General features: G+C 37.1%; 4 protein-coding genes and 1 long non-coding RNA gene across 9 annotated transcripts; 1 reads left to right on the forward strand and 4 right to left on the reverse strand.

Annotated features, from left to right (window-relative positions):
• Window positions 1-25,919: 25,919 nt before the first annotated feature.
• LOC147498301 (putative F-box protein At5g55150) lies at window positions 25,920-26,714 on the reverse strand. The gene has a single exon (XM_086563203.1). The coding sequence runs from the start codon at window positions 26,712-26,714 to the stop codon at window positions 25,920-25,922; it is 795 nt and encodes a 264-aa protein (XP_086419329.1).
• A 5,913-nt stretch (window positions 26,715-32,627) lies between these two features.
• On the reverse strand, window positions 32,628-34,288 carry LOC147498302 (uncharacterized). Of its 4 annotated transcripts, none has more exons than XM_086559039.1 (4): window positions 34,138-34,288; window positions 33,383-33,762; window positions 33,148-33,289; window positions 32,628-33,038 (listed from the first exon to the last, which is right to left on the reverse strand). In XM_086559039.1, exons 2-4 carry the CDS (start codon window positions 33,561-33,563, stop codon window positions 33,020-33,022), a joined length of 342 nt encoding a protein of 113 aa, XP_086415165.1. In that variant the 5' UTR covers window positions 33,564-33,762; window positions 34,138-34,288; the 3' UTR covers window positions 32,628-33,019. The 4 variants fall into 4 exon arrangements, with proteins under 4 accessions (XP_086415165.1, XP_086415163.1, XP_086415164.1 ...); XM_086559037.1 differs by having other exon boundaries at window positions 33,383-33,828; XM_086559038.1 differs by having other exon boundaries at window positions 33,383-33,851.
• Window positions 34,289-36,212: 1,924 nt separating this feature from the next.
• LOC147498303 (uncharacterized) lies at window positions 36,213-40,444 on the reverse strand. Of its 2 annotated transcripts, XR_015194270.1 has the most exons (5): window positions 40,150-40,444; window positions 39,770-39,824; window positions 39,616-39,683; window positions 37,864-38,016; window positions 36,213-36,287 (listed from the first exon to the last, which is right to left on the reverse strand). It is a non-coding gene; the product is annotated as an uncharacterized LOC147498303 (long non-coding RNA). The 2 variants fall into 2 exon arrangements; XR_015194269.1 differs by lacking the exons at window positions 39,616-39,683; window positions 39,770-39,824; window positions 40,150-40,444 and adding an exon at window positions 38,324-38,950.
• Window positions 40,445-52,359: 11,915 nt separating this feature from the next.
• Window positions 52,360-52,728, forward strand: LOC147498304 (uncharacterized). Its single transcript, XM_086563204.1, has one exon. The coding sequence runs from the start codon at window positions 52,360-52,362 to the stop codon at window positions 52,726-52,728; it is 369 nt and encodes a 122-aa protein (XP_086419330.1).
• A 4,553-nt stretch (window positions 52,729-57,281) lies between these two features.
• LOC147498305 (uncharacterized) lies at window positions 57,282-58,244 on the reverse strand. Its single transcript, XM_086563205.1, has one exon. It carries the CDS (start codon window positions 58,242-58,244, stop codon window positions 57,282-57,284), a length of 963 nt encoding a protein of 320 aa, XP_086419331.1.
• Window positions 58,245-72,089: the final 13,845 nt, after the last annotated feature.

Here is a 72,089-nt window from a genome sequence, read left to right on the forward strand (position 1 = left end):
TTCACTAAGTAATTTAAGCATGTCAATAGAGTAAACAGTTTAAGGTTTAACTATTGCTTGTTAATTATGATGCTAAACTAGCCTTACATACAAAACACCAACTAAAAGTGGCTCTTGAAAATCATTTGTTTAAGGTTTAATAAAGGGTAAAATGAAATATAGCTTCTTGTTCTCTATTTGGCGTCCATTCAATCCAGTCTCTCCTCAATGTCCAAACTATTTTTATTTTCTTATTTATCTGTGTGATATTGTTGAGAATTGAGAACTCACACTTTTATATATTTTTTCAACTAACTTGGGTTGTACTCTTTGCGCCACTCGACCACTAAATTATTATGTTTTTAACTTTGAAAGAATGGAGAAAGAGACTGATAAGAGCCCAAAACTCTAGTTTTAACCCCTTAACCATCATACTTTTAGACCAATTATGTGAGTAATAATTAAGAGTTAATACTGATTACGTGTTTTTATGCATTTCAGGCTTCAAAGTCCATTATGTGTAGAAATGTGCCACTTTAGCGAGATAAAGGAGCAAAGGTCGGTTGCTAAGGAGTTCTGTGAATAAAGGCCATGATTCAAGGAGACAAAGCCTTTGTAAAGCCCGGTCAAAAGCTGAAAAGTCAACACGCGTAAATGTGTACAAGTCGGTGAGAACTTCAAGGCCGTATCTTTGGACTCAGACCTCGGAATTGGAAGTATCTTATGTCAAAACGACCGGCTCGGAAAGAGCTTTCCAATGGTCTAAGTCTTGACCCAATCAGAGGAGCAAAAGTGGACGAAAAGTCTGTCGAAGCCAACTGCAGCTGAAGAGGCCTTTTTGGACTAAAGAAATTGGGTTTTGGGCCCAATTTTCCGGCCCAAAACATGGCTCCAAGCCCATGCATGATTTTTGGATCTGAAAGTATAAAAACAAAAGCTTGACTCTTTCTTAATGGTAGATAGTTAGGTTAGGAAGCTAATGTTAATAGAGTTTAGGGTTAGAAAAAGATAGATCTAGATTAGTTAATTACTTAGTTTTCATTCCATTAATTAGTTTCATTCTTTGTTTTAGATTAGTTATTTAAATCATTGAATATCATTCATTAAATAAATAAAATAGTTGTTATTCATTCAATCATATCTTGTTCTTATTGTTCTATTAGATTTATAAAGTTAATTACTTATTCCATAATGACATGTTCTTATTATTGTTCTTGTGTTGGGAATGGTAGTATAGAAATTTCACATCAAATTATTACTCACCATTGTTCCTTTTGGGTTTGATTAGTTGAATTCAATTTAAGTCTAGACAGTTAAGAGTGGAACGAATCCTTACTCATTATATTGCATGATTATGTTTTGAGAGTAAGAAGAATTGATTTAAACGTAAGAACGGTAGGATTACGTATTAGTGTTGTTAACATTAATATTTACGGATTTCTACTATTTTTACGGTTATCAAATGGCGCCGCTGCCATCTTAATCTCGTTCAAGACAAGAATTCAATTACTTGAATCCAAGGGGCAATCCCCCATTCTCTACCCACCCACCCTTTTAATTTTTCATTCTTATTTCTTGAATTTTCGGAACTGTTCACTGTTTTAGGCATAGGGGCTGCGGATTCACAGAGAAAAACCCTGCGGTGAAGGTATTTCTAAATTTTCAAAAATTCTGAAAATTTTCAGACATAATATGTAATGTGTTGTTGATTTACTGGAATATTTTCAGATTTTTCAAAGTTGGTTCACCTTGTGAAAATAATATGATCTTTGCAGTGCTGCATTTCAGTTTTCACACCGTATGTTCTTAAAACCAGACGAGTAAGGTTACTTAGGGAGTTCTAAAAATTCTATAATTTTTACAGGAGTATCTATCCTAAGTCAGGAGTTTGTAGTAAAAATTTGACGAGTTTTTGATTTGTTTTGACCTCCTAAACAGTAGAGTGTTTCTAGTGTGTTTCTGCAGTGTTGCAAACACTTAATATCTGGAACACCAGCCGATAAGGAGAGGTTGTAGAACTCCAATTGCTCTAAAGCTTTTACAGGAACAAGTAGGATCTGTCAGGAGTCTCCAGTAAAAATTTGGAAATTTTTGGCTTTGTTTTTATGGGATAACCATTTGGTTGTTTGTATTGTGTCCGAAAACTATTTTGCAAACTTTGCAGGGCAGTAGAGGGACTTTCATAGCTCCGATTGATCTAAAATTTTACAGGCTACTTGATAGACATCCTAGCAAATTACTGTAAAACTTTCAAATTTTTTGGAGTACGATAAAAGGCCTAAAACTCGAAAACCCTGAATCGCGACCTGCGCCCATACCGAGCGCGACCCGCGCTCAAAGCACTGAACATTCGAAAACCCTGAGGCGCACCCGCGCCCTAAGCAAGCGCACCTGCGCTCAAAACACTAGAAGTTAAGCGTGACCTGCGCCCATACCGAGCGTGACCCGTGCTCAAAACACTGGAACTCGAATTTGCACTGAGCGCACCTGCGCCCAGTGAAAGCGCTGCAACCTCTCGGTGATTTTTGCCGGATTTCCGCAGGTTTGATCCAAATTTTCAATTTTCAAGTTTTTCAGTGTTCTAACTTGTTATATACACTAAACACGCATGAACAAGACGATATTTATAAGCGAAGCAAGGACGCAATCAGGTATTCCCTTCTTCCACTCCTCGTTTCTTTTGTTAGAGGAGTTTTAATTCTAGTATAATCAGGCTTGTTTTTCGTAGACATAAATACCACATGCCTATCTAAGAATTTCACACACACCACCTGATATAATGGCTGAAGAAAGAGAGACTCCTCTCTCTAACTTCTACAAAGCCTTGAGCGATAGCCCCAAATCTTGCATCGTTCTAGCAGACCCAGTGGGGGATTTCCGAATCCCCCCAAATATTTTTAATTTGTTACCCGTTTTAAATATTTAGACCATGAAAAACCTTATCAGCACATGCGTAAGATTAAACAAGTCCTAACAACATTCCACCATCCCACGGTTGGTGTGGAACAAATTAAACTGAGGGTATTCCCTTTCACCTTAGTCGGTAAGGTGGCGTCTTGGTTAACTGCCCAAACGCCAAACTTTGTGGACTCATGGGCTCAAATTGTTCAATTGTTCATGGAACAGTTTTACCCACCACTGAAGATAGATGAAATGCTTCACAAGATTCATTTCTTCAGCCAGAATCCTCATGAATCCTTTTCAGAGGCCTGGAATCGTTTCATTGATCTTCTCATTGAATGCCCGCATCATAATCTTGTGAAAGACACGCTTGTTCGTGCTTTCTTCAAGGGGCTTTCACATTATCATAATGAGGTTCTAGATATCATGACTCGGGGTAGTTTTCTTAGTAAAGGAGCCTTGGAGGCTTATAAATTCTTAGAAGATCAATCTAAGAAGAATAACAATTGGGGAAATAACGATTCCTCCCGCTCCTCTCCTTCTTCTCTTGAGGTTAAATATGATCCCGAGCTTAAAACTCTTATCGATGCCCTCACTAAAAAGGTAGATGCCATCTCTGTTCAACAACAATCCACTCCAGTCATGAACATTAACTCTACTCGTTGTAATGTCTGTTGTAGTCTTGAGCATTCCGACTTCCATTGTCCTCTTGTCTATGCACAAACACCGCCACAACCATCACACTTCAACTAGTTAACTCAACATCAATGACAAGGGAACTTAGGTGACCAGAATAGAGGTTTAGTACCCATAACCCAGAACTATCAACATCAAGACATGAACGCCAACAAGCTTTAATTTCCAATACAACCATCTACAGACAAAGTAGTAGTGACTTTGTTGGAGAAACAAAATCAAATTATGCAACAAAACTCCAACTTGATGAAAGATCGGATAATCAAAACTCTAATATGATGAAACAAACGATGCAAATGATGCGTCTTTGTGCCAAAAGGTTATTGACATGTCTTCTAACCAAAATAATAACCAAACAAAGTGTTTCCAAGTCAAGCAAAGGTGCCTAATCCTAAGTCAACAAACAACGCCTTTGAAATAAATAGTATTTTATGTAATGGTAATATAAACCAGGGACCTACGGTGCAAATACTACCCTTCATTCAGTATGCAGTAGTTGATAACCAAGTGACTATGCCTAAAAATTACCCGCAAACTAAAAATGATACCATACCAAATACTATAATAGAAACTGAAGACCCTACAACTATAGAAGTACCAGTTAAACCACAACCAAAAGGGAAAACATTACAAGACCCAATAATAGAAAGTGAAGACCCTACACCTGTAGAGGTTCCAATATGGACACCTAGATGGAAAACGGCTAGAGATAAAGCAAAGACTAATAATACTTTTATCCCTTCTGCTCAAAAGGACGAGAAAGCACCATATCCCCAAAGACTAGTTGTGTTTAAAAAGGATGACAATTTTGATGAGATTAGGGAAGTGTTTAAAAATTTGACTATAAACCTACCTTTTCTAGAAGCTATAAAAAGTCTACCTGGACATGCTAAGTTTCTAAAAGAGTTGTGCACCAAGAAGAGGAAAACCAACATACCCGAAGCATTCTTAACTCAACAATATCCCTCTTTATCCTAACATAACGGAATTGTTAAGTACAAGGAACCCCGGTCGATCTATCAGATAATGCACCTTAGGTGATACCTTCATAACAACTGCTTTATTAGACCTGGGGGTGAGTGTTAACTTACTCCCTTTTTATTTATATAAACAACTAGGTCTAACAAAACTTCAACCAACCAAAATGACTTTGCAGTTAGCCGATCGTTCTATTAAGTATCCCAAGGGTGTAGTTGAAAATATTCTCGTTAAAGTTCAGGATTTTTACTAACTAGCCGACTTTGTTATTCTTGACACAGAAGTTGCTTATGATTCCATTCCCATCATCTTAGGGCGTCCTTTCTTGGCAACCGCCAATGCCCAAATCAATTGTCGGGATGGCTCAATAACTCTTTCTTTTGGAAATCTTTCTGTAGAAGTTAACATGTTTAGACAAAAACAGGGACAACTAGGTTTGCCTGTAGAAGGGAAAGTGAAGTCCATTAAGAGTTTTGTACCTCACATTAGTGCGGCTGACACTTTAGTCCCCACACTAGTAGATACCCCTCTTATGGAAGAAGACAAGGATCACAATTTCTACTCCCTAGACGTAGATAACATCAAGGAGGATTTCCTTCGACTCTTTTGCAACCCTTCTTTTTTCGCCTTCATGAAGTTCTCTCCTATTGACATCCATTCATCTCTTGACGCCATGACGGAAAAGAATTTTTAAGCCCTCTATCCCAGTGATTCTTCTTACCCACCTATTGAGGAATGTCTTGCATATCTCAAGGCCTCTGATGATATAGACCTAAGAACACTAGTTGAACACCATTCACCCACCTCACATCCTCATGTCACTCATTCACCTTCCATCACGAATGTTCCTCGCCCTCTACCATTTCAAAGAACCATTGAGTTTATACTTGACCTTGGCGTTTCTCCTATGCTTCATAACTATCTAAAACCAACTGGTGAAGAAGTAACACCCAAGGACAAGCCACCTGACACTTTTTCATTTTTTCCATTTTTTCGTTCTCAAAATTATCCACATCCTACGTATCTTCCACAACCATTGATAAGAGCCCAAAACTGTAGTTTTAACCCCTTAATAATCATACTGTTAGACCAATTATGTGAATAATAAGTAAGAGTTAACACTGATTCACGCGCGTTTTATGCATTTCAGCTTCAAAGTCCATTACGTGCGAAAATGTACCACTTTAGCGAGATAAAGGAGCAAAAGTCAATGAACTTCCAAAGCCAGATCTTTGGACTCGGACCTCCGAATTGGGCATACCTTATGTCAAAACGACCGCTCGGAAGAGCTTTGCAATGGCCAAGCCTTGACCCAATCAGAGGAGCAGAAGTGGACGAAAAGTCTGTGGAAGTCAACTGCAGCTGAAGAGGCCTTTTGGATTTGAAGAATGGGGTTTTGGGCCGATTCTCGGCCCAAAACATGGCTCCAAGCCCATGCACGAATTTTGGATCTGAATGTATAAGAAGAAAAGCTTAAGTCTTTGTTAATGGTAGATTAATTAGGAGAGAATTAGGGTTCATAGCTTAGAATAGAAAGTAGCCATTAAAATAGCTTCTAGATCTAGATTTAATTGTTTTCTTTAATTAGTTTCAAATCCCTTATTAGATTAAACCTTTGAATCTTGTTCTTCATTTTATTAGATCAATAAAGTAGTATTCTTGATCCATTTCGATTTTGTCAATTCCAATTCTAGATCTAATTTCAATTCATGTCCTTAGTTCAATTTAGTCATTAAATTAGATTTCATTATTGTTCAATTAAATAAATTTCAATGCTTTATATTATGTTTAGTTTTAATATAAATGGAAATGATTATGGAATGATTCAAGGCTAAACCACCATTAGAGGGGTTGTGAAGCCTTGATGAAAGCTTGATTCGGTTATCGTAGAGTCGTTAAATTAAGTATTTTCTATTCCACTCTAGAAATGATTAGTTCACCATGAGAATGGGTTTAATTGTTCACATGCTAGTTATGAATTGGTAGAAATGCCATGTATAATTAGGGATTAGGAATAACCAAATTGTTCTGCGAAGCGATTCATTCGATTCTGACGATTAATTCGTTAGTGGATTAAGTTGAGTTAAGGTGGAATCAATCCCCTCTAATTCCTTATCATAGAATCAACGTAACATTCCTTAGTTTGATGATAACCGACTAGTTGCATCTTGTGGGTAGTTGCATCGTAGTCTAATTCCCCTTCGTAAAACTCTCATAGACTTAAAAACGACTAGTTAGATTAGAAAACATCCATGCTAGAGCACTAGGAGTGGAACGAACTTCGTACTCCATTCTATTTCGATAGACCTGAGAGTAGAATTCTTTGATAAACTTATAGCATCATTAAGTCTAGTTTTACTTACGTTATGAATTCATCGTTTATTACGTAGGTAAAGCTAGTCATTTGAAGTTTATCAAATGGCGCCGCTGCCATCTTAGTTGCACTTTAGCATTGTTTTCATAATAGAATTAGTAATTTTTAAGTCCCATTTCACCCACCCACCCTTGTTTGATTCATACCGTGGTTGCCGTTTCAGTTTTGGAAAAATTCCGCGAGAAAACGACTGAAGGCCAGCGCAAAGAGCGCGACCAGCTATCTTAATCGGACTTCGTTTATACATTGAAGCCAAAGAGAGCGCGACCAGCTATCTTCTTCGAGCTTCGACTTTGCCTTGAAATTAGCTGAAATTTCCGGATTTCCACGGTTTGCTTCAACTTCAAGTTGTCAAGTTTTTTGTGTTCTATTCTCGTATAAACACCGAACACGCGTACAAAGACGCTATTCATAAAGCGAAGCAAGGGCCTTGTCAGGTATTCCTTTCTTCCACACCTCGCATCTCCTGTTAGAGGTTTATACTAGTACATCGGAATTGTTTGGAGTGTTGCATGTTTAGTTAAGCTCGACTTAGCCTTGCATGAGATTAAGGTCCGGCGAACAAAACACCTAACGTAAATACACAACAACATCAACAAACAAGTCTATCTAGTATACCACAAACTACACCTCTAGCTACTATATCACACACACCACCGAGATAATGGGGAAGAAAGAGAGACCCTCTCGGACTTCTACAAAGCCTTGAGCGATAGCCCCAAATCTTGCATCGTTCTAGCAGACCCACCGGGTATTTCAGAATCCCTCAAAATATTTTTAATTTGTTACCCGTGTTTTCATGGTTTAGACCATGAAAAACCTTACCAAAGACATCGCGTTAGGATTGAACAAGTCCTAACAACATTCCACCATCCTACGGTTGGTTCGAACAAATTAAATTAAGGGTATTCCCTTTCACCTTAGCCGATAAAGGCGTCTTGGTTAACTTGCGCTAATTACGTGGACTTCGTGGGCTAAACTTGTTCAAATTGTTTATGGAACATTTTACCCACCCCTAAAGACGGATGAGATGCTTTCCAAGATTCATTTCTTTTCGACAAAATCCTCATGAATCATTTTCAGAGGCTTGGAATCGTTCACCGATCTGCTTATAGAGTGTCCACACCATAACTTAGCAAAAGACACGTTAGTTCGTGCCTTTTTTCAAAGGACTTCAACATCACCATAAAGAAGTCCTTGACATAATGAATGGGGTAGTTTCTTAAGTAAAGGAGCCTCGAGGCTTATAAATTTTTAGAGGATCAAACTAAGCGAAATAACAACCGGGGGTAGTGATGATATCCCCGGCTCCGCTTAGTTCTTCTTCCACGATTAAGACTACCAATATGTTTGAGGTTAAATCAGATCCCGAGCTTAAAAAATCTAATTGAATCCCTCACTAAAAAGGTAGATGCCATATCTGTACAACAAAAGCCAATCCCCAGTTATGAATGTAAATTCAAATCCATGTAGTTTCTTTGGAGTCCCCGAAAGATCCAATCCCAATCGTCTATAGCCTATGAACAGGCTTGTTCCATTAATAGTGAACCTAACCCTTGGAGACAAAATCCCAACTTCGGTTGGCGGAATAACCAAAACGTCACACCTCAAGGGTACAATAATCAATATGTTAGGCCCTCACGCAAAGCTTTAACCAAGCTCCACTACGACAAGGGCGAGGTCGGGGTAATTTTAATAATTATAACAACCAAGTGCAACCTCGACAAGGTCAAGCACAAGGTCAAGGTAATTATAATAATTATAATGCTAATAGAGGTATCGTTCGGTAAATAATAACTATCAAAATCCACCAATAAATAATTCACGGAAATAGTTCCAAAGAATAACACCACGTGACCACTACACCCACACAACCGGATCGTCTAGACACCTTTATACAAGTGAGCCAAAACTTTTTTCAAACCATGGCTCAATCCAACCAACAGCCTTCTACAATCCGTAACTAATTTAACCCAACAAATTGGCTCAAGATAAAGCCCAAACCAAAGGTGTGTTTCCGTAATGTATGATACCTAATCCTAAAACAACAAACACAAAATTTTGAGGTAACGGATAATACTAGTAATGAATTTGAAAATGTAGCTGAGATAAATGCCATCACCACTCTCCGCTTTCGCAGTGTGGTTGATAACAAAGTAACTATGCCTATAGTTACCCCACCAAGAGCCCCTACACCGCTATATTACTAGATCTTGAAATAGAAACCGAAGAGCCTACCACCGTAGAGGTACCGCCATACAACACAACCAAAGAAACGAAAGCTACGGTAAAACATCCAGTGATACCATTGCTAAATATAGACGTAAACCACCGTTTCCACAAAAATTAGCCATGTTAACTAAGGATACAAATTATGAGGAGATTAGGGATGTTTTTAAGAATCTAACTATAAACCTTCCCTTCCTCGGCTATTAAAAGCTACCACATCATGCTAAGTTTCTTAAGGAATTGTGTACTACTAGGCGAAGACAAATATACCAAAAGACGCCTTTTTATGAACAATTCCCAACCTTATCCAACATAATGGAATTGTTAAGTACAAGGACCCTCGGTCGTCCCATCGTACAATGCACCTTAGGAGATTCCTATCACGACGACAGCGTTATTAGACACGGGGGCTAGTGTTAACTTACTCCCATTTTATTTGTATAGACAAATAGGTCTAGACAAAATGCAAACCACTAAAATGACGTTGCAATTAGCTGATCGGTCTATTAAGTATCCCAAGGGTGTAGTCGAAAATGTGTTGGTAAAAGTTCAGGATTTCTACTATCCGGGGCTGATTTTGTAGTCCTCGATCACGTAAGTCGCTAACGACTGTCCGATCATTTTAGGGCGCCCTTTCTTGGCAACCGCCAATGCGCTCATTAATTGCGTGATGGTTCAATGTCCATGTCTTTTGGCCATCTTTATGGTTGAAGTCAATGTTTTAAAACAAGGACACAAGCGATTACCCGATTAGTCTATGGATGGAGAGGTTAGCATGATCGAGAGCTTTGCTCGAGATTATTTCAACAACACGTTCCATGATGATCATATGCCCAAAATTCTTTCCTTTGGAAAGTCAGACTCCAACATTTTCATTCCTACACTAGTCGATACACATATTATTGATGAGGACGGGATAGATGACTTTCTCAAAGATGTAAAGGACTACCATAGTAATGTGGATATGACCAATCTAGATGAGGAATTTGATGAGTTTCTTCGAGTAGGTGACAATTCACCCTATCAAGAACTAACTTGCACAACATCCACCTCGATTCTCCTCCTTCCACCCTTTCAAAGGAACCTCGAGTTTGCACTCGAGCCTGTTGTTTCTTCTGTGCTTCATAATTTTTTAAATCCTCCTAGCAAACGGATACTTCAGAAGGACAACCTATTTGACACCTTCATTTTCAGAATTGAGAGGCGGTCCTACACACACAATGAATGAGTTCGATGCTAAAACCACATCCTCATTGTGTACAAGCCGCCTTTCTAAAACTTATCCATATCCACCATATCCTTCACAACCATTCACTTTTCCACACTTATTTACTAGTACACCCACTCATTCAAGAATGAAAAAGAAGGTGCATGGTAGGTTACACAATAGGGTTATCCGACTTCGTTTGGATTCCACTAGGTTTGTAATCGTTAGAAATCTTGGTGTTTCATTGTGTTTGGATATGTTTCCTCGATATTTATTTATGGAATGATCCACAACTATTTAGGTTGTTGATATATGATCAACTGCATGTTCATACATATGTTTTAGATAAAGTCTTGAGTATCGACTATAAACGACTCAAATTTCTGTGTTGGTGCATTTCCTTTCATTCCAATATATTGGTGAGTGCACCATTAAGGTAACGGACCCTCCCTATGGAGTGTGTGGGCTGTAAGTACGGATCCTAAGTCCACGGTTCACATAGTTCACGTTTTCCACTCTTGCATGTTTTTCTCGGATTTTTGAGTCATGTTTCTCTATGGTGTGAATTATGTCTTTATTGCTTATTGTTTTCCTTCTAAAACTAAAATAAAAAATAAAAAATAAAATAAACATAGTAATCTATGAAGTCTCTGAATCGACTTTAAAAGACCATTTGCTAAAACAAATTTTCTAAGCTTCGTTGTAAAAATTTGTTTGGGGGTGGGTTTGTTTTCTGTACTAAAATGTTTTATGTCCCATTAGAGTTGCTTAGGCGTTTTATTGTATTACGATTCGGATTGACATGATCTATTCATTTAGATTTCATTCGTTAAGCATAACTTACGTCATGCACGCACTTCGAGGCGTTTTCCACTATCTCGTATGTCATCCGAAGTCGGAATAGAGTGTTTTATGGATCATTGGATAGGAAATTCTCTCCTGATCATTTCCATATCTCATTTGCAAAAATCGGACATGTAACGAAGCGGGAATTTTGATTTGAAATTCGCGAAAAAAATCGAAAAAAATCAAAAATTTCGATTTTGGGCTTGGGCCCAACTCGCGCCGACCCGCGCCCATGGAGAGCGCGCTCGCGCTCCTACATGCTCACGCAACAGTTCATCTTTTCCATCTTCCACCGCCATCAAACCACCTCCAAACCTAGAAAAATCAAAATTAAAAAGAAATACCATAAACCCACGCCAAAAATCAAATCCCAACCCATTTTTGTTTGCAAACACCAATCAAAACAAACTCCACCAATTTAAAACTCGAAAAACCACCGAAAAATCAAACCAATTGGTGCTGCCGCCACCACTCCACCACCTCCACTGTTCTTCAAGTCGGTCAAGTAAAACCACCACCACCACATCTTATTTAAACCCCAATTCTTATTCCAAACACTAGATGGCTCCCGAATTATTCCTGTTCCTTTGCCGACCATTTCGCCGTTTTCACGGTGACGAAATGGCTAGTAGAGAAGCTGGAGTAGTCGGGTACTTTCGACCGAGGACTTCTATCCGCGAAGACTTGGTCGACGGTTCTATAACACCGGGAGTTGGAGGGGAGTAAGATTTTGTGTTGGTGAGGAAGAAGAGGAGGCAAATTGACTCTGGGATCATTGGTGAGATTCTAGGCATTCCGCCTAGAATCAATCTGAATGCCGCTTTTACTGGGATCCCCGGTTTGACGGGTTGAGCCGTTGATGGGGCGTTCGTCATCAATGGGAGCTACAATCCAAACTCCCATTGTGTGCCCGAGCATCCACGAGGACCAACCAAACTGCCGATGGATTGGTCGGAATGTCCTAGGCAGGACAAGGTCGATGACATCGGTCGACTGCCTCCACGCCCTATGGATACTCCAGAGGCCGGAAGTACGATTTCTGTATCCCGGAGTTTTTGCTTTAAACATGATCGGGGAGGTTCGGACGGTCGTTGGCACCTCTTCCCCCGTGCTTATCACTAAGATCATGTTGAAGATGAAGGCAACTCCGGCCGAGGAGGATTTACATTACCACCGCATCGAACCCGCGTATCTATAGGGAGTGTGTCCAACAAGTCTGGAAATTGCCCGAGGATAGGGAACAGGTGAGGAGGAGGAGCAGAGGGGTAGATGAGGATGAGTCGGAGGAGGATGAGGAGGATGGCACCTGCTTTGATACGGATGCCTTCCAAAGGTGTTGATGCGATCTTGGCGCATGGCTATGCTTCATAGGGGCATCGCGTTCACTCAACACTCTGCAATGCAGACCCTCACGGACTCGACAGGCGACCATTCATCACAACTTCGAGATCCGCACCCGAGGGGAGGATGAGAGATGGGGCGGTGAGATAAAGCCAGGCCACTTCAGAGTAGAGATGCTAGCACGCTTCCCACCTCATCTGAGACTCTGCCTCGAGGACCACGGCTACTAGGCATGGCGTCGTCGACGAAGGGCGACGGACTTCTTCTTTGGACCTTTCACGGAGCCCGGGAGCCACCACTGAAGTGCAGTGCCCTCCGCCACCATGGCGAGGTGTTTAGAGAGGATGAGGAGTGATAGTCCCATTATTTATGTTTTAGTAGTTGTTGTTTTATTTACTTTTGTTGTCTTTATTGTAATGTAATTTTTATTTGAAATGTGAATTTTGTAGTGATACTCGAATGAAAATTTTAATATAAGGGGTTATTTTCAGTTTGTGTGCTTGTTTCATATTAATCCCACCTTCCAAACTTGTTTTTGGGGGTGGTTTGATCATTTCACGCTTTATTTTTTATAAAAACCCTAGTGTTAGAATTTCTATGCGGAGTAAGGTGAAAATATGGCGTTATAGGCATATCTATGATTGAGAATCATTGTAGGATGAAATCTAGATTAAATAGGTACATTCACCATAATATCCAAATAAGAGATCTTTGGGTTTGAATTAGAATCCGGGATATGAGTTGTTTCCGTTTTGAGTTTGGAAATTTTAGGATTTCGAAACCGAAATTAGTTTTGGCAACTTTCCCATCCATTCTAGCAACTTTAAGCCTATATAAACTTGATACAATCTATCCTCACAACTCACACTACACCTAAACTCCATCACTCACCCTTCAAACCCGCGATTCCCACGTTTCGACTTCATTTTCGCAATTCTCGCAACTTCGGGCCAGCGGTTGAAGGCCTTCTCCGCTCTACAATTGTCGAGAAAAATTTGGTCGGCTAAGCGCGACCAGCGCTAAGTTACTGGAATTCCAAAATACAAAAGAGCTGGCGCCAGTTGAATAAGTTAATGGCCGCCAGCCGACTTCTCGGACCAGAATTTTCCCGTTTTAAGACGTAGTATCCGGATCATTCGCAGCTATTCCAAAGCGTAATTTTGAGATGACATCTCCAATATTGATACCGGAACAGTCTTTCGAAGATTTGTTCCAAAGCACTACTTACGGTGCTTGGTTTCGCGAGGTGATCACATACGTTGGCTGGGAACCTCTTATGGTAAGACCGGCTGAACTTTATTCTCCAGCACTTGCATATTATTTTTATAATAACTGCATTTTCTTTGAGAGACCGGATGGAGAACAAGTGTTCTCCATCAACATTGACGATGAACCAATGGAGATTACCAGGTTCTTGCTAGCATTTGTTCTTGGACTTGCTATATGCACGAGATACAAGACCCATGGTGCTATTGGTCGATAATATGCATGTCTACACCTATGAGTCTCTCGCCGCGAGGCTTATGGGGCACATTTTGAGGACCAAAGGGGACTATAACGCGTTGCCCTTGGTAGCCCAATCCATGAACATAGGAACTGTTATGTTTTGGATAATGCTAAACATTTTAGGGAATGGCGTTTTTCTTACGTGAATGGCGCCACTTGCGGCGTTTTCATTGCTTTAGCCAATGGGCGCCCGTTCTATGACCTTCCCAGACTTTGATGTCTAGTTTAGCACGAGCCTATACCATGAGGCATAAGTACCTTCTTATGCCTGTTTTAATTTCACGTATTATGCTATGTTTCTTTCCTGTTTTTTGTACACGTTTCACGGATTGGATTAAGGTAGACACGGTGCGACCCACCAATAGTATTATTCGATCTTTCCGTGCAATGACTTGGCATGGGTGGCGGATACAACCTCACCGAGTTGCACCTACACCCCATCAGACCAAGTGGCACTTAATAGGTTAGCAACCATAGATGATAAATGGCGTGAAGCGGCAAATTATCATAGCATGGCGGGGCCGAAGGAACCTCACTTCTTTATAGAAGTAGGGATGACGAAGATGACGAATAACAACGGGAGTGGAGGTAAGTTTTAGTTTCTGTTAGTGTCTGCTTATGTCCCAAGCAATTTAATTAGGTTAACCCCATAATGGGTGGAACTCTTATAGAGTTGCGTCAGTTTTTATTTCCTATATTAGTACGTTCTAACATTGTTTTGCAGATGTTTCTGAATTTCACGCGCTTCAATGGTATTTTTCTTACCCTCTTTATTTACAATGCTTTGAGGACAAAGCATGCTTCTTGTTTGGGGGGGGGCATAGAAACACGTGTAATTAAGACATCTGCTAGGATATAAATATATAATATGCATTTGTTTCTAGTTAAAATTTCAAAAATTTAAAAATATAAATAAATAAGTTTATGCTATACACTTAGGAATATTGGTATTGTTTTCTTTCTCCATGCTCTTAACAATCTAGAAGTCTCACATAGTTGTTGCATCGTAATAATTGTTAGAAACTTAGGTTAATCGTTAGGTAATAATCTTTGCATCTATCTATAAATATATTACATGAGTATCTATGATTGTTAGCGGATAGTTTCTGAAATCTAGGCTAGAGTACTTATTCTACAAATCCTGTGAGAATATAGCCTAAAGCCTTATATGAAATGAAAACATTTGAGAAATGACACAAGGGAGAAGTAAAATCCGGATAGAGAAATCACACGTCCACTTGCTTGATCACTAAACCATATCCTAAGTGAGAATTTAGGCCTCTTTTGGATCGATATAGCCAGAAATTCAAACCTATGAATTATTTTCCTTTAGCTAGTCGCCACTCTGAGCCTTTCATTAGCCCTTCCATAAACCCATGATTCCTTTACCCATTTACAAAAACAAAAACAAAATAAAAAAAAAAGAGAATAAATCAACCTACCCAATTTAGAATAAGTCCGAGAATAGAATGAGTGAAGAAAGAAGAAAGAAGAGAAAACCTGTAAACAACAAAAAAAAATTGTTAGTTGCTTGAGAAAAAAAGAAAAGAAGTTTCCATCCAAAGAAAAGAAAAAATAGAAATAAAATAAAACTCCAAAAAAAATATAGAATAAAAGGGGAGTCAAAAGCCAAAGAAAAGAAAAAAAGAAAATATGGCTAAGGATGGAAACAAAGTATAGAAGCAAAAAGAAAATAACAAGGTTTTTCTCTAAGTTACATAATCTGAAGACTCTATTATCTCGGACTTGTCCTTTTGAATATCCATTTCCTTCCTTCTTAAACCATCTCCTAATCCCCGTAACACCTAATAAAGACCTCTCTAGCTCAATTAGGAATAGGTTAGTGTGATAGTAAGTGGCGGATGTGTTTGATTGACCCCGAACTTCCTTGTTGTCATGGAGATTGTAAGGTAAAGTGTGCCCACGCATTAATCGGAGTAACGAAAACTTGAGTGAAAAATCAGAGTGTTGTTTCTTGACTATTATTGTGAGAACCTACTTAAGGACGCCTATTCGAGTTCTAAACAAACCCGCTAAACATTTGATAGTACTACTCATTGTATATATGTGTATTGTAGATGATTGATTATTATGCATATATTAACTTAGGGCTTTGACTGGTTATTCTTATGTAATTGCTAGAGATGTATAGATAGTTGAGCATGAATAAGGAAACAATAGTTTTATTTTCTTAGTCGTTTGTAGTATAGATGAAGTTTGTGAGTACCTTCACTTTGGAAAAACTCTCACGAGGCTATAACTTCGTCCACTAGGGAATTCCTAGTGGTTTAAGGCCTTGTTGCATATGGTCAATGCAATCGCACTCAGCTTGAGATTAGGTAGAACTCCATTTTTGGTCACTTATTCTAATTTCTCATCTTTGCTTGAGGACAAGCAAAATGCTGTTTGGGTGGTTTGATAAGAGCCCAAAACTGTAGTTTTAACCCCTTAATAATCATACTGTTAGACCAATTATGTGAATAATAAGTAAGAGTTAACACTGATTACGCGTTTTTATGCATTTCAGGCTTCAAAGTCCATTACGTGCAGAAATGTACCACTTTAGCGAGATAAAGGAGCAAAAGTCAGCAGAACTTCCGAAAGCCGTATCTTTGGACTCAGACCTCGGAATTGGGCATACCTTATGTCAAAACGACCGGCTCGGAAAGAGCTTTGCAATGGTCCAAGCCTTGACCCAATCAGAGGAGCAGAAGTGGACGAAAAGTCTGTGGAAGTCAACTGCAGCTGAAGAGGCCTTTTTGGACTGAAAGAATGGGGTTTTGGGCCTGATTCTCTGGCCCAAAACATGGCTCCAAGCCCATGCACGAATTTTGGATCTGAATGTATAAGAAGAAAAGCTTAAGTCTTTGTTAATGGTAGATTAATTAGGAGAGAATTAGGGTTCATAGCTTAGAATAGAAAGTAGCCATTAAAATAGCTTCTAGATCTAGATTTAATTGTTTTCTTTAATTAGTTTCAAATCCCTTATTAGATTAAACCTTTGAATCTTGTTCTTCATTTTATTAGATCAATAAAGTAGTATTCTTGATCCATTTCGATTTTGTCAATTCCAATTCTAGATCTAATTTCAATTCATGTCCTTAGTTCAATTTAGTCATTAAATTAGATTTCATTATTGTTCAATTAAATAAATTTCAATGCTTTATATTATGTTTAGTTTTAATATAAATGGAAATGATTCTTGGCGAATGATTCAAGGCTAAACCACCATTAGAGGGGGTTGTGAAGCCTTGATGAAAGCTTGATTCCGGTTATCGTAGAGTCGTCGTATTTTCTATTCCACTCTAGAAATGATTAGTTCACCATGAGAATGGGTTTAATTGTTCACATGCTAGTTATGAATTGGTAGAAATGCCATGTATAATTAGGGATTAGGAATAACCAATTGTTCTTGCGGCGATTCAATTCGGATTCTGACGATTAAATGCGTTAGTGGATTAAGTTGAGTTAAGGTGGAATCAATCCCCTCTAATTCCTTATCATAGAATCAACGTAACATTCCCTTAGTTGGACCGATAACCCACTAGTTGCATCTTGTGGGTAGTTGCATCGTAGTCTAATTCCCCTAAGAAAACTCTCATAGACTTAAAAGCGACTAGTTAGATTAGAAAACATCCATGCTAGAGCACTAGGAGTGGAACGAACTTCGTACTCCATTCTATTTCGATAGACCTGAGAGTAGAATTCTTTGATAAACTTATAGCATCATTAAGTCTAGTTTTACTTACGTTATGAATTCATCGTTTATTACGTAGGTAAAGCTAGTCATTTGAAGTTTATCAACCATCAATTTTCTCACGTTCATTTACTTGGCATCCCCTTCGTAGGAGGACAAAGAAGAAACTTAGGTTTTAGATCTATAAGGCTTTGCTCTCATTCCACTAAGCTACGTCATAGGAAATCTTGGTGCTTAATTCTGTTTGATGGTGCATTCCGTGTTAACTATTTACAGAAAGATCCACAATTGTTTAGATTATTGATATATAGGAAACTGCATGTTAATACAAATATATCACTTTAAGTCTAGGGAATTTGACTTTAAAAGACAAAAGTTTTCGTACAATACCAACTTTCTGGAGTATAGGCCAAACAAAATTTTCAAACTTAAAAATAGTTTTTCAATTTTGTTTGGGGGTGGCATATTTTGGTATTCATTTCAAATCATGTTGCCACCCTAAGCCTGTCATGTTTATTCCAGTAGAGTTTGTGTTAGTTAGTACGTACCAGTTTAATTGTGCTTCATATTATCATATCATCTTTACAATATTTCTATTACAGGTACTGCCAATTTTTGCCATGTTTCTATGGTAAATTCTTTCCTTATCTCTTTACACTTTTAGGACAAAGCGTTCGATTGTTTGGGGGTGGGATAGAAACATTTACAAAAATTAGACACTTTTAGGATGTAAATTACACACTTTTATTTATAAAATGTTAAAAATTATAAAAATTAGTTAGTTACATAATTTAATTGTGCTATTGAATTGTTTCATGAACCCCCTTCTCCCAAATTGTTTGGGGGTGGTATAGAAACACGATGTAAATGTTAAGCACATATTAGGTTGTATATTACGTATTATTTGTCTTAAAAATAATAAAAATAAAAAGTTTATGCTATACACTTAGGAATATTGGTATTGTTTATTCTCTATGCTCTTAATAATCTAGAAGTCTCATGTAGCTTTTGCATTATAATAGTTTTTAGAAACTTAGGTTAATATGTAGGTAATAATCTTTGCATCTATCTATAAATATATTACATGAGTATCTATGATTGTTTGGCAGTAAGTTTCTGAAATCTAGGCTAGAGTACTTATTCTACAAATCCTGTGAGAATATAGCCTAAAGCCTTATATGAGTGAAACATTTGAGAAATGACACAAGGGAAGAAGTATATTCCGAATAGAGAAAGCACACGTCCACTTGCTTGACCACTATACCATGTCCTAAGAGATAATTTAGGCCCTTTTTGGATCGATATAGCTAGAAATTATGTCCTAAGTATATTTTCTGCTAGTCGCCCCACTGAGCCTTTCATTAGCCCTTCCATAAACCACAATTCCTTTACCCTGTTACAAAAACAAAACAAAATAAAATAAAAATAAATAAATAAATAAATAAAAAATCAACCTACCCATTTTAGAATAAGTCTGAGAATAGGATGAGTGAAGAAAAGAGAAGAGAAAAATCTGTGTAAACAGAAATTAGTTAGTTGCTTCAGAAAAGAAAAAGAAAAGAAGTTTCCATCCAAAGAAAAGAAAAGATAAAGAAAAATAGAAATAAAATAAAAACTCCAAAAATATAATAAAAGGAGTCGAAAAGCCAAAAGAAAAAGGCTAAGGATGGAAACAAAGTGTAGAAGCAAAAGAACAAGGTTTTCTCTAGTTACGTAATATGAAGACCATATTATCTCAGACTTGTCTTTTTGAATATCCGTTTCCTTCACTCTTAAACCATCTCCTAATCCCCGTAACACTTAATAAAGACCTCTAGCTCAATTAGGAATAGGTTAGTGAGATAGTAAGTGGCAGATGTGTTTGATCAATTTCAGCTTCCTTGTGTGTCATTGAGATTGTAAGGTAAAGTATGCCCACTACACACTGGAGTAGCAAAATTTGAGTGGAAAAATCAGAGTGATTTTTGTCTTGACTTTTATGTGAGAACCTACTTAAGGACGCTATTCCAAAGTTTCAGAAATGGACCTGTTACTGCATTTCATAGCATTACTCATTGTATATATGTTTATTCATAGATGATTGATTATGATGCATATATTAGCTTAGTTTTCGACATGATTATTCTGTATTCATTGCTAGTGAGATGTATAGATAATTGAGACATAAATAAGAAAACAATAGTTTTATTTCTTAGTCGTTGTAGTATAGATGAAGTTTGTGAGTACCTTCACTGGAAAACTCTCACGAGGCTATAACTCGTTCACTAGGAAATTCCTAGTGGTTTAAGGCCTTGTTACATATGGTCAATGCAATCGCACTCAGCGAAACGAGAGTAGATAGAACTCCATTTTTGGTCACTTATTCTAATTTCTCATCTTTGCTTGAGGACAAGCAAAATGCTGTTTGGGGGTGGTTTGATAAGAGCCCAAAACTGTAGTTTTAACGCCTTTAACCATCATACTTTTAGACCAATTATGTGAGTAATAATTAAAGAGTTAATACGATTCGTGTTTTATGCATTTCAAGCTTCAAAGTCCATTATGTGCAGAAATGTGCCACTTTAGCGAGATAAAGGAGCAAAGGTCGGTTGCTAAGGAGTTCTGTGAATAAAGGCCAGGATTCAAGGAGACAAAGCCTTTGTAAAGCCCGATCAAAAGCTGAAAAGTCAACACGGGCAAAAATAGTGCACAAGTCAGCAGAACTTCCGAAGGCCGTATCTTTGGACTCAGACCTCGGAATTGGGAGTATCTTATGTCAAAACGACCGGCTCGGAAAGAGATTTCCAATGGTCTAAGCCTTGACCCAATCAGACGAGTAGAAGTGGACAAAAAGTCTATCGAAGCCAACTGCAGCTGAAGAGGCCTTTTTGGACTAAAGAAATTGGGTTTTAGGCCCGATTTTCCGGCCCAAAACATGGCTCCAAGCCCATGCACAATTTTTGGATCTGAAAGTATAAAAACAAAAGCTTGACTCTTTGTTAATGGTAGATAGTTAGGTTAGGAAGTTAATGTTAATGGAGTTTAGGGTTAGAAAAAGATAGATCTAGATTAGTTAATTACTTAGTTTTCATTCCATTAATTAGTTTCATTCTTTGTTTTAGATTAGTTATTTAAATCATTGAATATCATTCATTAGATAAATAAAATAGTTGTTATTCATTCAATCATATCTTGTTCTTATTGTTCTATTAGATTTATAAAGTTAATTACTTATTCCATAATGACATGTTCTTATTATTGTTCTTGTGTTGGGAATGGTAGTATAGAAATTTCACATCAAATCATTACTCTCACCATTGTTCCTTTTGGGTTTGATTAGTTGAATTCAATTTAAGTCTAGACAGTTAAGAGTGGAACGAATCCTTACTCATTATATTGCATGATTATGTTTTGAGAGTAAGAAGAATTGATTTAAACGTAAGAACGGTAGGATTACGTATTAGTGTTGTTAACATTAATATTTAGGATTCTACTTTTTTTATGGATATCAGAGACACAAAATGTTAAAGGCCAAAGCAGTAAGAAGACGGTGTGGACGCTTGAAATGGATAAAATATTTATGAAACTTATGGTGGCGCAAGTGCATGATGGACAATACCTTGATGGCCAATTTAGTAAGCATGCTTGGAAGAATATAGTATAGCAGTTCAAAGCTAAATTTGGTCCCAACTATGATCTGGAAATTTTAAAGAATCACTATAGAGCATTGAAGAAGAACCATAGTGCTATAAGAACTTTAATTAATCAAAGTGGATTTGGCTGGGATAATGATAGAGAAATGGTGTATGCTGATGATGACCAGGCTTGGGATGATTATGTCATAGTGATTTTCTTACTTTACTTTAAGAACTTTTTGTCTTCCAAAGAACCATAATTCATCACTAGAAAATTATGTCCACCATATGCAGGCACACTCGGATTTCGGAATTTGGAGAATTAAGTCTGTTACAGGATATGAGGACTTGTGCATAATATTTGGTGATGGTGGGGCTAGTGGGAAACATAGTCGTGCCCCTAGCGAGAAAGTTATGAACCATGAAAAACATATTCCAAAAGATGCGGGGAATCTGAATGGAGAGGGGTCCCAAAGTCCACTTGTTGGTTCTAATGATTTGGGTAATAATACTCTAAAACCGATCAATTTAGACAGTGAGTTTAAAGCTTGTGCCTTACTTAAAAAGAGACGACCAAAGATGACGCCAAACCCTCATGATTCTAAAAAGCCGCGTCCTAAAAGCACTGGAGAGGGTATGATATATGCTATTCAAAGCATGGCAACATCATTTACTGAAATAGCAAACAAGACGAAAGAAATTGCAACACCTAATTCTGAACCATTGTCTGAAACAAAGTTGATTGTTGAATTAGAAGCCATTCCTGATCTTGATGACCGTACTTTCATGCGATCTTTGGATTTCTTAGAAGATGAAAAGAAAGCGAGGGTGTTCATGGGGCTACATATGGAAAAGCAAAAGGAATGGTTGCTTTATCAATTTGAAGAAAAGTGATAAGCAAGTTTATAACTTATTTTTTTTGTTGATCCCCAATATATTTGATGTGGAAAAATGCATACTTTGTTTGTTGGCCTATTGGGGATCATTAGGTGTCCAGGTGTCGTAGACTTTATGAGTCTAGTAGTATATATTTTGCAAGGGTATGTATTGGATATATATTTATTTTGTTAATTATGGTCACTTATGGGAATGCAATTAAAACTTGCTTAATTGAACATGTGTTTGTTCTATGTATTTAATGAGAATGCAAAACTTGTTTGAACATGAAGTTTGTTCTATTTATGCAATGAAGTAGTATTTTTATATTTGCTATGAAAATTATGTTTATTAGGTGTTATATAATACAACTTAAATATACTATTAGGGTTAAAAATATGTCTAAATGAGGGGCTGTTGAAAGTAGAAGTTGACTCAGACTCATTAAGAGCAGTTAACGTGATTAATAAGAAGGAAAAGCCTCCTTGGTACTGCCTGGACATAGTCATGGCTATCCAACTTATGTGCCCTCTTTTTGAGTTCATTTCCTTTCGACATGCAGTCAGAGAAACTAACCGGGCAGTAGACTTTTTAGCTTCTATTAGTCAAGCCTTTTATGTAAATTTTCCTTCCTTTATACCACCCCTTGATGAGACCCTCAACAACATTGTTAAAGAGGATGCACAAGGGAGAGTTTATGTAAGAATTTCTTAAGTAATACAACAGGTGAGGGCCTGCCAAACCCTAGCTTAACTTTCAAAAAAAAAAAAAAAAACTTAAATATACTATTAGCTTAATAAATATGTTGACAGGGCTATAGTATGTCTGACGACTCTGATAAAGAAGATATGATAATGCAAACAGCATGTGTTACTACCATGTTAACGGCTAGTTATTATCAATACTAGCTATTGTGTACGTGGTATCCACGTGGGATTCAAAGACTTTTTTTTAAACTTAAAAATGTTAAATTACTATTTTACCCCTAAAAAAATTTAAAAAATAAATAAAAAAAGTGAAATGACCAAAATGCCCCTACGTCCACACACATTACTGTTCACTCGACCCCATATTTTTCTATATATTAAAGATTATGTCAGTAAAATTCCTTGCCACACTTCGGCTCTTAGTGGCACAGAGTGGGTTGAAGAAGTGCTTACTGGACATGGTGCGCAGTGCCAAGAAAACTTTCGTATGGAAAAACACGTGTTCTTGTGATTGTGTGATATTTTACAAACGAAAGGTCTACTCACTCACTTTGATACAGTACAGGTCGAGGAACAACTAGCAATATTTATGTATACAATTGGTCATAACGAACGTAATTGAACCATTCAAGAACGTTTTCAGCATTTTGGAGAAACTATTAGCCGCCACTTCAACAATGTCTTGAATGCAATAGTAGCACTATCTGAAGATTTTCTACAACCAGCAGGATCTAGTACTCCTCCTGAAATTCTTGCAGGTGGTTATAGATTTTATCCGTATTTTAAGGTATTGACTACGTATGATTATAATTTTTTTAAAACTTAAATTGCATGATACATTTTAAATAGTTTGTTTTTTTTATTACTTAAAATATACTTCTATTAGGATTGTGTTGGAGCAATAGATAGAACTCATATCCCTGCATTGATTGGTTCAAATGAGAGAGTTCCTTTTATAAATAGGAAAGGAATTGTTACGCAAAATGTTTTGGTGGCATGTTCGTTTGACTTGCAGTTTCAATATGTTCTTGCCGATTGGGAAGGTTCGACTACAGATTCACGTGTTTTAAATTCAGCACTAACAAGGGAAGACAAATTGCAAGTACCTGAAGGTACATAATGCTTATTATTATGTTAAATCTTGTGGATTCTTTTGTCATGCTTAATATTCCAAAACCCTTTATACTATTTGAACATGTTTATGATCATAATGCTTAATTTTATTTAATTTGAAATGTAGGTAAATATTATTTGGCTGATGCGGGCTATGCCAATGCACCAAATTTTATTGCTCCATTTCGTGGCACTCGTTATCATCTAAAAGAATTTGGAGTGTTGCATCCTACAAATTACAAAGAGCTATTCAATCTTCGTCATTCATCTTTGAGGAATACTGTTGAACGTATCATTGGAATCTTGAAAAAGCGGTTTGCTATTTTGGCTCTTCCACCTCCATATCCGTTTGAAACACAAGTAAAGATAGTAATAGCATGTTGCATTCTAGACAATGATGAATTTTTTAATAAGGATCAAAGAGAGCAAGAAGAACTTGAAGGAGACTCTGGAATGAGGAGATAAGATCTAGAAAACCTTAGTAGAAATAGAATACGAGAAATTGGATCAGATTATAGAAAGTCTATTGCCATTGCAATGTAGAATGACTATTGTGACTATCACAATGCAAATTGATGTAATACTTTTGATTTTGCTTTGGATTTGTTTCATGTTAATAATGAAATGACCGGTTATACTTGTTTCTAATTAAATATTTTGTGGAACTTTTTTTTTTTTTGGTGAGAATATAGACATTGTATTTAAGTTATTATTTTCTTTTTGATTTATAATGTTCTATTATTTTTTTCAAATATGTAACAGGTTATCAGTGTAACAGATACAATGTGAACCAAATAGTGGGCACACTGAACTTGTGACAAAACGATTGGCAGCCAAACAGCTTCTAGATTAATCTGCTTTAAGTTGCACATCTACAGAATTAGATCAGCTAATCTAGGTTGGCTACTATGAATTTTTCTACTGCCAAACAGAGCCTTATGCTTGAAGCAGTTGTTCCATGTCATCGTTATTAAAACGGGAATTCCTTTCCCTATTAAAAGGGGAAATTCAAGCAAAACTAACACGGGAATCCTTCTCCTACTAAAATGAGAATCACAATTCTAAATTAGGTCAACTATTACAACGAGATCTCTTCCCAATTAAAAGCTTAGGTTTTTAAAGGACAGTTAAATGATTTTGTCACAAAATTTGTATATGTTCCTAAGCAAGTTTTCAAACCTACAAGCTAGTATAGAGTATAGGGTAGAGTGGTAGACAGTTACTGGGGTAAATCTGAATTATGAGCACACAAATGGGTAGATAGTGCAGATCGATATCCTTTGAAAGGCATATTATTCAATTCCAAAGTGGTTGCAAACTTGCAATGGTCGGCTTAATCAAAATTGGGGGACACCACTTCGTAATGGCTTTCACTTGGTCATATTCAATTTTGTCCATCAAATTAAATTCAATTTTGTCCATCAAATTAAATTCAGTTTTGTCATTCAATTTAAATTTAGTATTCACGAAGCCTTCGGACTCCAATAGGATAAGTGGTTCATATCGTTTGTTATCCATGTTGAAAACTCCCAATTCATGATTCATATTTCCATATCCATACGTAGAGAAGGATGCGACCAAATGGATGCAATTTGGTTTCCATCCTAGGAAGTCTGAAGCTGATAGGGAGAATGAGCAAGTATCACCAACAAACACCATACGATCGCAAAGGCTCTTCATCTCAACCCACTGAAGCTCAACAAGGTCCAGCTTGAAGACAAGAAATTCAGGAGTAAAATCATTTTCGTCTTTCTTATAGTCATTGTCATCGTTATTGTCATTGTTTATGCGCATATCCCTATTCCTTTTGAATAGGAACCGATCCAAGTCATAGTAACAATGTTCCATAGCCCTTTTAATTAGTATCATCCCCAGCAGACTCTACAAGATACTTGGGGGTAAAAGTCTCACAGCTAAAAGGGCATGGTGCGACGGTTGCCAGCATGGCCTCGCTGGAATTGTTTAGGTCACAAGAAAAAACATCTCCTTTTTTATCGACAAAGCAAAACTGATCTCGATAACAAATAATGTCTTTCACTGGTTCATAATCCAAGTGTACGTGGGTCCAAGCATTGTCACCTGGCCTGCAGAAGACTAATCTGCCTTCACCAGCGATTGCCATGACTAGAAAGTTGGGATCTGATGCTGGGTTGGCAGACAAAAAAGCTTTTTTAAGACAGTCTGTCAAAGTTTCAATAAAAGGGAGTTGGATCTCATTATCAACGGATAGGAACGGATTGAGTAGACAAACATCACCGTAGTAGTCAACAGTTACCAACCATCCACGTCTAGAACCACATATCTGCAAATTACGGGGTACATGTAACTTGGATTTGTAGACTCTTTTCTCATTAATGTTGTACAAACTTTGTGTTTTAATGTCGTTGAGTTGAGTAGGAAGCATGAGCATAGGAACTTGGCGGGGTATATGGTGACGAATGTTGTGATAAACAGATTGCCATAACTTACAAACTGCACCAAACCTGATGTAATCCTTGGCATCGACCAATTTACGCCCAATTTCATAAAAAATATGGTTAGGAAGTTCCGACCAGTGAACCACTCTAACAACATCATCACATGGGGTATTGGGCAGGAAAAGAGCCGCACTTCCAAAGCATGTTGCCTCTCCATCTTTAATCTGATCCATTAAGATGAGAAGATCGGAATCTATATATGTTATGATAATACTACTAAGATATTATTATTAGAAAGAAAAGACGACGTACGTTCTTCTACAGTATCACAAGGCATAATATATATAACTCGGTGAAGCTAAGAAAAAGTTCCCTAATCATGCACAGATACTAATTCCCTAATTGTACTCTAATAACAAAACTATGATACTTACATCCCGAATAAACTGTAACCCACATATACTGTCATACGAGAAGACAATAAGCAAGCCTACCTCAAAAGACCAACGAAACGGATCCTCCTGAATCTTGATTGATCCCTTGGTTGGACTTAAACACACTAGGCCTTGTCGGCTTCCCATTAAGAAAATAATCCCATGGTCCATTAAAGAAAAATAGCTACAGCTCGGTTAGAACTATCTAATACTTATAAAATTAGAAAACAAGTATGAAACCGTACTGTGCATCGCTCTCAGATAGGGCCCCACTTGAAAAGGGGCCCCGGTCCCCCAGATAGGGCCCTACTTGAAAAGGGCCTCGTCCCATCCCCCCGAATGAAGTTTATGGATCAAACTATATATATGTGTTGCCTATTATAAGAGAAAGGGAAAAAAATGAATTTCTGGGCATCAAACTAGGCTTAATTACAGAAATATGTAACGTACTTAGGTCCATTTAACACTTGTATGAATATACAATTTTTTTTAACAAACATATCAATGTATTATATTCGATTTCACAAAAATAGCAATCTGTTAACATCCGTCAGTTAAGTGATGATGTGTCCATTTTTTTTCAATTTCGTTTTATTTGTATTTTCCACTCCGCATACCACATCAGCATTTCTACCACCTCAGTGCCCGAAACTAACCCATATAACCCATTTTCGAACCCATTTACATATAGACCCATTTACCAAAAAAAACTAAACTTGGCCTCATTTGTTGGCACCATAGCCGTCTTTAATTCAAATACTTTAGTAAAAAGCAACTTCAACTACTGAGGGAATATAAGTGGCCAGTTTGTTTTGGTTCCTTTATGCAGACTGGGTGAATATTTGGAATCACAGTCTGGAGTAGGAATTTTTTTTATTTTTTATTATTTTTTTATTATTTATTTTTTATTTTTTTTATTTAATTTATTTATTTTTTTTTATTTATTTATTTATTATCAAAATGTGAGTGATCTACTGGTTAGAACCTTACACTTTGTTCATTTTAATACATAAAACCTTTGAACTGGCGGCGGCTGCCTTTTAAAGGCACTATCGTCGGAACTCTTCTTCTCATCTCTATTAGAAGTCATCTTGGTGCAATTCTTATGCACTTTGAGAAGATTCTCATTGAGGGATGTTGGATTTGATTTGATTTCTGAATGGAAAACCAATTATGTATGTAAAGGTACAAGTTTTCATTGATCATGGGTAGAGAGGATAGGTTTGATTCCTCATGATCCGTGGAAGTCCTACTCAGATCGAGTTGTGAGAAAGCATCGCTCCATTATCGTGGTTGTTCTTGGAGTTTTTGAGTTAAGTAGAGTTTGTATCTGGGGTGAGAACTAGAGATGGCAGGCTGAGAAGGTTTGAAGGCTAAAGTTTGGGACTTGATTCAAAGCTGTGTTTGGCTGGAAACAAAAGAGGAGATCGCAAGTAGTGGCTGTTTTTTAAAACAACTGTTCTCTATGGGCGGATAATGTAGATAGATTGGGATTGAAAACTTGTATCTTGGTTGATGAACATTGATATTATGGTTGAGTTTGGGTTTTTGATGAGAGGAGTTAAGGTCAAATTTCTATTTTTTAAGCTGCTTTTTTAATTTTGAGCAAATGTAGCAGATCTGATCTTAAAAACTGAATAGAGTTCAAAATCAGGTTCTTAAATATTTGTTTGGAGGCTACAAAGGGGTACTTTGAACGTGAAATTTGTATTAGCTTCTTGATATACGTAAAAAATGATAGTTCTACTCACGAATAAATGATGAAATTCAAACGGAAGTAAAACTAAAACTGAACTTAGACTATATTTATCAAAGATTTATTCTACTCTCGAATCTATCGAATAGGGTTTAGTAAAAGATTCGTTCCACTCCTAGTTCTTTAGCATTCAATGTTTTCTAATATTGCGAGTCTATCCAAAGTTAGTGAGAGTAATGGTGGGAATTTATGCTACGATGTGAATTCAAATAACAAGATACGCTAATTCAAACTACGGAAATGCTAAATTGATACTATATGATAAGGAATTAGGAGGGATTGATTCCACCTTAACTCGACTTAATCAACTAATAAAGATTCACCGTGATCCAAATTTCAATGCTTTCGCATATCAAAATGGTAATTCTAATCCCTAATTATACATGGCAATATCTACCAATTAATAACTAGCATATGAAGCAACCAAACCCATTCTCATGGTGAACTAATTACTTTCTAAAATTGAATAGATTATCACTACGATTTCTAAGTTAACAAAAATCAAGCTTCATCAACCCCCTCTAATGGAGGTTTAGCCTAGAATCATTATGCTATCATTTCTTATTGAATTCAAACAAGACATCATATAAATGTTCTAACTTTACTAAATTGAACTAAACAATAATTCAAATCTAAATTAACAACTACGAAATAATTAACAACTAAGAATCAAAATTAGATCTAAGTATTTAAATAAATCAAAACCGAAATTATGAAGAACTCACTATTTTTATTAATCTAATGAAGGAATAATAATGATTCAATAATCTAAATTAGAACAAGGTATGAAAACTAATTAATGAAATGAAAACTAGATCTAAAAACTATCTCTAATGGCTACCTTCTATCTAACCTCAGTATCTCTTAAGAGCTAAGTCTTGTGTGTGGAAATGGAGGAGACCAGATCCACATTTTCGTGCATGGGCTGAGGAGCCATGTTTTGGGCTGGAAAATTGAGCCCAAAACCCAATCTCTTCAGTCCACAGGGCCCTTTTCAGTTGGATCTGACTTCAGTGGGATTTTTGTCCACTTTTTCTCCTCTAATTAGGTCAAGGTTTGGACCATTGGAAATCTCTTTCTGAGCCGGTCGTTTTGACATAAGGTAGGCCCAATTCCGAGGACTAAGTCCAAAGATACGGTCTTTGGAAGTTCTGCTGACTTTTGTGTGCTGTTTCTGCCCGCGTTGACTTTGACTTTTCAGCTTTTGATCGGGCTTTACAAAGGCTTTTTCTCCTTGAATCTTGGCATTTAATCATAGAACTTCTTAGCAACCAACTCTTGCTCCTTTATCTCGCCAAAGTGGCACATTTCTGCACATAATTGACTTCAATGCCTGAAATACATAAAAACATGTAATCAGCATTAACTCTTATTTATTACTCGCATAATTAGTCTAAAAGTATTATTGTTAAGGGGTTAAAACTACAATTTTGGGCTCTTATCACTTCTAGATTTGGAAATTTCAAAGCTTTGAGATGGGGTTGAAACCAACTAAGGAGCTGGTTGCAGGCGGGTAGGGATGGCGGAGTTCGGGTCGCACAAATCCATATTCAATCCTTACGCCTGAAACATGTTGGGCTCATAGCAATACATAAAGTCTTGGGCTTTATCAGTCTTTGGGCTTTGCTATGTTGGTATTAACCAAGTTAACCATGGCCACAGCAACTTAAAACATGATGGACCAGGATACTACTGGAGAAATCTCACTACAACATCACTCATATTTGGAGGGAAGCTGATTTCAGTGCAGATTCGGCAGCAAGCAAGACATGGAGCAACACTGGAGAAAGAACAACTAGAAAATCTAGATCAGTTATACTTTAGATTCATCTAGAGTCCATACAGATCAATTGCATGTAACCCCCCTGGTACTGTAATGATACTCTGGTTGCCATAGAATCTAAGAAATCCGAATTTAGTTTCATTTCTTTTAACCATGTATTTCACGAGGTTAATAGAGTTGCAGACTAATTAGCTAGTATAGTGAAGGAAAATAGCATTTGTACGGTCCATTTTGGGCCTCCTCTAGATAAATATTTACAAGCCTATGTAAATGAGGATGCCAGCGGACAAGTCTATGGCAGAAGTCTTTGAATTTAATACAGGTGAGGGTCTGCCTAACCCTAGCTTATTTGTGGAAAAAAAAACTTCAACTACTGAGAATTAATTCTTATCGGTCCTTGCTTTTAGTGTGATTATTATTCTAATACGTCTTATATAAATTATCGGTGTTCACAAGTTAGAGGGTGATTGCAATCACATGGTTTTCTTTCAAGTTTTGATATTGGGAGGGGAGGGGGGTGGTGGGTGGGGGGAGGAGGACAATATCAATAAATCTGGGCACAGAATACATCAAGACCAGAGCAAAAAAGCATTAAAAGAATGAGAGAGAGTGTTAGAAGTAATGCGAATGCAAGTGTGCACGTTGATGATTTCTTGTTTTGCATTCGTGAATATCTACTATTGCTTCTTGCCATTGTTTGAGTTTTTTTTAGATCTGGTTAAGTGGTGTGTGTGTGTTAGAAAAAAAAGAGACTAAGGAAGTAACGTTTACATTTCTAGCTCATAGAAATATATAAAATGCGACATTTCAAGAAGACTCTGTTTCTTTGGCTTGGGCAAGGATGCGGCGACGCGGCGAAGTATGTGGGAATTCAGTTTACATGAACGGCTGCACAGACAAATAAAGACGGCTACGGTGCCAACAAATGAGGGCAAGTTTAGTTTTTTTGGTAAATGGTTCGAAAATGGGTGAAAGAGATGATGAAAATGGGTTATATGGGTGAGGTGGTATGCCAAGTGAAAAATACAAATAAAATGATAAGAGTTAAATGAATAGTCTACCTACGAAATGAACTACGAATCCAAAACGTAAGTAAACTAAACTTATCCTTTTACGTGTCTATTATCAAAGCTTCTACTCTCGATGCGAATTGCACTAAATGGAGTACGAAGTTCGTTCCACTCCTAGTTCCCTAGCATGGATTGTTTTCTAAGTCTAACTAGTCACTCTTAAGTCAATGAGAGCTTTCTGAAGGGTGTTATACTCGATGAAACTAAAATGAGTCTACGTTGAATTTAACTACGAATACTATGGAAATATGCTTGTTTTGAATCTAGATAAAGGATTAGAGGGGAATTGAATCCACCTCGAATCCAACTTAATAACCTAGTATAGATTCTTGTATCTCGATTCTCACGTTCTTACGGCAAGAAATTCGAGTTCTAATCCCTAGTGTTCATGGCATTTCTACCGAGTACTAACTAGCATGTGAAGTCGTCTACCCATTCTCATGGCGAAACACGACTTTCTAGAGTGGAATAGAATCTACAAACAATTCTACACTAACAACTAAGTTTTCATCAAGGCTTCATCAACCCCTCTAATGGAGGTTTTAGCCTTGATTCATCAAACTAACAATTCCCATTAAATCTAAACTAAACATAATGAAAAGATTCTAACTTTATGCGATTTCACTAAACAATAATCGAAATCTAATTAATAACTATCACTACACCATATGGACTGATTTGTAACGGATATGCATCCGTCACTAAAAATATTAGTAACGGTTATCTTGCGTTGACACAAAAAAAGTGACAATCTACATAATGAGATATTAGTCCGTTTATTTTCCGTTACTAAAATTAGTCACGGATAATATACGTTACTGAAATTAATTTCAGTGACATATAAAAACCGTTACAATTCATTTCCAACGTTTATTAATTTCGCCCAACGTTTGTTTGCAACTGATAAAGTGTTGGTATTTTCCGTTTCTGACATTTACTAACCGTTACTAATTTTCCATTACTAACGGTTATATATCCGTTACTAATTATTTACATTCCTAACGATTTTCTATCCGTTACTAATTATTTCTCATTTATTAAAAAAAAATGGTTTTTCTGGCCCTTTTATGTGAGGTCACCTGCACTCTTTTCAGTCTACAATGTATCAATTAAATTCTTTCATTCATCAATAACTCAATCTAACAATTAAATTCTTTCTATTCATCCACAACGAAAAGTAATGAAGAACAACATAGATGTTCTAAACACCCCGCCCCGCCAACCAAGTAAAATAGCAAAGTTTACACAAAAAGACATTTTGCGGCGAAGTTAGTTCCCTATTTGCTGATATTATTGCACCTAGATTTGAAAGTGGCGGCACACTTCAAAGGTATACTTCTCCATTACTATATCCAGCAACGACTTTACTTCCAAAGGGGCATGCCCAACATGAAGAAGTAACTTTCTTTGTTTCATTCGATTATGACAGCATGTTTCCACCCATAAGAAGAATTCCCTTACTTTCTTCAAGTCCCCATAATACAATAAGACCATCTCAGAAAATTATAAGTACCCTACATAGAAACAAGAGTCACAAAACAATATAGGAGATCATAGATTTGCCAAAGCAAGGATTGAAAAACGAAACTCTTCAATCTTTATCGTTTACTGTTACATTATTACCTGACATGGGTGTTGTTGTCGCCATGCTTGGAGCTCTCCTCCGTATCTTTGTCCCCACGATCTAACTCGGCTTGAGGCTTTGAGACGTTATCATCAATAGTGGATAAGGATAAGGAAGTCGCACAGCTTACTGCACAATTATCTGCAAGTAAACAAGATGGCATCAGAAAAAAAAATGTAACATGTGCTCCTACCTTCAGGAGTTTGTAGAACCTTAATTGTTGTTCATGCTTACCTAATTGCGTCATAGGACTACTCTGACCAGGTGAAGATGTCGGAATCATGAAATTCTGATTGACATAGGTGTGGGAGTGAATTGGGGAGGAACGAGAACCAGTTCCAATAGAAAGATTGCGACGATGGTGCTTATTACCATCAAAAAGGTGCAGGCCCATCAGTAAAGGGTGTTCATACATCTACACCATTGGAAATAGTTTTACGGGGAGTAAAAGAATCTCCAATTCCTAAAGCAAATGGTACGCTAATCCCTGCAACAGCAGTGGCAAAGGCTTTCTTTCCAGTTTGACGTACGGACTTTGGGTCTCATTCTACGCCGACCAGGAAGCGAAACAAGAGAAGACTGATGTTGGCTAAAGTATCCAACACTGTGAGGCTCTAGCTTGGCAGGAAAAACATGATGAAAATGAGATTTATCACTGATGGTCCTAGCAATACACCTCCCTGGCATTACGTAAAGAAAGCATCTAACATTAAAGAAAACAAAGTATTTTATTATGTAAATTCCATCAAATAATACAATTTTAACAGCAAATAGAGATATATGTCAATCATACATGTATTATGCTTTTAGCTTTTAGCTTTCAAGAAGCATCAATGCACTATTATTCAAGTTTGACTTGGCTAATGACTAGGAAAACTCGCCTAATTTAATTGCATATTTGTCAACCCAGTAATTTTTTATCTTCATTCTTAAAAATTGTCAGAATAGAAATCAAGGTAATGTAATTAAAATCAACAGAAAATACTTACAATAATCTCAGCGATTACACGAGGCTGTCTCATAGGCTTTAGAAGAAGCGCAAGAGTGGGAGACGAAAAGTACAAGACATATTTGCAAAATGATAAGAGGGAGTGAAAAATGAAGAGGATTATCACCGTGGAATACTCCACTAGATCGGATGTCGCCTCGCTTCATTGGTAATGGGCATGGCTGTCTGTAACATTAGCCGCCATTGCACCACCAAGATTCACAAGTATTAAATTCTTATTCTTTCAATTCAATACCTGTCCAAAAGAAACAACCATCAAATATAATCGAAAATTTCCTGCCATAAGACCATAACTCTAATAAACTCGATCAAACTAGTAGTATCATTCTAGTTTGTAAATATATTTACCTTGAGTATGTCTGTCATTTCCACTCCAGCCACCTGCCTTTGTTTCTTCAGCCTTTTTAACCCTTGGATCAGAAGGCTCCATCTGGGGAGTCTCCTGAGATTCCAATGAATTCCAGTTACCGGTTCTAGGGGACTCACTTGATGATTTTATTGTGTTCCAACCAACAGATTTAGACGACTCCGACTCACGGGACTCATTTGGTTGACCCCGCCGAGATTCTATATGGTATTAGCAATGTAACCAAACAATCAAGAACAAGCATAATGAAGCATTGACAAAGCACGTTTTTACAAGTCAGTAAACAGTGCCCCTTCATATCCATTACTTTCCCCATGTATGGAGTGCACAATCTTAATCTCAAAGTTCTCTTGTGTACTAGTTTGAAAAATACATATCAGAATAGACAACAAGCAAGTTTACAAGTACACAAGTTACAAGTATACATGCTGAGCAATGCTAACAGACATTGTATCAAAAAAATAGAAAAGAAAAGCTTAATGTTATCTTCCTCATCCTCGTCACTTCAATTTTCCATATCATCATTAAACGACAACCTCAAATTCCCGTAAGATTGGCCATTCAGTGCTCTCTTTCTAACTTGCATTGAATATAGAGTAACAAATAGATATGATCAAAATAGATTGGATACATAAAGTATTTCACTCAAACAACAAATAGATGAAGAAGGCTAACCATTTACAAGAAAAGGAGTCTTAGAACATAAATAACTTTAGTACCAAAGACCTTCAAATAGAATGAAAGAGTAGCTATCAAACAGCAGAGGACTAACCCTGTTCGGAAGTCTACAAGTGCAAATCATCAGGCCTTATATTCATCAAAGAGTGATACTTTAAAATTCTAAGCTAGAGGCGGACTATTACTACCACGCACCAAAAAGAAGGGATCGTCTTCCAAATTCTATCGGCTTTTAGATTCTCAGTTCTCATTACACAAATCAGATCACATTATACCGGCCAGATAATAAATCGGCATCAATCAAGTATTACAGAACATATCAGGTGATTCTAGGTTTCAAGTCTACTAAAACTCGGACCATGCCAATAAGCAAGCTTGCCTCAATTTAAGAGTGATAGATATATTCAAAATGCTTTACCTAGAATATAGCAAGTAAAATATATGCGATTGTCGCGGTAAACCGCATAAAACACAACAGAGAAAAAGCTTATAAGACTTGAAAGGCCGAGATTGCCAAGGTAATACATCAAGACATCCAGGGCCAAACCTAGTGACAGACTTTTATGATTTTTTTTTTCCCCAAGATTTTTACAGTTATTTATTGCCCCATTTCCTCCCTCTCTAGGTTAGGGGACAGGGGAAGTAAAAGTGTATCATTAGAACATTATTCAAATAGCAAGTCCATTGGTTATAAGCTTCATGACATTCTTAGCTTTGTTTACTGAAGTTTCTGACAACACTTCCCCTCTTTTCCCCTCCCCATAAAAGAAAAAGAAAAATACCAACACAAACAACAATGGTTGAGTGATCTTTTCTGAAAGCTAGACATGAAATAGGTGATTAAGAGGGTCCATGTTCCACACTTCCTACCTAAATGCTTAGCTTCAGTGGTTTTCATAACCACATACCAAATCAAGCATGAACCTAGAAATAATAATATAAAAGCTTTACCTGGTTATAGAAATGCGTTGGCATCGACATGAGAAGAATGAAAGTATTTAGCTCCATCGCGCATCATTGCCACCGACAATAAGCTTATTTTCATCAAAGCTAAGTTGAGGGTCCTCTAGTGGTGAGCTGTGTGCCTATGCATCAAATAGCCAAATTAAAACCTGGTCATTGAAAGGAAATAGTGAAGCTAATCCATGGTACAAGTTTATTTTGTAAATTATATAAGCTATCCATGAGACCATGACATAATAGTTTTTAGTTAGTGGCTATGAAGCACGGACACTCCTCTAAGGGTAATGTATCCGTGTAATGGGACACGTATCCGACACCGACACTCCCGATAGGCCTCCGACACATGGCGTCGGATACTTTCGATTTGGAGTGTCGGTTTATTAATTAATTTATAGAATTTCCGACCTCCATGGACACATTGGGGACACGGGGACACTTCTACATTTTACTCTAAATTTTAAAAAGTGATTAAAATACTTAAAAGAAAAACATGACTTGGTAGGAGTTTTATTTCACTCTTGAAATAAGGAGGCACAATGCACAACTGCACACTTTTGATGATTGCCAAGTTCTTTTTAAGTTTTTATATATATTTATTATGAATCTTCTGTAATTGTTATTTATTTCGTTGGCATTAGCTTGCATTTTTGGACATGTATGTTGTTTAATCTTTTAGAGTTAGACATGTTCAAAACTAGTTTTCATATTTTGATTTAAACTTAGTGGAGAGGGTTAAATTTCATGAAAATATATATATAAATTTTCTTTAACGTGTCCATGACGTATCCGGGCTACGTATCCGTGTCCACGTAATTTTTGAATGATGTCGTGTCCACGTATCCGTGTCGTGTCATATCCGTGTCGCGTGTCGGTGTCCGTGCTTCATAGGTTAGTGGCCCATCTGCTTAGTGGCCTTATCTGCTTTGAACATTAAATCTTATGATTTCTGTTTCTTATTTAAATGCCGGCCTATTATTATTTGGAAGGGATAGTCAGATGGACTGGTGATGACCCATGAGCTGTGAAATTTTCTTGATTGGAATAGATATTCTGAGGATTTTTGTTAGATTACTATGAAGGCAATGAAACTTGATATGCTAAAAATATCCATATTCTAGCACAAGAAACTTACTGAAAAAACATACTGCCAACAAAATATCCATAGGGATTGGTGCTGACTCGTGAGGTTTTGTTGATTGAAATATATATTGTGAGGATTTCTATTAGATTATTAGGAAGCTAAACTTGATATGTTATAAATATCCATATGCAACACAAGAGACTTGGTGAAAAACACACTGATGACAAACATAATTAAGTAATAACTAAGAGGACCAGAATTCCCTCGAGATGGAATTTACCTTACTAAGTCATATAGCAAACCACACGGTTCTAAGAGAGCCAAGGGAGTAAAATACTGATGGCCATCCAAACTTATGTATCAAAAAAGGGGATAATGCTAGGCCAGTTACTGAACCAAGGTACATCCCAGTATCCCACTATATACAAGAGCTAACGACTGACTTCTTTTTTCTGCTACAGGAACCCACTTTGATAGAATATTATTCATTGCAGGCATGGCAACACCCCAAGGTATTAACTGAACATAGCCAAACAGAACGAGACTATAAGATATGAAATTTATGCTAAAGCAAAAAATAAAATGTGAGGAATATTAAGTTATAAAACTGGCCTCACCAATCCCCATGAATGCACGCACAACAAGCAAAAAAGGCAAAACGAGTTTAGCAGCAATAGGCATGAGAGCTGTGGCAATAGACCACCAGATTACGGCAAATCCCAATACAAACTTCCCACCAACTGTAATGCTGCCCATATACCTCCAGCAACCTTTAATCAAATTAGTATTAGCCACATGTTCATTGCAAGATAAGTTTGGAGTTTGTAATGTTCATTACAAGAATGTCTTCTTTTCCACAAGTTTTTCACAAAAAAATTGAAACCTTTTGGTTTCTTTCAATTATGGTTCAATTAGCTAGTGAAGACTGAGAAAGACCTAACAAAACATAAGCCAGGCATCAAAGCTTAACACCATAGATCTGAAATTCCCAACCCATTAAAAAAAAAAAAAAAAACTGGATATGTTGGAGTTCAATAACATGAAGAGATGAACAGAGAGAAGAAAATCAAAACTTACCCATTCCACTATCTTATATTCGGATTCGAGTTCGAGTGAGAAGAATGGTTATGGCTTGTTGAAAACGAGAAGATGAAGTGGAGAGGACAGGATCGAGATGGAAAGAATATGTACTAAAGATGGATGGGGACAAGTGGCTGAGATGAAACTGTAGGAATTATCAGGAAGGGGGTGAATTAGGTTTGCAAAGGAAGCAGGAGTCTAAACGCGTTTGTGTATCCTAGTAGTTATTTTTAGTGGAGTTGTGGCCCATGGGACCGAAAACTAAATAGGTCATATAAGACGGTGACATAATGTGAGGGAGTATGTAACTGTTTTGGGAGAATAGTCACATATAATCGTCAATACATGAACCCTTTCCTAGAAAAAGGATTTGTGACGGTTCTAGATGCAACAGTCACAAAGCCCATTTCTTTACTAGTGGTCCTACATCATACCACCTATTTCTTAAGCAATAAAATCAAATAAATATAAAAAAAATAAGCCACCATATAATATCTAATAATGATTTCACAATAATGCAACAAATATCCTTGCCTAAACAAATATCCACTAAGCAACAATCTTACTACCTGGAAAGAAACTAAGGACTTATATTCAAGAGAATGGATAAGCAACAAAACAATGGAAAAAAAAAAACTTTAGCCTAGTACCAAAAGACACTACCAAAAACTGAAGGCCACAAGAAGACCTAGCTTGTTTAATGTGCATATAACACATCGGATAAATATCTCAACCCTTAAATGCATAAGCCTGCACAATAATATCAAGTAATATACATAGCTATTTGATCCAAATCCAACCTTGACATCAAAGACCAAAAGTTTTATATTGGAAAGTCCACGAAACAATAAAATAAGATGACAATTTATCTGCCTTAATAATATACAAAGTGTTATGTGATGCAAGACTTAGCATGAGTAATGAAACCACATTCCAAACAAAAAAAGCCGTTCACACCAACACAAAAACTATACTTCATTAACTGAAGCTTGAACTTAAAGTTGAAGCACAAGTAATTACTAGTTGCTAACGATGATTTTATTTTTTGATGTGAATCTAATGCTCTAGTCCAAGACAGTCCTACATTAAGCTACAAGAATATTTTTTAAACATATATTATCTATCAAACAATGCCAATATTATTTAGAAAAACCTCACTGATTATAAAACCTGACAATAAACTGAACATGAGAACACCATATATGAAGCTATAAAGATGCAATATTTTACTTAAAAATTTAAAGTTTAACCAAACCCATAAGCTACAATCTTAATGTCAAAAACACTACCTTAGGGTTGTTACCTTGAGTAGATCAAACACTTAGTAAGAAGCAAGAACAGCAACGACAACAAGCACCTTCAAAATTTTAGAATATTGAACCCCAAATCATGAATTCAAAGCATTAGAAATTCAAAGCAACAACCAATAAGAGAAATTGGTACCTTATGAACAGAGAACTGGAAAAGCTATAAGCTTGCTTGATATCTGAATTAGAACCTTAAGAAACATAGATAAACTTGTTACTTAGAAACTTAGATATCAATCTTTAACTAAATTTAATCAAAATGTCATTTTTTTTTTCATTTTAAAAACAATCGTTTACTGGATTCTTTAAAAACAAGCAGCCAAAAATTAAAAATGCTCGGCAGATAAGGAAAACCCTAAAACCGTGACCAACAATTACTTACTTCAGTGGAAGAGATCATTTGCTCAATAGATCGAACAATTAACCCTAAAATGAAAATATCGAAACCCTAGCCATACAAAATCAAAACCCTAAATAATTTGAACAAAGAGGGAAGAAGTGGAGAGGACGACTCACCTGCTAGTGAGGAATAACTCGTCCAAGCTCATTGTTTTCTCCTATTTTTCAGATGAGCGCGAGAAGTGAAAAACTCCCGCTTGAGTTCATTTTTTTTTTTTTCGTATTTCTTTGTTTTTTTCTTAGTTTCTAACATATCTCTAAACGTCACTAAATATCTGCATAAATGTTAGAAAATAATTCAACTAATTTAGCAACGGTTGAGAGTATTGCTAACGGATTATAAGTGTGATTAACTTCGTAACGGATGTGTAACTGTTACTAATGATAAATTCTAACTGTGGCCAATTCACCCAAATGGTGTAGTGTATGAAATGATAACAAACAATAATGGAATTTAGATCTATAAATCGAAATGGACAAAATAACTATTTTTATTATCTAATCAATCAAGAACAATAATTTGAGAGTTTAATCTAAAACAAGAATTGAAATGAAATTAAACTTAATTAATCTAATGAAAACTAGATCTAGAATTAAGGTTTAATGGAGGCTAACTAATCTAATTTATTTTCTAACCTAACTATCTACCATTAACAAAGAATGAAGCTTTTGTTTTATACATTCAGATCCAAAATCGTGCATGGGCTTGGAGCCATGTTTTGGGCCGAGAATCGTGCCCAAAACCCAATTCTTTTCAAATCCAAAAAGGCCTCTTCAGCTGCAGTTGACTTCCACAGACTTTTCGTCCACTTCTGCTCCTCTGATTGGGTCAAGGCTTGGACCATTGCAAAGCTCTTTCGAGCCGGTCGTTTTGACATAAGGTAGGCCTCAATCCGGGAGTCTGAGTCCAAAGATATGGCATTCGGAAGTTCTCTTGCGACTTTTGCTCCTTTATCTCGCTAAAGTGGCACATTTCTCGCACATAATGGACTTTGAAGCCCTGAAATGCATAAAAACGCGTGAATCGGTGTTAACTCTTACTTATTATTCACATAATTGGTCTAACAAGTATGATTATTAAGGGTTAAAACTACAGTTTTGGGCTCTTATCAAACCACCCCCCAAACAAAGCATTTTGCTTGTCCTCAAGCAAATATGAGAAATTAGAATAAGTGACCAAAAATGGAGTTCTAACTACTCGTTTATTTGAGTGCGATTGCATTGACCATATGCAACAAGGCCTTAAACCACTAGGAATTCCCTAGTGGACGAGTTATAGCCTCGTGAGAGTTTTCCAGTGAAGGTACTCACAAACTTCATCTATACTACAACGACTAAGAAATAAAACTATTGTATCCTTATTCATGCTCAACTATCTATACATCTCTCTAGCAATTGAATAAGAATAACCAAGTCAGAAACCTAAGTTAATATATGCATAATAATCTATCATCTACAATAAACATATACACAATGAGTAGTACTATAAAATGTTTAGCAGGTTTGTTTCTGAGAACTCGGAATAGCGTCCTTAAGTAGGTTCTCACAATAATAGTCAAGAAACAACACTCTGATTTTTCCACTCAAGTTTCGCTACTCCAGTGTATAGTGGGCACACTTTACCTTACAATCTCAATGACAACAAGGAAGCCGGGGTCAATCAAGCACATCTGCCACTTACTATCACACTAACCTATTCCTAATTGAGCTAGAGGTCTTTATTAGGTGTTGCGGGGATTAGGAGATAGTTTAAGAAGGAAGGAAATGGATATTCAAAAGGACAAGTCTGAGATAATAGAGTCTTCAGATTATGTAACTTAGAAAAACCTTGTTATTTTCTTTTTGCTTCTACACTTTGTTTCCATCCTTAGCCATATTTTTTTTTTTTTTTTCTTTGGCTTTTGACTCCCTTTTATTCTATTTTTTTTGAGTTTTTATTTTATTTCTATTTTTCTTTTCTTTGGATGGAAACTTCTTTTCTTTATTTTCCAAGCAACTAACAATTTTTTTTTTTTTTTTACACGTGTTTTTTCTCTTCTTCTTTCTTCACTCATTCTATTCTCGGACTTATTCTAAATTGGGTAGGTTGATTTATTCTTTTTTTTTTTTTTTGTTTTTGTTTTGTAACAGGGGTAAAGGAATTGTGGTTTATGGAAGGGCTAATGAAAGGGCTCGAGTGGCGACTAGCGGAAAATAATTCATAGGTTTGAATTTCTGGCTATATCGATCCAAAGGCCTAAATTCTCGCTTAGGATATGGTTTAGTGATCAAGCAAGTGGACGTGTGATTTCTCTATCCGGATTTTACTTCTCCCTTGTGTCATTTCTCAAATGTTTCGCTCATATAAGGCTTTAGGCTATATTCTCACGAGATTTGTAGAATAAGTACTCTAGCCTAGATTTCCAGAAAACTTACTCGCTAACAATCATAGATACTCATGTAATATATTTATAGATAGATGCAAAGATTATTACCTACGATTAACCTAACGTTTCTAACAATTATTCCCGATGCAACAGCTTACGGAGACTTCTAGATCGTTAAGAGCATGGAGAAAGAAAACAATACCAATATTCCTAAGTGTATAGGATACTTTTTATTTATATTTTTGAGTTTTTGAAATTTTAACTAGAAAACAAGTGCATATTATACATATCTATATCCTAACAGATGACTTAATTACACGTGTTTCTATGCCCCCCCCCAAACAAAAAGCATGCTTTGTCCTCAAAGCATTTAAATAGAGAGGGTAGGAAAAATACCATTGAAGCGCGTGAAATTCAGGAACATCTGTAAAACAAGGTTAGAACGTACTAATATAGGAAATAAAAATTGACGCAACTCTATAAGAGTTCCACCCATTATGGGGTTAACAGAATGAAATTGCTTGGGACATAAGCAGACACTAACAGAAACTAAAACTTACCTCCACTCCCGGACATGCATATTATCTACCCAATAGCATCATGGGTCTTGTATTTCAGCGGGCATGGCAAGTCCAAGAACAATTGCTAGCAAGACCCATAAGCGGTTCCTAGCCTACGTGTGTGATCACCTCACGAAACCAAGCACCATAAGTAGTGCTTGGGAACAAATCTTTGAAAGACTGTTCGGTATTATTATAGGAGATGTCATCTCAAAATAACGCTCTGAATAGCTATGAATGATCCGAAACTACCCGTGAAAACTGGAATTTTTCTGGTCCACGGAGTCGGTGCGAAGGCTCATATAAAAGGCGCGAGTCAGCTCTGAAATTTTAGAATTCCAGTGTTTTAGCGAATGGTCAGCTCACATGAAGCGTGCGCCTCTAGGTCCAATGGATGATGAGGCGTGGTCGCGCTCAGCTTGAAACTTGCGCCTCGAGCAAAAATTCAGAACAAAATATACTGAGGCGAAAAGCGCTCTGTAGAAGCCGAAGCGCTTCGGAGTTGCTGAAAATTGAAAATTGAGGCGAAACGGGAGTGAAAGGTGAGTGATGGAAGTTAGGTGTAGTGTAGGTTGTGAGTGTAGAATGAATGAAGTTTATATAAAATCATGCTGGAATAGATAACACCACCCCAAACAGTTTGGGAAGGTGGGATCAACATTAACTAATCACGCACAATGAAAATAACGACATTATATTCATATTGTCATTCAAACAACATTTCACTACAAAAGTCAAAATTAACTCACGAATTTAACAACGTAATATCCTATCTACTAAAAATAATAAAAGACAACATCAAAACAACAAACAAGTAGAAATCTAGCTACTCTTCAAGGGGAGCGAGGGTGGGGGTAAGAATAGGAATTTGAGTGATCAAGAATGGAAAAACCAAACACCCCATCCCCAAACAAATTTTGAAAACAGGTTTGTAAAAATTTGTTTTAAAACGCGGGTCTTTTAAAGTCGATTCGAGACTTGCTAGATTACTATTTTTATATATCTTTACACTTTTTACTTTTTATGAATTAGGTTTAATATAAAGGAAAACAATAAGCAATAAAGACATAATTCACACCATAGAGAAACATGACTCAAAAATCGAGAAAACATGCAAGAGTGGAAAACGTGAATTATGTGAAAACGTGGACTTAGGATCCGGTACTTACAGCCACACACTCCATAGGGAGGGCCCGGTTACCTGAATGGTGCACTCAATAATATATTGAAATGAAAGGAAGTGCACCAAACACAGAAATTGAGTCGTTTATAGTCAGATACTCGAGACTTTATCTAAACATATGTATGAACATGCAGTTTATCATATATCAACAACCGAAATAGTTGTGGATCATTCCATAAATAAATATCACAGCAAACATATCCAAACACAATCAAGCACCAAGATTTCCTAGGACACAGCCTAGTGGAATGAAAGCGAAGCCGGATAGACCTATAACATAACCGAGCATACACCTTAGGTTTCATCTTTTGAACGAGAGGGGTGTCCTAGTGAATAAATGTGGAAAAGTGAATGGTTGTGGAAGATATGGTGGATTGGGATAAGTTTTAGAGAAAAAGCATGGAAAAAATGAGGATGTGGGTTTAGCACAAAACTCATTCATGGTGTAGTTAGGGACTGTCTCAAGTCTGAAAATGAAGGTGTCAAGTGGTTTATCCTTGGGAAGTATTTGTTTACTAGGTGGATTTAAAAATCATGAAGCACGGGGAGAAACTAAAGGATCGAGTGCAAACTTCGAGGTTCCTTTGAAAAGGTGGAGGGTGGGGAATATTGGTGATGGAAGGTGAATGATTCTCATCTAGCTCTCAAGTCCATATCATCGAAATCTTGATATATGCAAGACATTCCTCAATAGGTGGGTCAAAAGGATCACCGGGATAAAGATTGAAAAATTCATCTTCCGTCATAGCATCAAGTGATGAATGGTTGTTGGCAAGGGGGACTCGCTGAAGTGGTAAAGAAGTGGTGCAAAAGAGTTCGCGAGAATTCTTCTTCGATTTAAATCTACTACCGTGGAGTCATTGTTAAAGTCGAATTTCGAAGGAAAGGAATTTGTTAATCTGTTTCTCACGGAAACATGTTTTGAAGTAATCTTGAGCTAAGCTCTCGATCATGCTAACCTCTCCATTTGTAGAAGAATCGGGATCTTTGTGGTCCTAGTTTTGAAAACATTTACCTCAACGAAAGATGGGCCAAGGACAAGGACATCGAACCATCGCGGCAGTTTATGGCGGTTGGCGTTGGCGTGAAGGGGCGCCCTAAAATGATAGGTACAGAGTCGTTAGTGAGTTCTCGTGGTCTAGGACAACGAAGTCGGCCGGGTAGTAAAATTTTGGACTTTAACTAGCACGTTTTCAACCACACCCTTAGGGATACTTAATAGACCGATCGACTAATTGCAATGTCATTTTAGTAGGTTGCATCTCCTCTAGACCTATTTGTTTATACAAATAAAATGGGGAGTAAGTTAACACTAGCCCCCGTGTCTAATAAGCGGTCGTCGTGTGAGAATCTCCTAAGGTGCATTGTGCGATAGGATGACCGAGGGGTCCTTGTACTTAACAATTCCATTATTTTCGGATAAGCGTTGGGAATTGTTACGTTAAAAAGGCGTCTTTTGGTATATTGGTCTTACGCCTAGTAGTACACAACTCCTTAAGAAACTTAGCATGGTGTGGTAGCTTTTAATAGCTTGAGAAAGGGAAGGTTTATAGTTAGATTTTTGAAAACGTTCCTAATCTCCTCATAATTTGTATCCCTAGTTAACATGGCTAATTTTTGGGGAAACGGTGTTTTCTCTCTATAATTAGCATATGGATCAACGGGATGTTTAACCTTGGCTTTTTGTTTCTTAGGTTGTGGTTTAACCGGGTACCTCTACGGTTGTAGGCTCTTCGGTTTCTATTTCGTTATCTAGTTCGATATCCGTTGTAGGGAGTATCTTGATGGGGTAACTATAGGCATAGTTACTTTGTTATCAACCACTCTTCCGAGGGAGAGGTGATGGCATTTAGCTTCACCCACGTTTGTAGTTTCCGCACTAATATTACCGTTTACCTCAAAGGCTGTGTTCTTTGTTCTAGGGTTGGGTATCGCTTGGCCGAAACCGCCTTTTGGTTGGGCTTTCTCTTGGGCTAACTGTTGGTTTAAATTATTAACAGATTGTAGAATGTGTTGGTTAGATTGAGCCATGGTTTGGAAGAGTTGTTGGCTCACTTGTATGAAGGTGTCAAGACGATCCGGTTGTGTGGGTGTAATAGTCACGGGTGGTGTGGACTGAACTATCTCGCGTTGATTATTTATAATGCGTATTGTGATAGTTATTATTTACCGAACGATACCTCTATTAGCATTATAATTATTATAACTATATTGACCTTGTGCTTGACCTTGTCGAGGTTGTGCTTGGTTGTTATAATTATTATAATTACCACCACCAATCCTTGTCACCGGTGTAGCTTGGTTTATAATCGTGTGGTGGCCTAACATATTGATTATTGTACCACGGAGGTGTGATTTGTTGGTTATTTCTCCAACCGAAGTTGGGATTTTGTCTCCAAGGGCGTTAGGTTCACTATTAATAGAACAAGAATGTTCATAGGCTATAGGGCGATGGGAGTCGGGATGCTCGGGACTCAAATGAAAACTACATGGATTTGAATTTACATTCATGGCGGGGATAGGCTTTTGTTGTACGAAAATGGCCTCAACCTTTTTAGTTAGAGATTCGATTAAATTTTTAAGTTCTAGATCGGGTTTAACCTCAAACATCTTGGTAGCCTTAACGTGGAAGAAGAACTAGCGAGCGGGAGTAATCGTCACTACCCCCAGTTGTTATTTAAGCTTTAGTTTGATCCTCTAAAAAATTTGTAAGCCTCATTGGCTCCTTTACTTAGGAAACTACCCCCATTCATTATGTCAAGGACTTCTTTATGGTGGTGTAGAAGTCCTTTGAAAAAGGCACAAACTAACGTGTCTTTAGCTAAGTTATGGTGTGGACACTCTATAAGCAGATCGGTGAAACGATTCCAAGCCTCAGAAAATGATTCATGAGGATTTTGTCGGAAAAAATGAATCTTGGAAAGCATCTCATCCGTCTTTAGGGGTGGGTAAAAATGTTCCATAAACAGCTGAACAAGTTTGGCCCACGAGTCCACAGAATTAGGCGCTTGGGCAGTTAACCAAGACGCCGCCTTATCGGCTAAGGTGAAGGGAAATACCCTTAGTTTAATCTGTTCCGTACCAACGGTAGGATGATGGAATGTTGTAAGGACTTGTTCAATCCTACGCATGTGTTGGTAAGGTTTTTCATGGTCTAGACCATGGAAAACGGGTAACAGATTAAATATGTTTGGGGGAATTCGAAAATCCCCCGTTGGGTCTGCTAGAACGATGCAAGATTTAGGGCTATCGCTCAAAGCTTTATAAAAGTCAGAGAGAGGAGTCTCTCTTTCTTCAGCCATAATATCAGGTGTAGTGTGTGAAATTCTAGATAGGCGTGTTGTATTTATTTCTATGAAAAACAAGCCTGATTATACTAGAATTAAAACTCCTCCGACGAGAAGGTCGAGAGAGGAAGAAAGAGGAGTACCTGAATGCCTCCTTTCTACGCTGCGTTTGAATATAGCGTCTTGTTTACGGCGTGTTCGGTGTATATAAGAGATTAGAACACTGAAAAACTTGACAACTTCGAAGTTCGAATCAAACTGGGGAAATCCAGAAATTTCAGCTAAGGCTGGCGGCCATTCTATCTTAAGTAGCCTTCGGTTAAAATTCGAAGTTCGATAACTTAGCGCGAATTCGCTCTCTTGCTTTGGCTTCCTGCGTGGTAGAAGAAAGTTACATAACTTAGCGCGGGTCGGCGCTCTTTTTGAAGCTGGCCTTCGGTGTATTGATGAAATTCGAAGAACATAGCGCTGGTCGCGCTCTCCTTGAAGCGCCGGCCTCCGTTATTTTTTTTTCGATTTTTCGACAAAAGCGAATAACCCAGTATGAATCAAACAAGGGTGGGTGGGTTTAATGGGACTTAAAATGACTACTTCTACAAAGAAAACAATGCTAAAGTGCAACTAAGATGGCAAATGATGCCATTTGATAAATGTAAAATGAGTAGTTTACCTACGAAATGAACGATGAATTCAAAACGTAAGTAAACTAAACTTATCCTTTTATGTGTCTATTATCAAAGCTTCTACTCTCGATGCGAATTGCACTAAATGGAGTCACGGGTTCGTTCCACTCCTAGTTCCCTAGCATGGATTGTTTTCTAAGTCTAACTAGTCACTCTTAAGTCAATGAGAGCTTTACGAAGGGTGTTATACTACGATGAAACTAAAATGAGTCTACGTTGAATTTAACTACGAATACTATGGAAATATGCTTGTTTTGAATCTAGATAAAGGATTAGAGGGGAATTGAATCCACCTCGAATCCAACTTAATAACCTAGTATAGATTCTTGTATCTCGATTCTCACGCTTCTTACGGCAAAGAAATTCGAGTTCTAATCCCTAGTGTTCATGGCATTTCTACCGTACTACTAACTAGCATGTGAAGTCGTCTACCCATTCTCATGGCGAAAAACACGACTTTCTAGAGTGGAATAGAATCTACAAACAATTCTACACTAACAACTAAGTTTTCATCAAGGCTTCATCAACCCCTCTAATGGAGGTTTTAGCCTTGATTCATCAAACTAACAATTCCCATTAAATCTAAACTAAACATAATGAAAAGATTCTAACTTTATGCGATTTCACTAAACAATAATCGAAATCTAATTAATAACTATGAAATGATAACAAACAATAATGGAATTTAGATCTATAAATCGAAATGGACAAAATAACTATTTTTATTATCTAATCAATCAAGAACAATAATTTGAGAGTTTAATCTAAAACAAGAATTGAAATGAAATTAAACTTAATTAATCTAATGAAAACTAGATCTAGAATTAAGGTTTAATGGAGGCTAACTAATCTAATTTATTTTCTAACCTAACTATCTACCATTAACAAAGAATGAAGCTTTTGTTTTTATACATTCAGATCCAAAAATCGTGCATGGGCTTGGAGCCATGTTTTGGGCCAGAGAATCAGGCCCAAAACCCAATTCTTCAAATCAAAAGGCCTCTTCAGTTGCAGTTGACTTCCACAGACTTTTCGTCCACTTCTGCTCCTCTGATTGGGTCAAGGCTTGGACCATTGCAAAGCTCTTTCCGAGCCGGTCGTTTTGACATAAGGTAGGCCTCAATCCGGTGTCTGAGTCCAAAGATATGGCATTCGGAAGTTCTCACGACTTTTGCTCCTTTATCTCGCTAAAAGTGGCACATTTCGCACATAATGGACTTTGAAGCCCTGAAATGCATAAAAACGCGTGATCAGTGTTAACTCTTACTTATTATTCACATAATTGGTCTAACAGTATGATTATTAAGGGGTTAAAACTACAGTTTTGGGCTCTTATCATAAAACGAAATTGAAAAAAAACGGACACATCATCACTTAACTGACGGATGCTAACATATTGCTATTTTTATGAAATCGGACATAGTACATTGATACGTTTGCTAAAAAGAATTGTATGTTGATACAAGTGTTAAATGGACCTAAGTACGTTACATATTTCTGTAATTTAGCCCATCAAACTATGGCCAATTTCACATAGTGGGCAACCAATTTTTTTTGTTAACACTTTGGGTATCCAACTTTTCAATTTTAACAATGTGGGGATTCCGTCAGTTTTCCATCCAAATTAACTTAACAGTTGCATTTTTTTAAAAAAAATCATCAAAAATTAAGAAATTAATCTATGTGGCAAAATTATAATGATGTGGCAAATGTGGGAAAACAGAAGTGAACACCTTTACGTGGGAAATCACCCAATTTCTTGTTCTCTCGTAATCCTTTATCCCCAATTTGGAATTCCCCCCAATTTTTCAAAACTTAGAACCCTAAAAAACGAAAATCTCAATATTTTATCTCTAATTGGGAAAACCGCACACAATTTGCTATGGCTTCAAGTAAATGGTTATTCTTTTGCTCTCTCCTTTTATGTTAGTTTATTGTGATACTGTTTAAACTATTAGTTTTAATTGAATTCTTTATATTAGGTGATGAGTTTGTGTTAACACTGTGGCATGGGGGTAGATTTGATATTTATACCAAAGAATTCTATAATGGCAACAAGTTTGTGAAGAAAGATGTCCAATACTATAAGCATGGAAAAATTTAATACTACACAGAAATACACCCTGATAAGATGTCTTACTTTGAGCTAAAGGGTATAGTTGATGACTTGAAAATAAAGAACATGACTAATACGTACTATTGTGATCCTTTGTTACTTTTGTTGTCTGGTCTTACATTGATTGGAGATGACACACAGACAAATGAGATGATGAATATTGCCAAACTTAGAGGAAGAGTTTAGGTGTACATTGAACACTACATAGAATAGGATGATTTGAATGAAGACAATTATGTGGTAAGTGTATTGGAGGGTCAAACTGAATCTGAAAGTGATGTTGAAAGTGAACATGAAAGTGAGGCTACAAGTTTGGATAATGTTTCTTCTGATGATGAGGAGTTGATTGAATGTAGGATCAAAAAACAATCTAGGAAAAAAAAAGGAAAAGAAAGATAAAGGAGTGGTGACTGATGATGGTAATGATGGTGTGGTGGGAACTATGGATTCAGGACCATGCATTAACAGTCAGGGATATGAAGATGCCTTGGGGAGACCAATTGCAACTGGATTAGAGTATGAGTCAGACTATCTAGTGCCAGATGATTATGATACCCTTGAATTTGATTCAAGTGATGAAGATGAAGATGGTGTTCAAGTACGTGGTGAACTCAAGGAAGAACTATCCTACATTTAATCCTAAGACTAACATGAAAAAAATTGAACTAGAGGTAGGGTTGAAGTTTGCAGATTGTGAACAACTAAAATAGTGTATCATGAATTTTACTGTGGCATTTGGATATCCACTTAGATTTAAGAAGAACAATTGCAATAAACTATTAGTTAGATGTGCTCCTAACTGTGGATTCAGGTTGTGGGCTTCATACATGAAAGATGAACACACTTTTCATATTAAGACACTCAAAATTGTACATGCATGTGTGGGACATTGGAATATCAGAATTGCTAATTCAGTATGGTTGGAAAAAATGTATTATGAGAGAATACTTGATAATTCCTAGTGGAAGTTAGCAGATTTCCAAAGAGATGTGTTGCACAACTATTCTTTGCATGTGCATTTAATGACATGTTCTAGGGCTAAGAAGAAGGCATTATGTGAGGTTGAGAGCACTTTGAAAGAAGTTTATGCTAAATTGAGGAGTTATGCAGCAGAGATCTTAAGGTCAAATCCTGGAACAACATGCAAATTTAAAGTAGAATCTAATCTTACAAATGATGCCGAGGTAACATTTCAGAGGATGTATTTGTATTTTGATGCAATCAAGAAGGGGCATAAATTTGGTTGCAGACCTATAATAGGTCTTGGTGGGTGTTTTTTTGAAAGGATTTTATAAAAGTCAATTGTTAACTGTAGTAGGAAGAGATGGGAACAATCAAATGTTCCTAATTGCTTGGGCAGTTGTAGAATCTGAAAGCAAGGATAGTTGGAAGTGGTTCCTTGGGTTTCTACTTAGTGAGCTTAACATTTACTGATGGGCTTGGCTTGACAATTATTTTAGATCAGCAGAAAGGACTTATCATTGCAGTGGAAGACCTTTTGCCTCATGCTGAGCATAGAATGTGTGCAAGACACATTTATTCAAATTTCAGAAAAAAAAAATATACAGGTATAGTTTAATTTTTTGTTCCATTAGTTTATAATTGAAAATGACATTGTTTCTTCATTTCACTATATTATATATTGTATAGGCACCCAACTAAAATCCTTGTTCTGGAGAGCTAGCAAGAGTTCTACACCTCAAGAGTTTGAAATAGTCATAAAAGAGGTAGAAGAAGTATTGTGTCCTGAGGCTACTAACCATCTAAAGAACAAACAAAATCTTATGTGGTGGTGTAGGGGTTTTTTTAGTTTTTGGAGTAGGTGTGATGTTATGGAGAACAATATGTGTGAGACTTTTAACTCTACCATTGTTGAAGCAAGGCATAAGTCAATTATTGGAATGCTAGAAGAAATAAGGGTGAAAAACATGGTTAGATTGCAGAAGAAAAGGGAGTTGTTCACAACTTGGGTTAACACCATAACTCCTTATGCTAGGAAGAAGTTAGAGGAAAACAAAGATGAAGCAAGATTCTGGCAACCCCTATTTGTTGGTGATAGACAGTTTTAAGTGAGAAAGAGTAATGGTGATGGTTATGTTGTTCATATTGAGAAGAGGAGTTGCACTTGTAGAATGTGGGAACTTAGTGGCATTCCATGCACCCATGCCATATCAGCTATGTTTCTTTCAAAAGAGAATCCTGATACTTTTGTTTCGAGTTACTTTCAGACAGAGGAATACAAGAAAACATACAGACATTTCCTACAGCCTATAAATGGAGAGAGGTTGTGGCCTACAACTTCTTATTCAACAATTCTACCTCCTAAGGCTAGGAGGATGTCAGGGAGGCCCAAAAAGAATAGAAGGATGGAGATGCATGAGGAGAAAAGGAAGACTAGTCATAGGGTCAATAGAAAGGGGACTCAAATCAGGTGTGGGAGATGTCAAGTACTTGGTCATAACAAAAAGAATTGTACAACTGAACCTGTTGCACCCAATTGAAATGTGAGTAATCTAATTCATAATGGATTCCTAATCTAATAGGTAGTTATATTTATTTAGGACTATCATACATAATTAATTTTTTTGGCTGTCTATATTTATATTACGGTTGTTTTACTTTGTTGTGAAGGAAAAAAGAAGAAACTATGCAAAACCATCAAAGACAAGAGGTAATCAACAAAGCAGAAAAGGAATTCGAAGAGGAAGAAAATTAAAAGCACTTGCTGAAGAGCCTAGCAATACAACACCATCATAACCTGACAATGCTCCACTACCAACTGACAATGCAACCTCACCAGACAATGCACCACCACCACCAAGTAACAATGCACCACCACCACCAGACACTACACCACCTCCTAAAAGATCAAGGAAACGTAAGAGACCTGCAACTCTACCACCACCACCAAGTAACAATGCACCGCCACCATTAGCAGACACTACACTGCCTCCTAAAAGATCAAGGAAAAGTAAGAAACTTGCAAGTGCACCACCAGTTGACAATGCACCACCATCTTGAAGAGGTGGTGGGAGAGAGGTGATTCCATAAGGATATGGGTAATACATATCTCCTTTCACCAGTTCCTCATTTATAAGGGTATGTATATTAGTTTATTTTCCTATCTTATGTGTTTATTAGGTTATTATTTTAGATTATTTTTTGTTCTCTTAGTGTCAATTCTTTGCTATGCTATTCCACAGATCCCAGACTAAAAAGAACATGCCATGTTAGAAAAATGAAACAAGTACAAACCAAAAGGAAAAGCATCTTCCACAAAACTGAGTTCAACACCATCTTTGTCTATCTCAAGTTCTGCACCAACATTGTCTATCTCAAGTTCTGCACCACTAGCTCCAATTGTCAATCCTCCAAATGAAGCAACTACAAATGAAACACCGGCTAAGAAGAGTAGGACTAAAACAGTTGGGTTGAAGACTAGAACAAGCCCAAGAACAATGACAAAACCTGCTTGGAAATGAAGACAATGTGTTATTTGGATACTTTGTCCTATGTTGTTTTAATTAATATATGTATGTTCCTTTTGGATTTCCAGCAGGGTACTTAGTCTATATTTTGAATTGTCAGATAATATTTCCTTTTGGATTTCCTTTTGAATTGTCAGATAATATTTTGTCTATATTTTGTTCCTATTTTGTCAGATAAATAATATTTTGTACCTATTTTGTCTATATTTTGCTCCTATCAGATAATATATTTTGTCTATATTTTGCTCTTGTCAGAAGAAAGAACAATATTTCAAACCTCAAGGATAATGATGGTAGTTGGAAAGACGTACACTAGGAAAGCCTGCCTATTTCACAGAGCTCTTCACTTCTGACCATCCCAACCTTGACACAATACCCTATTAGTCTTGGCAAATAGACTAAATCCCCTTCTTCATAGAATCATCTCCCTTCCCAAAAATCTTTCCTTTTAGAGGCATTAGCTAGACAAGGGGATCCTCTATCCAATTATCTTTTTATCTTAGCTTCTGAAACTATATCATGACTCTTAGCTAAAGCTGAATTTGTTTGGACACCTTCATGGTATTAAGATTAGGAGAAACACCACTCCCATAGCACAATTACTCTATGCAAATGATCTGATAGTATTTTGTAAGGCTATTGCATATTGAGGAATCAATAACAATGAAACAACTTTTACTGAAGTACTCTGAGATGGCAGAGCAAGCAATTAATTATGACAAACACATAGTTGATATTCTGACAGAAAACTAAGATAAAAAACTGGTACAATACATAAACATCCACAATCATAATCATAAAACATAAACAAAAGACTCTTAAAAAAGACTAGACTAGACAACATCAATACTAGACACCATCACTTTTTTTGCAGAGTTTTCATGCACACACCTGCAGCTGCCAGTGCTAAAACAATTTCTTTCACTTGCTTTTTAGATGGCCTTGCTTCTGCTGCTAGGGCTGGTGTGCTTGAGGTGCTTGCTTGAAGCCTAGCTTGATCTCCTCTGTGACACAACAGACTTCTGGAATCTTGGTGGTGGCTCATCATCATCATCTAGAACAACATCTTTCTCACTACACAGTAGGGAAGACATTTTTCTGCTTTTCCTTCTTCCCCAAGCACCTTAATGTAGCACAACTTCTCACACTTATGACAGACTCCAATATCTATATCTCCATCTTGGTACACCATCTCCATGAAAACTTTCCTTCCCTATGTTGTTTTCATCATTTCACATAGTTTATCATAGGACTCCTTTAACATGGATGTGTCCATCTGAACAGTCTTCAAGGCTCCTTTCACTATTTCAAAAAAATAGTGATCAACTGATTTCAAATAGTGGTGAAAGTAGAGACTGGTGTGAGTTGAGAGCGAGTTGTTCTTATGTAAGAGATGAGCATTGACATTGGTACAAGTAAAGAAATGGCCTACAGAAATTAATACATACTACTACTCAACAACACATTCATTAAGCACAACTTATAATGTAACAAATATCAGATACAATTTATCAAAAACAATTCTAAGTCTTCCTTTTAAGTCTTAAGTCAACAATATTAGACTTCTTACATTAATTGTTGCAGTTCTCTTATCACATCATATTTGAATCAATATTCAAATATAACCTAGCAAAAAACCCAAAAATATAACCCAAAAGAAAAAATGTAACCCAAAAGAAAAGCCTTGGACTTACATTCAGATAATGTTGGTTTACTAGCTGCCTTAGTCTTATTTCTAGCTTACGTTCTAGCTTGAATTGGCCTTGCTTAGGCATTGTCAGATAGAAAATGGAAAAAATGAATTTATGGGCATCAAACTATGGCCAATTTCACATAGTGGGCAACCAACTTTTTTTGTTAACACTTTGGGAATTTAACTTTTCCATTTTAATAATGTGGGGATTCCATCAGTTTTCCATCCAAATACACTTAACAATTGCATTTTTTTTAAATCAACAAAAATTGTAAAATCATCAAAAAAATCATAAAAAAAAGTGAGGCTGCAAGTTTCGATAATTTTTGATGATTTTTAAAAAAAAAATGCAACTGTTAAGTGTATTTGGATGGAAAACTGACGGAATCCCCACATTGTTAAAATGGAAAAGTTGGATGCCCAAAGTGTGAACAAAAAAAGTTGGTTGGCCACTATGTGAAATTGGCCATAGTTTGATGCCAAGAAATTCATTTTTTCTGATAGAAAATCAAGCACCATTACATCACTCCATTATAGTCACTTAAAAAAACTAAAAGAATATGAAACAAGCAAGAATAACAATGATCATTTTCTTCATTTCATTCGCCTTCTACAGCTCAGAAACTTAGTTCTACATTCTTTCCTTTTCTGTCTCAAGTGCTTTGATCATTTCTTTCTCCAGATCATCCTCCCAAGTGAAGAATTCACACCTTTTTGGATAGTATCTACACCCGATGAATTTTCTTCCTAGATTTTTCGGTGTATTTGATGTTCTTATTTTTGTTTCAACCCCACAGAAACAAGAACCTACTGAATTCGCCGATGCAGTTGACATCTTTGCAAAAAACTTGAAATTGAAAAAAAAAAGGTTCCAAAACAAAATGGAAGAGAATTTGTATTAGTGATAGAATTGATAAGAATGATAGCTGTGGTGATAGAATTGTGTTGAAGAGAAGATGATGGCTAGGGTTGGAGTCAGAGAAAAGAGTGCTGGAGATTATGACCGTTGTTAGGTTTAATGGGTTTAATGCCAACTTATGATCATTGATTAATTTCTTTTTCTTTCTGTGTTGAAAAACTTGTTTTCACGTAAGTAATTTAGTGTCCACATAAGCAACTGTTAAGTTAATTTGGATGAAAAACTGATGGAATCCCCACATTAATGTTAAAATTGAAAAGTTGGATGCCCAGAGTGTTAACAAAAAAAGTTTTTTTTTTTTTTTTTTTTTTTTAAAAGATAAGCTAGGGTTTAGGCTGACCCTCACCTGCATTATTTAACCATATCTTACATAGATAGTACCTCGTGCATCCTCCTCTATTAGATTTTGCAATTCTCTATCTAAAGGAGGAATGAACACTGATAACTCTTTACATAGAGATGGGTTTAGCCCAGCAAGAAAGTCTGCCGGCTGGTTAACTTCCCTAAATACATGCGAGAAGGAACAAAAACTAAATTGTTCAGCAATCTTTGTTATCTGGGCTTCTATGTCCACGCAAGTCCAAGGTGGTTTTGCTACCTTGTTGATGATGTTCACTTTGTCGGTTAGTCTGATTCCACTTCCACCTTTTGGATTCCTATCTCATAGCATACCTCAAGCCCAATTCTATCGCTTTTCGGCTCACGAAGCGGCACCGCTGCTTATCTCCACTTCCCGAAAGCTGCCAAAGCACCACTCCCTCACTATCTCTCGATGATCCCCCATGACCAGCTCCGGTCTCCGTCAATGCTCCATCGATTATTCAACTTTGCTATACCTTGTTTTGGTGGTGTCCAAATTGCACTCTTTTGCTTCTTTTGCACTTGAAACTCTATTTGTAAGCCCAGCGACTGGCATAGATTCCTTGCTTCAATGGATTCTGCGACTTCTTTCACTTATGTTTGTATGTACGCCTTTGTCTCTCTAAGTAATCTCCTTCGCACTACTGCAGCTGGTCTCTCATTGTTCTTGAATCTGCGCCCATTCCTTTCTTTCCAAATTCCCTCTACAGCCGCACAAATATAGACCTTATAGACTTCAGCCACAACACTCGACCCTTTGCATACTCTCAGCAGTGACGACCATTCTCTGTTTGAACTTCTTCTATCTGCCTTTATTCCCAGCACATTCTTTACGACTTCAATGATCTCACGTGAATATGTACACTCAAAGAAAAGGTGATTAGAAAACTCTCTACTCTGATTACATAAACAGCAGGACGAGAAGGAGATGATTTTCTTGTATACTAACCTGTCTTGCGTGGATAAACTGTTAGAGAATAGATTCCATGTAGTAAAGGAGTGTCTTGGTATAACCAATCTACCCCAGACTAGCCTCTGCCATTTTACTTTTTCAACTTTTCTTCTCAAGGCTTCATACGCGCTGTTCGATGTAAACTTGCCACTAGGGTGAGGTTTCCACACTACTCGGTCCTGATCAAGATGCTTATTGATCCTTGTATTCAGAATGTCTTCTCGTAGCCTATTACTTTGGATGTTCTGTACCACTTCGTTCCAACTTCCTTCTGATATGAGTTCATCCACTGTTGCGTTAATAGGAATTTGTAGTTCAGCTACTGCCTGTGCGTTGAACAAGAGAGGACTACTGTTGCACCAGATATCATGCCATACTAGCGTGTCTCGTCCATTTGAGATAGAGTACAGGATTAGTTCACGCGCTTCTTTTCTTCTCTTTAGGATGTTCCTCCAAGACCATGAACAGTCTTGCGAGATTGCCATAGTCCACAAGAACTTGTTAGCCAACTGATTTTTCCACACCCAATCAACCCAAATACTACTCTCCTTTGCAGCTACTTTGAATAGCAGCCCACAATAAGCCCCTGTGTTCCATACTTCCATATTCATGATCCCCAGCCCTCCTTCTTCTTTCGTCTTGCAGATAGTACTGAGGCTTGCTTGATGCACACATCTCTTGTTATCAGTTCCAATCCATAGAAAAGTTGCACATATCTTTTCCACGTTCTCTAGAACCGTTTTTGGTAGGATGAAGGTTCTAGCCCAGTATATATGCAACGAGTTGAGCACTGATAAAATCAGTTGTAGTCTTCCTGCATGAGAGAGTAATTTTGCTTTCCAATCCCTGATTCTGCTTGTAACCTTATCTATCAGAGGCTGACATTCTTTGATACCTAGTTGAGTAGAGAAAAGTGGAAGACCTAGGTATCTTACTGGAGGAGTTACCAGTTCAATGCCTAATATCTGAGCCAAATCTAAGGAGTCTTGTTTACTCAGTCATAATAGTTGTCTTGTGTGAATTTATCTGTAGGCCAGTCGCTGCACTGAATTCCGACAAGCAATCTCTGAGAGAATGAATTGAATTCACTTCACCTTTGCAGAAAATTAGAACGTCATCAGCAAACGCCAGGTGTGTGAGCTGATTTCTCTTACATCTAGAATGATATTGAATAAGTTTGTTTTCAATACCCACTCTGATCAGACAACCAAGAATTTCCATGATAAGCACAAACAAATATGGAGACATTGGGTCTCCCTGCCTTAAGCCTCTGCCTCCAGGGAAGAATCCTTCCGGAGAGCCATTTATGAGTACAGAATAAGAAGGGGAGCTGATGCACATTTGAATCCACGATCTCATCTTCGGTGGAAACTGGTATCTGTCCAGCATGTAAAGGATGGATTTCCAGCTTACCATATCATAGGCCTTCCTGATATCCAGTTTCACGGAGCATCTAGGTGTTCCGTGTCTTCTTTCATAGCCTCTCAAAACTTCATGAGACATGAGTATATTATCCTGTATCGATCTTTCAGGAATGAAAGTCGACTGATTTTCGTGTACTATCTCAGGCATCACCATCTTCAACCTGTTAGTAATGATTTTGGCCACACCTTTGTAGATCGTGTTGCACAAAGCTATGGGTCTGAAATCTTCAACTTTGGTGGGTGATATCACTTTTGGGATTAGACAGAGGAAAGTTGCATTAATACCCCGAGGCAACTTATGTGTTCTAAACACATTGTTTATCGCATTCACAACATCCATCCCTACTGTGTCCCAGCAGTATTTGAAAAAGAAAGGATTAAATCCATCCGGTCCTGGCACCTTGTTGTTCTCCATCTCAAAGAACGCTTCCCTTATCTCTGTTTCAGTCACCTCTGCTTCCAGTATAGCATTCAAACCTAGTTCAATGATTTCTTTAACTTTCAGGTCCATGAAGAAATCTCTGTCACTGACTGAAGGTCCTGTGGCACCCAACATCTGTGTGAAGTATTTTACAATACTCTGAGTTACTTCTGCCTGCCCATGCGCTGTGCCACCACTATCATTCTCTATCGCCCATATGCCTTTTATGGCTGCCTTTTCCTTTAATGAGTTGAAGAAATACTGTGAACATTTGTCACCTTCTGTCATCCATTGGGCCTCAGCCTTTTGATCCATATCTATTGCTTCCGCTCTTGCTAAATCAACATATTTCTTCATAGCCTCTTTTTCACCTCTTCCAAACCCCACATCAGTTGGACTATTTTGGAGCAGAATCTGTGCATCTTGTAGCTGTTGCTTTGCTGTGATAACCCGCTCATGTAGATTAGAAAAGTTTTTCCTAGCCCACGGACGAATCCTCTCCTTAAGCATCTTAAGCTTTTGTATGAGAACATACATAGGATTTGCATAAATCCTTGTTTTCCAAACTTCTTCTAGAATGATTCTGAACTCTGGTTGATACACCCAAAAGTTGCAAAACCGAAAAGGTGTTGGGGCTCGACTAAAGTCATGCCATGTGAGGAGCATGGGTGAGTGATCAGATACTCCCTGAGGCAAGAATTCGGCCCCTGAGTTTGGATAAGCTTGTATCCATAGGCTGTTCACTAAGCATCTATCTATCCTCGACATAATACTTGTAGCTCCAATAGATTTATTCCACCAAGTATAGAAAAAACCACTAGAGTTTATATCCGTTAATCCCGCATTCGAAGGCAGTATAAAGTCATGGGCTTCCCTTGGATGCATAGGGTCCCCACCTACTCTTTCATTAGCAGTCCTGATGTTATTGAAATCTCCCACTACACTCCACGGTTTATTTATTGAACCTTGTATCCTCATCAGATCTTTCCACAAAACTAGCCTTTCTTGAAAAGCATTACTCGCATACACCACTGTAAGAAAAAATACTTATGCCTTGGGCAGGTATTCCACACTACAATGGATGAATTATTCAGACATCTCTATTTTCTGTATCTTCACAACAAAAGGGTCCCAACAAATCCAAATCCGTCCTGATGAGGCCTTTTCGTAGTTATTTTCTTCCTCCCAACAAGGGCAACACAACTTGCGGATGCTGTCATACTTATCCTTTTTCACTTTTGTTTCGAGAATCCCAAACACACATAATTTCTTGTCTATCCTCACCTTATTTATCTCTTTGGCTTTCAAAAGGTCATTTGCTCCTCTCACATTCCAAATGCATATAGGACCTATCATTAATGGTGATGTTTTTTATTCCTTGCTCCCTTAGGTCTCCCCTTACTTTTGCTACCTTGCTTTTTTTTCCCACTGGCAGTTTGGTTCTGTTTTCCTTTGCTTCGAGTCACCACTCCATCTCGAGGTATTGGGGTATGAGTCTCTTGAGATATAGGCAGAAGATTTTTATCCTGAAAATATTCAGTTTCTTCCTCAGACACTTCGTCGTCCGATATCTCCCCAAGTCGTACACTTTCACTGATGTTGTTGTACTCCTCCTGTTCCTCTTCGTATCGCATCAAAGGATTGAAGCCAACCGCTTGTTCAAGGCCTTGTATGCTCTCCACATAAGGCACTAATGTGTTACCATGCTCTTCCATAAACTCCCCTGACAACCTCTCCCTGTTCTCAGAATCCACCACTCTGTGCTGCTCCTGTACTATCACAGCCCCCTCAGTGCTCTGATCTGTCCTCAATTGATCCCCCAGAACCCCCTCATTACTTTCATACCTGTTGTCTCTGTAAAGCCCTTCACTGTACTCAACCCCACTTTCTGACTTCTTTCCTGTTACCACTATAGCACTGCTGATCAGAATCTCTGCCTCTATCCGATTGACTGCATTAGCAACGGTTTCAAAAACTCCTTCTGGCCTCTCTATCTCTCCTCTTTTGTCCCTGTTTTCCTCAGACTCACTATACTCTACTGCTGATGGTTCTGCCACTACCTCCGACCGAATCACAAGCTCTCTTACTGCTATCGATTCTGCACTACTACCTGAGACACCATCTCTTCCTGAACTTCTTCTGCCCTCTTCCTCATCAGAGTTTCTGTCTAGCATCTCCTTTCTCTCAGCTTGTACCTCTCTTCCTGTCACAACCTCAATCTGGCACACTTCCTCCCTTACTGCCATAGAGCCTACACTGTTACCTGAGACAACTGCTCTCTCCAAAATCCCCGTGTCCATCTCCTCATTAATGTTGCAACCTGACTGCTCCTCTACCTCAGCTGGTACCTCTCTCTCAGCTGATTCCTCTCTCTCTTTTGTCTGCATCAACTGCTCCACTCTCTCATTTTGGGTTTGTTCTGCTGTAGCTTCAAGAAGACTGGTGATTTCTTCCACTCTATCATTTCTAACCATGCTACTCTTAGGTATGGTTACAGTATTTTCTACCTGCACCTCCTTTTGACCTCCAGCCCCTATCGTGTTCACTCTTCGCAAACACCCTTCAGTCTTATGCCCAAATTTATGACAGTAATCACACATCTTTGGGATCCATCCATATTCCACTTCTATCCGTCTAATATCCTCATCACCCATATCTATCTCAAAGGTACTAGGTAATTCTGCATCAAACTCTACTAGTACATTAACTCTCGCAAATGCCAATCTTTTCCTTGTGGCAGTTGCTTCATCCATCCTCTGGGGTGTTCCTATTCTGCTAGCCAAAAACCCCAATCCTTCACCAGTCCATAGATCTTTTGGCACGTTGTATAGATTAATCCATATCGGGATAGCCTTTACTGTATTCTTTCTCTTCTCTACATCTTGATTCCATTGGGTTACTATGAAGCACTTTCCTGCCATAAAGATTTGAGCCATCCCCAAGACCTTCCTTTTATCTTCTTCATTGGTGAATTTGAAGTAGAAAAGGTTTGAATCAGCCACCATCTCATAATTCCCCTTTGTTTGCCATTTTTTCCTAAGGAATTCTCTGACCACTGGGTATGGAAGTTTGTGTTCTAAAAAGAACCCCACAACATAGTCTTTCAATATACTTCGCCTTCTACATATTAAATCCTCTAGAACTTGAGTTACCCCACCCAATTGATATTGAGGCAAAACTGTTTGAGACCTGTCTCTAGTGAAGCTCCTTTTTCTCCCTGGAACAGCTCGTTCCAATTTCTTGTTTGAGCTCCTGGATTTACTGCATTCACTCCTTGCATATGTTGACTATCCACCATGTTGTGTGTTTGTTCTTGTACGTTGGAATGTAAGGATTGGAGAGGTGGGAAGTTTTGAACATTCAAAAACTGGGAACTCATGGTTCTTCTACAGATTTGTTTTACCATTGTTGAACTCACACTATGTTCAGTGTAGGATTTTACCAACAGTGACTAAAACCTTACACTAGGATTGGATGAGTAGGATGATGAACGGTTTTCTTCCACAACGAGAGAGATGTTTTGCCCGAAACGGAAAAGAACAACGAAGATTTTTGGATAAGAAACAAAGAACTTGCGTATTTTTTACTAAACGCGGCAAAAAAAAAGGATTACTAGATCATTGATACGACTTAAGTTATGTCGCATCCTGTCGCCCAAGAAATGGTCCCCATAGATGAAGAACAAACTTGTTAACTTTAACAAAAATTAACAAAAAAAGTTGGTTGCCCACTATGTGAAATTGGCCATAGTTTGATGCCCAGAAATTCATTTTTTCCTAAGAGAAAGGGACCAATCTAAATTATACATGGTTAAGCAAACTTTGTTTAACTGTGTAATTTGGATTGGGCAGCAAACTAGAGATCCACTTAGTTCTATTTCTTCCTGCCTTGTGATTACTCCAAGACTCTAATCTAATTAATTTAAGGTTAATGTAAAAATAAGATAAAATTTGCAATAAATACTATTACTTTGTGGTGCCTATTTTTCTTCATAAAAGAAATGCACATGTCATGAATTGCAAACCATAATGTAATTAAGTCCTTTTTACATATTGAGCCAATTATTTAAATTTTTACATTTAAGTTTTCATATTTTATTCATAACTGTTCTATTTCATTTCACTATCATTTATAAAGTTTTATGTACGATAAAAGAAATTGATATAGTGCACACAAAATTTAATTTATTGATATGAGAAGGCCCATTTTTAACTTTCGCTTAGGGCCTTGGAATGGCTTGAGCCACCCCTGGTAGCCTGGTTTCTTTGGATTCTAATGTTAGGGGCTAATTATATATCTTCAGTGACATAAGGAAGACTCTTCTATTTTTTTAAAAAATTGGGAGTATTTATATAATTTTAGTGACCTGAGAGAGGTTATTCTAAATAATTAATAAAATGGGAGTTTGTTATAATTTCAGTGAGGGAGGTACTTTTAAATTGGACAAATAAGGAGATCCAAAATTGCCTACTCGATAGTGAGGAGGGTGTTGAGGGAAGTCGGCTACCATATAGTGTAGTCGTGTAGAGATTAGTTATATAAACTGACTAGTCATGACTCGTGCCTACGACACTCTGCTTTTACAAAAGTGCATACAACATATTTTTGCACTATTCAATTTCACGCTAAACAACTATTTTAAGCATCTTGAAAAAAAGGTCATCATCTGCATCTCCTTTCACCAAATGATGTTCTTTAATAAGGTGAGTTCAAAAGTTCCAGTTTAATATCACTTGCAACCAAGACCCGCTACTAAACAAAAAAAGTTTTATCAACTATATATGTTGTCCAACCTTGTTACAGTGCAAGAGAATTCATCACAGTTCCAATAATACATAATAATGTTGCAACTAAAGGTAAGGGCAATTCAGTATCAAAGCAATTATATTGGAAATGCATGCATCAACAGTGGAAATTAATTTTTCTAAAGCCTTTACCCATCGTAAAGTAACAAACTGAACTATTCATGCTGTAATTTATGGAAGGAATGTACATATATAGAGAGATGGGTCAGTGTCAAAATTCAAGAAAACGTACTCAAGAGAAAACGTAGGTAAAGGATGTGAGAACCCTGAGACACAAAGGAAGCCTATAACCGCCATGAAAGTTTAACACATTATGAGTTGCGTTTCTAACTTTAGCACTTCGACTATGAAGGAGGGGGTGAGGGAGCAATGGTACAACTAATCAATTGAGTCTCTTTTTTCTCTAGTTGCTTTGTTTTTTTATATGGGGAAATGATATTGAAGCACTTGTGAACCTTGATAGACCAATTGCAAATATCCATTATGGATTTTATACATGACTTTCTATACTAATAGGATTGTAATTAAGTAGTGTTGGAGAATGTTGTTCTAAACATAAGTAGTTCAGTACTGCACTATCCATGGAATTCTTGAGAAATACTGAGATCATGTGCCTATACCTACAAATCCAAATAGGAATGAATAAAGGGACAGACAACTACCTATTACTGTGAATGGAGAAATTGGACGTAATGGATAACAATTGAAGAAGTCAGCAATAGACTAACACAGTTTCCAAAATTAAGAATTATCTAAGTTGCAATTAGATAGGTTTCTACATAAATTGCGTAGTCTCTACATAAATCTACCACTTAAATTACTAAGTAGATGTTTCACAATGAAACTTGGTAGATATTCACTCATAGGTTCACGACAGTTCTCTTTGCAAATGCTTCACCAAAGCCTTGTCAGACATGACTACATTGACATGTGCATTAGTAGCCGCTTCCTTCACACAACTTGCAAACAAAAGGGTGCGGGTTTCTCGATTGCTCTGGGTGACTTCTTGCAAGACTGATTGTGCAAATTATGGCAGCTCTTGCATGGCCTCCCAAGGAACTCTGCAGAATGCGTGGAAGCTTAAAATCTCTATAAGGATGTACATTTTCATCCTTTGTTGCATGCAATAATAGAATCGCACAACTAAGTACATTATATTCGTATCATTTTCTTTGAGATCAAATTTCCATTAAAACTAAAGTGAAGCAAACAAGACAGGTTAAATAGCTAAAATAATTTCCTGAACAAAGTCATACACTTAAACTCTCTTCAGACTAGCTAGAATGTCACATAAAGAGATGAGAAAAATGAAATATGACTTGTGCAATGACTGAGGTAAGAACCTTTTGACAATCAGAATAGGGACAAATTAAAAACTGAGAATGTTACAACATTGAGTTCCTTATGTGAATGTGGTTCAAGGCACGTATGAGACTTGGTAACAACCTTGGCAATTAGTGATCGAGTTGGGTATTAGGCAATTAATTGTCGCTTTGGGTATCAATTAGTTTTAGTTTGGGTAGTCCAACACGTCTACTAACATTAAAGAAACATATTCACTACAACAATGTTCTCATATTGTCTTTCGTCATAGTTCTACCATTTGTTAGTATACGAATATGTAAAAAATTATCATTCTTTTGAAACTAACAATTTCATATTGTCTAGCAGATTTACCATCAACTATCAAAAAAATTTAACGCCTTATAAATAGCGTGTAACAGAATCCCATGTGTAAAAGAAAATGCGTAATCCACATATTAACACCTTATAAATAGCGTGTACACAAAACAATATCTATTAAATTTACTTGGAATAGCAGCAGTCCTCACACATTTCATTCATCACCAAACACATTAGTTTTAACCGTTACAGCACATCAAAGAGCTTGAACATGAAGTACCTTAATGATTGGATTGAAGGGAGCCTGATCGGAAAGAGTGGCAAACGAAGAGATTGGCAAGGCAGAGCAAAAGTTAGTACAAAGACTTCATTTCCAAATGAAAACTATTTTTAAAGGAATGCAATGTAGAAATGAATGGCATGCATAAACTCTCAGTCAGATTCTATAGAAAGAAAAGATGGTTTAATATGAAGAAATTCCATATTGACTATTACTACAATATGAGCATTTTATATAAATATTAAAAATATCAAACAAATCATTCCATCATCACAAAACCAATTAAATAATGGCCAAATTAAAATTTATCAATGTTCAAGTTGTACCCCACATAAACAGTACTGCTTAGTCTTCACTGATCATGCTTACTCCTTAACTTTCTAGTGCATACACCTTTGGATGCCAACACTCAGGAAAATGACATGATAGGCTTGTTTCCACATATAGCGAGAGTGTGAGTATCTAACACCATGAATTAGAGTCAAAGATTAAACATCAATACCTTAGTGTGCATTAGTTTGTCATCATATAAGCAATAACAACTTGTGACCAATAATTAATAATGTGACCAAGTAAATTGCAGAGTTAGTAAACAATTATGTAAGCTTAATTGCATTCTGACCAAGTAAATGAAATGTAAAGTAACACTGAAAAATTGATAACATTACCTTTAGAGCAACTAAAGTAGCACTTCCAAATAGACAACGTTAGTTGTTTCATCTAAAGAATCTGGTGGAAGGATGACACTGATTCTGTTTGAAGAAGTACATCAAGAAAAAAGCGATGTATAGCAGCTGGTCATGACTAAACACAGGGTTCAGCAAATCAATTCCGACATACTTAGCAGATTGTCCTTGCGATTTGTTTAATGTCATTGCATATGAAAGGCGAATTGGAAATTGAAGTCTGCTCATTTGAAATGGCAGTTCTTTTGATGACGAAGTCAAAGCTATTATGGGGATGCAGGGAAAGTTCCTCGCCTTTTCTCCAGTTAGAATTCGGACTTGGATGACAAGTGGCTTTCAACTCACAACCATCAAGCGGGTGCCATTACAGAGACCATCTCTCGGTGCGATATTCCTTAGCAACATTATCGGGCATCCTTCCTTAATTTGAAGCGAAAATGGTGGCAACCCTGAAGGATCAAGAGAGTTGAGGTACTCATTTGGATAACAGTTCACAGTAGCACAGTCGCTTAAGCTTTCAACTTTCAACCCCTAACTTGTCAGTAGCCAAATAAACAATAAGTTCTCCACGAAATAAATCTAATGTGACAAAATTAATTACTGCAACATCATCATTGTGTGCAGAAAGAATTGTTTGCTCAGTAAGAAAATTTTGGTCAGTTTTACTCATGGATAAACTGAAGATATCACTTTTTGAATATCCCTGCATTTATGAATTGTTGAGGGCAATTGAGCAACTTCTTGCGAGCCTGTCCTAACCTAAAAAGTCATAATAAAATGGAAAGTCTCAGGTTGATGAATGTTTGAAAAAGAACATTTATAATGTACAGTATATAATGGACAATTAAAAATAATTGGAGGAGTTTATGCCGCTTTACCTCTATTAAATAATGAGCAAACGCCACATTTTCAGGTAATGAACTATCCAATCTCATATTCTGCACCAATGTCAAAACCTTTACATGTTTCTAGAGCGATCTCAAACATTCATCACCAAATATTACTAGGGATCACAGTCGTACTAGGTGGTGACCATTAATTTACATGTTTCCTGATTCCAAAAGATACTGTTCCAAAAGATGCAACCCATAATCTCTACTTGCTTCTCGATCTGTCGGATTGGGATATTGATTGGGGAAGATAGTGTGTATCTTGTGCGCCAAATCATCACATATACTTGCTGAGAATTTTGCCCATAACTCATGAGGTTGTGTTGGGTTGCACTCTAGCAAAATAATACTTAATAGTCTTCTCAACTAGTGTCCCATAGTCATTATAGATGCTTCCTCTAGACATTTGTATCCACTCCTTATCATCTTCAAGAAGTCCACATGCGACACATGTTGACTTGAAAGTAGAGTGGGGAATACCATCAACTGTTCGCAGATTTTCAAACGATGTTAGCCCATTCACAAAAGATAATAGTAAACGTAGATATAACCTCTCCCTTTCATTAAGCTTAGCAAAATACATTCGGTCAATTGCATATCTCTTGTTCCATTTCTGTTTGGTCCATATCCTTGTCTTGTTTATGCCAAACAAAGTGCTGAGGAAATTCTTGGTAAGTATAAAATCGGGCTTCAAGATCTAAAGCACAACACTCAAAGAATGCAGTTAGACTTGACTTTTGGTTTTTTGCTCTAGCGCGAATCTTCTCAAGTGGATCTTTTGGGTTATACACAACATGATGCATTCCTTCTAAATGAAGGGATACCCGTACATCAGTGGAGAACTCTTCATGTAATGAATATCCATATATCCTCCAAGCAGCTTCAGATGGTCCGATATATCTAGCATCAATGTACTACTGAATCTCACCTCCACCGGCCAACACTAATGTTGTTCGACCATGATGTTTGTATATGTACTTCAGTATGTGTGGATATACCTCACACAATGCAAACCAGCACAAACTTCAACATTGATATGATAGTTAAGCATTCTTGCTAATTGAGGATTATATGGAACGATGACCCCATTGTCAACTTCTAGAAACACTTGTCATCACGACGCATATAGAGGGGATATCTATTTTTAGCTATAGTTGTCACATTAGCAAAGCGCCAAATCTCTCGTAAATTTGTTTTCTGATTAAAAGAGTTGTAATTAGAGCACACTCTCATTTAAAAGGCAACATGAACAACTCTGTGGTGGAGCTCCAAATCCTGAGTAAGTTGCGACTTCAACATAAACTGCGAAAAGCACCACAAATTTTAGAATGTTATTGGGGAACATATAACACCCCGTTTATTTCTTTTATTTTTCATATTATAATAATAATAATAATAATAGATAAAACAAAAATAGGATAGATATTAGTAAGGATGGGAAACCCAGTAGGGTTAACAGATAACCCTTCATCCTTGTTTTTCGGAGGGTTTTAAAACAAAAAAAGGGAGTTCACATGTAAAGTTTATTTTTACACAGAGAAGAAAAAAGAGAGTTTTTCTTCATAGAGGAGAAGAGAGGTTTATTGCTGGAGATTTACTGATAATTGATATCAGCGGATAACAGGAGCGTATCACGAGTGAGTAGTCTGAACATGTCCTTTTAAATTTTGCTGATCATATATGTTAGTGATTTTCTTATTTAATATATTGGGAAGTTGTGATAAAAATGTTGATTTGATAAAAAGGATTTAATTGCCATTCATGTGAATTCAAGCCTCACTGTGGTAAGGCATAAATATGGTTCCTCACTTTGGGTAGTACTGAGTATGTTCTCTGTAGTCAATAGTGCCGACTTTTAGATAAAATTTTGAAGTACTGTAGTTATATTAAATTCTGACGAAAAAAATCTTATTTTCCTAATTGTTATGCTGTGATGTTGACGAGTATGTGTATTAGTAAATACCAAATCATTGTTTAATTTGACTCGCATAGATTTTATATTACTAGGGTTTGGTTTTATTGCTCATGCTGGTCTTTAGGATTTTGTTGGTGGTTGGAAGTGTTTTGTGGTAATGAGATGATCTATATGGGTTTTATGGGTTGCTGGGGAATGATTGGTAGTGGTTGAATTGTTGTTTGAGTGCTGTGAAGCTTTGAAAAGCCATTAATGGCGTCAATATTGCGATTTTGAAGGGTGAGGGAATTGAAATTTTATTGTATAGAAAGATGGGGTTTTGAGAGAGGAGTAAAACTGTAGTGGAGTAAGGTTGGGGGATTGTGGTGGTTGATTGGTGGTGGAGGCCCTGGTGAGGTGAGGAAGAAGATGACTAGCAAAATTCTTTTTGCTGTTGGGCATTGGCCGAAATTAGTTTATGTGGACTTGAGTGTTTTATTTTTCTATTTCACTTATGGGCTTAAGTTTAGATTGGGCTTGGGAAAGGCCAAAGGCTTTGGGGCCTTAGTCTTTTGGTTTTTGGTTAGATTGACTTTAGGACTGGTTCACTGCTGTTGACCTTTGGCAGGTTGACTTTGACTGTTGACTAGAGTTGACTTTGACTAGTTGACCAAGTTTGATTTTAACTCGGATTATGATTTGGTCTATTAGAATAGGTCTAGGGCTATTAGCGTGTTTGGCTTTAGGCTAAGACCTTTCTATATATACGTGTGTATGTGTATTAACTACTATGTGATATTTCAGTCTTTTATGATATACGACGCTATGACACTTAGACATCAATATAATTAATAATGCGTAAACAATAATATATTAAACAAGATACTCCTCCGTTCTCTGAAAAAATATATGCAATAAAGTTTGATAATGCTTAAACAAATTTACCGCACCCTTTTAGAACTCTCCATGCCTCAAGTTTTGGAAATGAGATTTTATGACTTATGATGTCATATGTTAGGTGGGCGTTTATTGAATGTGCCATAAATGGCCCGTTAGCGTTATAAAGGAGTATTCATTGACTGTGCCATGAATGAACCGGGTATTCATTGAATGTGCCATGAATGACCAGATTGTTTGGATTGCCCTAGAGAGGAACTAAGGTATTTGCCTTGCTGGTTAGTTGTATTCCTTGAGTGTACGGGAATGTAGAGAGGGGTATTCCTTGAATGTGGTGGGAATGACCCAGGGCATTCATTGAATGTGCCATGAATGGCCCGTTAGTGATATGATAGGTATTCCTTGAATGTGGCAGGAATGACCTAAGGTATTCATTGAATGTTCCATGAATGACCTGAGTTTTATGCCCAAAGAGGCTGTGAAATATGTGTATGAAAGCCCAGAGATGGCTATGATATTATAGTAGTCGGTGAGAGAGAGGCACACAGGAATGTGTGATTTGGCAAATGTGTGGAGTGCAAATCATGGAGTAGGTACTAAAGGGTGGGTGTATAAGAAAAGTAACTGATTAATTAATAAGATAAATTGATTTGATTGTACGAGTGTGCTTGGACTTATATTTGAATACTGATAGGATATCTACGTATGTTTATTTAGAATTTCTAACTTTCATTTGCAAGATGGTAGGACTTAATAATATTTTGTGTAGGGACGCGGTCCTACCCTTATACAGAAGTGGATATCGGTAAGATTTAATTCCATTACTTAGTTATTAAAATGAGTTATTATAATGAGTTAATTGAATAGAAGTCTTGCTTGGGAAAAAAATATGCCGGTTGAAATGACGGAACTACCTGTCTTCCAAGCTGAGAATAGGAAACATATAAAGTGTATTAGTTCCAAGATATGGGTACATATAAAGTGTTTGTTGGATAATTAAAGTCTAGAAATGATTTTATATTGTTAGTTGATAAGAGCCCAAAAATATAGTTTTAACCCTGTAACAGTCCTACTATTAGACCAATTATGTGAGTAATAATTAAGAGTTAACACTGATTACGTGTTTTTATGCATTTCAGGCTTCAAAGTCCATTATGTGCAGAAATGTGCCACTTTAGCGAGATAAAGGAGCAAAGGTCGGTTACTAAGGAGTTCCGTGATTAAAGGCCAAGATTCAAGAAGACAAAGCCTTTCTAAAGCCCGGTCAAAAGCTGAAAAGTCGATGGGGCAGAAACAACACACAAGTCAGCAGAACTTCCGAAGGCCGTATCATTGGACTCAAACCTTGGAATGGGGCCTACCTTATGTCAAAACGACCGGCTCGAAAGGGATTTCCAATGGCCTAAGCCTTGATCCAATCAGATGAGCAGAAGTGGACAAAAAGTCTGTTGAAGCTAACTGCAGCTGAAGAGGCCTTTTTAGACTGAAAGAATTGGGTTTTGGGCCTGATTCTCTGGCCCAAAACATGGC

The sequence above is a fragment of the Coptis chinensis genome, chromosome 5 (genome assembly GCF_015680905.1).
Source record: "Coptis chinensis isolate HL-2020 chromosome 5, ASM1568090v1, whole genome shotgun sequence".
In the NCBI taxonomy this organism is placed as follows: domain Eukaryota; kingdom Viridiplantae; phylum Streptophyta; class Magnoliopsida; order Ranunculales; family Ranunculaceae; genus Coptis; species Coptis chinensis.

What these genes read in the sequence shown, in the direction of transcription:
- LOC147498302 (XM_086559039.1), bottom strand. Translation starts at nt 33,563, where the DNA reads ATGTATGAACACCCTTTACTGATGGGCCTGCACCTTTTTGATGGTAAT. An exon ending in TAGTCCTATGACGCAATTAG is followed by an intron (nt 33,290 to 33,382) that starts GTAAGCATGAAC and finishes GTTTACTTGCAG; the next exon opens with ATAATTGTGCAGTAAGCTGT.
- LOC147498301 (XM_086563203.1), bottom strand. Translation starts at nt 26,714, where the DNA reads ATGGATCAGATTAAAGATGGAGAGGCAACATGCTTTGGAAGTGCGGCT.
- LOC147498304 (XM_086563204.1), top strand. Translation starts at nt 52,360, where the DNA reads ATGTGGGAACTTAGTGGCATTCCATGCACCCATGCCATATCAGCTATG.
- LOC147498305 (XM_086563205.1), bottom strand. Translation starts at nt 58,244, where the DNA reads ATGGAAGTATGGAACACAGGGGCTTATTGTGGGCTGCTATTCAAAGTA.